The sequence below is a fragment of the Aedes albopictus genome, chromosome 1, assembly GCF_035046485.1.
Source record: "Aedes albopictus strain Foshan chromosome 1, AalbF5, whole genome shotgun sequence".
NCBI classification, from domain to species: domain Eukaryota; kingdom Metazoa; phylum Arthropoda; class Insecta; order Diptera; family Culicidae; genus Aedes; species Aedes albopictus.
In genome coordinates, this window is record NC_085136.1 from 104,035,994 (window position 1) to 104,108,082 (window position 72,089).

The 72,089-nt window shown below is 40.3% G+C and overlaps 2 protein-coding genes, 1 long non-coding RNA gene and 1 other non-coding gene across 4 annotated transcripts; 2 read left to right on the forward strand and 2 right to left on the reverse strand.

Annotated features, from left to right (window-relative positions):
* The first annotated feature begins 4,874 nt into the window (after window positions 1–4,874).
* Window positions 4,875–28,340, forward strand: LOC115256422 (uncharacterized Golgi apparatus membrane protein-like protein CG5021). Its single transcript, XM_029854949.2, has 4 exons — window positions 4,875–5,037; window positions 5,098–5,174; window positions 5,243–5,609; window positions 28,097–28,340. Exons 1-4 carry the CDS (start codon window positions 5,023–5,025, stop codon window positions 28,289–28,291), a joined length of 654 nt encoding a protein of 217 aa, XP_029710809.2. The 5' UTR covers window positions 4,875–5,022; the 3' UTR covers window positions 28,292–28,340.
* Window positions 10,753–24,127, reverse strand: LOC134285093 (uncharacterized). Its single transcript, XR_009996140.1, has 2 exons — window positions 11,243–24,127; window positions 10,753–11,184 (listed from the first exon to the last, which is right to left on the reverse strand). It is a non-coding gene; the product is annotated as an uncharacterized LOC134285093 (long non-coding RNA).
* A 149-nt stretch (window positions 28,341–28,489) lies between the features above and the next one.
* Window positions 28,490–28,586, reverse strand: Trnai-uau (transfer RNA isoleucine (anticodon UAU)). The gene is made up of 2 exons: window positions 28,549–28,586; window positions 28,490–28,525 (listed from the first exon to the last, which is right to left on the reverse strand). It is a non-coding gene; the product is annotated as a tRNA-Ile (tRNA).
* Window positions 28,587–37,971: 9,385 nt separating this feature from the next.
* Window positions 37,972–61,916, forward strand: LOC109412985 (dehydrodolichyl diphosphate synthase complex subunit nus1). Its single transcript, XM_029880428.2, has 2 exons — window positions 37,972–38,568; window positions 60,575–61,916. The coding sequence occupies exons 1-2, from the start codon at window positions 38,211–38,213 to the stop codon at window positions 61,054–61,056; spliced, it is 840 nt and encodes a 279-aa protein (XP_029736288.2). The 5' UTR covers window positions 37,972–38,210; the 3' UTR covers window positions 61,057–61,916.
* Window positions 61,917–72,089: the final 10,173 nt, after the last annotated feature.

Sequence of the window (72,089 nt, forward strand, 5' to 3'; positions counted from 1 at the left end):
ACATAAGGCCTACCGTTTCATCGACCCTGAGACGCACAAGCTGACCACGAGTAGAGACTGCCGTTTTTTGACACATCGGGAGGTTCGGGAAACCGAACCTTCGCAGGGAAGTATCGTTTCATATCCATTTTCTGAAATTTCTCCGATGAACCGTGACAAACCTGATGAGATTCCCGATGTTACAGCTGATGACGATGTCCCCATTCCGGTGGATCACACGAGCGATGATGATTGGGACGGTGATGATTGCAGTGAGGACGATTTCCACGGCTTCGAGACAGCCTATGAAGAAGACGACCAGGACGACACCATTCGGTCAGATGATACCGTCATCGAGCAGCATCTGCCCCAGGCTATCGAAGGACAGGATGTGATTAGTGGCACACCTGATGTTCGTCGATCCAACCGTGCGACCAAAGGGATTGCACCACAGAGGTTCATGACTGTCCAGGAGTACTGCGAACCCCGTTCGTTCGAAGAAGCTATGAGGTGTCCTGAGAGGGACTTCTGGAAGCGCGCAATGGAGGAGGAGATTCAGTCCTTGCACGAGAATGCGACTTGGGAAGTTGTTCCCTTGCCCAAGGACCGCAAAACCGTAGGCTGCAAGTGGGTGTACAAAAGGAAGATGGACGGTGATGGCAATGTCATCCAATATAAGGCCAGGCTGGTCGCCCAAGGATTCAGTCAGAGATACGGTACGGACTACGACGAAGTGTTTGCCCCCGTTGCGAAGCAGACGACCGTCCGCACACTGTTATCGATCGCCGCCAGAAGGAAGCTACAAGTGAAGCACGTGGACGTTAAATCGGCATACCTGTACGGAGAGTTGGAAGAAACCATCTATATGAGGCAGCCGACTGGGTTCCAAACCGGTGCCAAGGGCGATGTGTGTCTGCTGCGGAAAAGTTTATATGGACTGAAGCAAGCAGGACGGATATGGAACCGGAAAATTACCGAAGTGCTCCGGAGTTTGGGATACTTACCGTCGGAAGCAGATCCTTGCCTGTTCGTGAAGAAGCAACGTGGTCAATTATCGTTCATACTGTTGTATGTAGACGATATGCTCATTGCTTGCCAGGACGATGGGGAATACAACAGGATTGTGAACACCCTGAAGATGCATTTCAAGCTAACCACATTAGGAGACGTCAACAACTATCTCGGTATCCGGATCGAACGAGGACAGGATGGACATTTTTTGCTGGATCAAAGTGCATACATACGCAAGATAGCTGCAAAATTTGGGCAAGCGGACGCAAGACCATCCCATATCCCAATGGACCCCGGTTATCCGAAATTACAGCAAAAGGAGGAGGAGCCTATGCCACGGAAGGACGATTTCCAAAGCCTAGTCGGTGCTTTGCTGTATGTTGCGGTAAACACCAGGCCCGATATAGCAATCAGCGCGTCTATTCTGGGACGAAAGGTGAGTAATCCTACCCAGGCTGATTGGACGGAGGCCAAACGAACGCTACGGTACTTGAAGTCGACTGCAGATTTGAAGCTGGAACTTGGAGGTCCTGGACAACTGGAAGCACACGTTGACGCCGACTGGGCCGGAGACCATCGAGACCGCAAATCTAACTCGGGATTCATCTTCCACTTAGGAGGACCAATTTCCTGGGCTGCCAGAAAGCAGCAGTGCATATCGTTGTCTTCTACTGAGGCGGAATATGTGGCTTTAACTGAGGCCTGTCAAGAGCTGCTCTGGCTGCAGAAGTTGATGAAGGACGTTGAGGAGAGACCAACTGGACCGATCATCGTCCGGGAAGATAATCAGAGCTGCATAGCGATGCTACGAACCGAAGGAGGAAGCCGAAGGACCAAGCACATCGATACACGGTTTAACTTCATCCGGGATCTCGTGAGTAGGAACGTTATCCATGTCGAATACTGTCCTACAGGATCAATGATCGCCGACGCCCTGACTAAACCTTTGTCGAGGGTGAAACTGGAGTGCTACCGGAAGAAGATGGGACTTCAATCGTTGCAGCTTGAGGAGGAGTGAAGGTGTACAAGCTATATCAAGATTGAAGCCCAAATCAATCACAGCAACCCTGTAGTATAAATAAGTAATAAACGTTAGAAGTAGTTTGACTCTTGAAGAGATCGGTTGTTTCACTGCCCGCTAATAGGTAGGTACACCACGAGTCTGTCCAGGGTTCGTTCAAATATTACGTAACGCAAAAGGGGAGGGAGGGGGTCTCTAGCACTGTGTTACCATAGACTAATTTCGTGTTACGCTTCATACAAAATTTTAAATTTCCCATTTTCATATCCGGGGAAATGTAATTACGTGGCCGAATAAAACACTTCACACCCGGACATTAAGATAATAAAAACATGCACATTTATTTACAGACTATGTATTATGTTTCCAGTTCAAAACCGAATTAGCGACATTTTTTATTTGACTTCCGCTGCTTTTGCCTTGCGTTATACCCCGGACAGACATGTGATACGAGTGTGATACACGTACAACGGTACTCATTGTCAAGAAAATTTTAACAAGACTGACTTGAATGGAGAGAATTATCAGTGTGGCACTCATTTCAAGCGCAAATTTACAATGATTCTTGTATCACATGTGTGTCATAAGTATTAAACACAATGTCGGAAGTGGGGCGCTGTATTGTACACCTGGTGCTCTATACCGCGCCCCACTTCCGACATTGTGTTAAACGCAAGGCTAAAGCAGCGGAAGTCAAAGAAAAAATGTCGCTAATTCGGTTTTGAACTGGAAACATAATACCCTGGGGAAGATTCAAATATTACGTCCATCATTTTTTGGGATTTTTAGAGCCCCCCCTTCCCCCTCTGTCACGCTGTTTTCCTATACCTAATACACGTACTGTCACACTTCACCCACCCCCCTCCCCCAAATGTTGGACGTAATTTTTGAACATTCCCCTGCGTCGCACATAGAGCTTGCTGACGTTTATTCACCTTTCTCTTTCAAGCATGCAGGCGGGATAGGATTTGTTTTCATCGGGAAACCTTTCCTGATGACAACAAATCCTATTCCGCCTACATGTTTGAAAGAGAAAGGTGAATAAACGTCAGCAAGCTCTATGTTTCCATCTCAGTCTCAGGAAACGATTTGAATCATCTGCAAAAAATGGGGTTTAATTGGGTTTTTAAAGTAAGAAAAATTCAATGATTTTCTATTTTTAAACAAAAGAGCACCTTTTTCTGAGCCGCTATGATTTTTTTTTTCAGATTTTTAGAACTTTATTTTGGTATCTAAAATCAATTTCAAATAGATTTTTTGAAATCACTTTTTGACAGCTGGGCAACAGCTTGACAGCTCCACTCAGTACAAAATGCGACGAGGGGTGATTCAACAAATCGCTCCCATACAAATTTCAAATTGATTTTTAATTAGGTTCCCGGGCACCAAAATAGATGAAAATTTGGATTTCGGCTCAGTTTGGCATGCAGATTCAGAATATGGAATTATGCAGACTACATCCCAAATTGGACTATAACCTTTTTTTTTGGTACGCCTAAAAAGTGTGATAAAAGTGCACATTTGCCTCGGATCGTCTCGACGTCTTCGGTGCACTTATTCCTTTATTTACAAGGAATAAGTGCACCGGAGACCTCAACTCGATCCGACGTGACCCTGCGCTGCAATCACACTTTGAAGGTGTGTGCACACTATTGTGTCAGTCCAATTTGGGGTGCAGTCAGCAATATCTCAACACCACTAAAAAGTAGCCAATAAGGCAATCCATGACGACTTTTCGCGATGGGGGTGACAGCCAAAAATGTAAACACAGCGTGAGTACAATTTAACAAAATTTCGTCAAGTGTCGTCAGTGCTTAACAAATTCCTTTGTGTTCAACTGTCACCCCGTTCATCGAATGTCAAAAATACATGATAAACAAAAAATATCAGCTGATCGCATCTGTCTCATGGATAAGGCTATCCATGGCGACTTACCGCAATGGGGGTGACAGCTAAAAGTGTAAACAAGGTGTAAATACAACTTAACAAAGTTTCGTCAAGTGTCGTCGGTGCTTAACAAATTCCTTTGTGTTCAACTGTCACCCCGATCATCGGATGTCAAAAGAACATGGTAAACAAAAGAAATAAGCTGATCGCATCTGTCTCATGAATAGCCTTATTGCCTTATTTTCTATTCCTATAGGATGAAAATCAGGCCGAACATGTCTAAAGGTCCAATCTGCAGAAGAGAGGCTCTCTTTGGTTTCCCTCTCTTTCGTTAATATCTCAGCTGTTTATTTGTATCATGGTTGTCTCCTTGCATTGAACGATGGCCTAAACAATCGTCTTTTGATTTGTACTGCAAAAATAGTTGAAAAGTGTACCATTACATTGCAATAATTGAAAGAGAATGTGAACAAAGAGAGCCTCTCAAATGCAGATAGGACCTATTGAAATGTTTGGCCTGAAATGTAGTTTTCAGGGTATACCCAGAGAAGTTGTTATAGAGATGCGCGAAGACTGAAACCAAAGGTTCCAATTGAACCGTCAAACGCGGTCCCAATCGAGCAAATTCAAGGAAATAGAAAACCATGGGAAACAAAGCGCAACATGAAAGCACATGAAAGTATGTTAGTGCAAAGCATGACGTCAATTATATGCTTGACATCTTATGGGCAGATCAAACTAACACGCACTCTAAAATATAATTTTGTTCACCGCAAAAATTGATTGTTATTGGGCGTGATGTAAATAAACATAACCTAAATCCTCTTCGCGCATCTCTATAACAACTTCTCTGGGTATACCCTGAAAAACTACATTTTTTTATAAGCACCTTGGGAACTGAACTTTTAAACTAAACTTCTTGGCATCACTGGCGGACGTTGTTTTTTTGCTGTTCCTTTTGTTTGCTTTCGTCTCACGTCAAAACAAAACCATCGCATCGCAACGGCAAAATCGTGAAAAAAAGATCGTGATGTGGACAAGTTTTTATAAAACTAATCTATTTTAAAAATTAGCATTGAAAAGGGTGAAATTTTGCTTGCCTTCGTCAAAACTCATCATTAAAAATGTCGTCAGCCACAGTAAGTAACGGAGTAATCTGCGCAGACTATCATTTTAATCGATTTTCCTGCAAACACCAGGTTCCGCTGCTTGACGATACCGTACCCTTCGGCGACGAAGAGGATCTCAATCCCAACGGAACCCCGAAACGGTTAAGGTATGTCCGCTTTCTGTTGTTCTATCCATGAAACGATTCGTACCAATACTGAATCCATCCGATTCCAGCCACCCGTACGTGACTTTTTTCCACGTATTTTTCCGCGGAGCCGCCCTGGCCACGTACCTTTTCTGGACCCTGTTCAACGATTCCTTCATCAAGTGTTTCCTGCTGGTGGTGTTTTGGCTGTCGGCCGACTTCTACCTGGTGAAGAATCTGAGTGGCCGGCTGCTGGTGGGAATGCGCTGGTGGAACTACGTGGACGATGACGGCCGGTCGCACTGGGTGTTCGAATCGAAGAAGGGCGAAGCCGGGTACGAGTCGCGGGTCAATCCGCACGAGGCGCGCATTTTCTGGACCGCGCTGGTGGTGTGTCCCGCCGTGTGGGGACTGTTCTTCGTGGTGGCGCTGTTCGGGTTCAAGTTCAAGTGGATGGTGAGTACCTTTCTGAGGGGGGTGCTGTTTTTTTTTTTCTTCTAAACCATAGGGGGAAAATCTGCTCAACCGACACCCTAACAGGAAGGTTAGGGTAGTGTGGGGCTTAGGCCGTCTTCTACAACAATAGTAAAAGCCAGGACTACTCTCCTCGACCCACTAAAACACATTCCTATGGTCGCCAAACCCTTCGTCGTTCCGGAACCACCAATAAGGCATTGCTTCAGAGAGAGGATAGTGCACATCGCACCCTCAAGGTTAGCTGCGTAGCCTGTAGCAACGAACATTGATGACTCGCAGTTTCCCGAGTGGTCCTCACAACTCCCTTTGTCCTCGGAAGGCGGGCAGGGTCAACCCCGCCCGCGCCCAGCTGCTTGGCAGACATCAAGAACTGATGCCCACGTGCAACCCGATCTGACCTGCCCGTAAGGAAGGGTATCACTACCCTTCAGGCCCTATCAGATGCACCCGAAGGTTGCAGACAGCAGGGTCTCACCTACCCCGACCTTTGGCGGGGACCCCTTTCCAACCGCGGGCTCGGATCCAACCCAGTAAACCGACGCCACGACAGCACCACTACCGGGACTTCCTCTCCGCAGCCACTTAATCGCTGTAAGGGTCGGTTTTGACCGCAGGACACCGGTATGACCTACGCAGCCGACTCCGAACCCCTGGACCACCTCTTGTACTGCATCTGAACTAACCATTCTCCGAGTCCACGCGCCACTTCCTCTGTAGCTCCCAGGTGATAGCCGTTGAAACGACGTTCCAGCCAAACTCATCCCTACATATCCTCTGGACCAAATTGTCCGGAGTTGTGTCCTCCCCGCATGTGGCAAGCATGCGGTCACGCATTGTGCGAAAACGCGGGCACACGAACAAAACGTGTTCCGCCGTTTCCTCTAAACCATTGCACACTGGGCATTCGGGAGAATCCGCATGCCCGAAACGGTGTAGATCAGTGGTGCTCAGGCTGGAGGATACCACGGGCCAAATTTGCAATTCGGGATCGACCTGCGGGCCGCATAAAACATCGATGCACAAAAACAACAAGAAGAACAATTCTAGAGCATATTTATTAAAAATCTGAACTGTTCAGAACGTGTGTAAGGGTCGAACTTTATAATCTATTGCCCTTTGTGGAGTTCAATTTAGATTCTAACTTTGGTTGAGAAAAACGTTTGAGCTTCAAATTGAAATTCAAACAAACAATTTAGAAGTTGCCCCTAGAATTGCCTTAAAGTCACTTCAAGAACTTGTCAAGCAGCTTTTACAAGAATTTCTTTTGAATCGCTCCAAAAAGGTTTGCTGGATTTTCTTCTGAAATTTCTTGTAGAGTTGCTCCAGAAGGTTTTGGAGAAATTTCTGGAAGTTTCTTTTAGTTTTTCTAGAATTCTCTTGGGACACCTCCTAGAACTCCTCTTAGATTTGCCTTTGGAACTACCCTGAAGTTACTTCAGGAATTCCTCATTAATCGTTTCCAAGAATTTCTCCTAGAATAGCTTCCGGATTTTTCCAAAAAAAATTCCAGGAGTTTCTTGAAGATTTTAGTAAATTCTTTCCATAAGCCTCTTCTAAAGTTGATGAAATACTTCATCATTAAATTTCTTCAAAAATTAGATTTTTTTCTTTCTTCAGCATTATCTTCTAAATTTGCTGCATAAGTTTCTTTAAATTTATTGTTCAAATTTTCCTCAGGCGTTCTGGGCATCTTTTGTGTCTTGATGCAGTTGGTCCCGGAATCTTGTTTGTAGTTACTCCTGAAAAATTCTCTTTTTGTTGTTCGAGGAATTTATTCTAAAGTTGCTTAAGAAATTCCTGTTAGAGTGGCACCAGAACATTTTTTAAGAGATGCTCCTATAATTTCCATGCAGTATCGCCACAACTTTCTCATTGAGTTTCTTCAGGTTTATTTTCTCCAGGATGATTTGAGTTTTTCCATATATTTCGCTTAGAGTTGCTTAAAACTTTTCTCCAATAATGTTTCCTGGAGTTTCTCCAAAAATGTATCCAAAAGTTTCTCCAAAAGGGCACAGGAGACGCTTAATAAATCTCGCCTGAGATTTTTTTCTTCAAGGTCGTTCAGGAGTTTCGCTTGGACAATTCAAATTGGATTCGTAAGTTTTGTTTTGAAAAATGTGTGTGTCTTGTAATAGAAATTTAAACAAGCAGTGAAAATTAAGCAATATTGGCATCAAGTTGAGATTTGTTGAGAATTTTGTCAAAAACTTGCTTTGTGCTTTGTGTTTTTATGTTCTTCGGAATGGCGAAATGTGAAATATTTGCTCAGCGCTGCATTGACTGCGCTTAATAACTGCAACTAATTATTAAATGATTCAAGATTCCATTTTTAACAAACTTTCATTTGATTCGTACCACTTATAAATAACTATAAGTTGGCTCCTTGACTTAGCTGAAATGCCGAAATATTTCGGAGTTGCGATTTCGAATCTTACCAGAACGTATTGTTCTTTTTGATTATTTATCATTTAATTTGTGTCTAACACTGTAAAAATTTATCAGCAATTTTTTTTTGTTTGATTACCGTCGTGCGGGGTTACTTTTGAAATGCGGGGCTACTTTGGACACTTTCGAATATGGATTTTTTGAATTCGAAATATGGTTCAAATCTGTTTGATGTCTTTGGGACTATTACGAAGCAATAGTTTTCCCTCCATTTGGTTGAAATTATTTTTCAAACAGACCGTTTATTGCTTGGCAGGACGCGAAAATACATCGAATAAATCAATAAAATATACATAAAGTATCAGAACATTTGGTCTGTAAGCATTGTTTCTACAGTTCATAAATTTCAAAGGGTTGATCAATTCATTCAAAATATATCATCGTAGCATATACAATCGAATATTTTTATAGTTATACATTATAAATGACCATTTCACCCAAATAAAGGATTGATGGTCCTTTTTTTCAGGCTATTTATATAGCAATATTACGCTGCTCATAATACCAAAGGTAGCACGGAACCATCTTCAAACGCATATTTTTGTTGAAATCATGTCTGATATAGTATACTACAGTATTGGTACAAAGTAGTTTTCTAAATAAACCTGGAATTTGAAATGCAATTTTGTTTTAGATAAAAATGTCCAAAGTAGCCCCCATCTGGTTCTATATGAGATGTGTCCGATTGGTGTATGAACAACTTTTTTGTTTATTGATGGATTTAGTTCAAATTTTGCATACATCCTACATACATACTCACAATTATTATGTGTAAAAATTGTGGAAATCCATTCACTACTCTGGGAGTTATAATGTCATAAAGTTGAAAAATCATGAAAAAGTGTAAAAAGAAGCCCCGCACGACGGTATTTCAAATAATCGTACAAAAAATTCGATTCGTCTTAAAGTACTCCGCGGGCCGCATCTTAAGGCTTGGAGGGCCGCATGCGGCCCGCGGGCCGCAGGATGAGCACCACTGGTGTAGATACTGTCGGAAGCAACCATGACCTGTGTCAGGTGGAATGTAACTTCCCCATGGCGCATATTAATCCACCTATCTACTTTCCATGGGGTTTAGAGACTTTCCATGGTGTTCAAACTGGTTTAAGGAGCATGCTGGGAGATTTCAAAGCATTCATTGGTGTCCCAGGGGCGTTTAATGCGATATCAGGGAGTTTCCTGTGCGTTAAGGGAGTTTTCATGGGATTTCAAGGGTGTTCCAGGGAATATATCCTTGATATCACCTGAAACCATTAGAAGCCTTGAAACCCCTCTGAAAACTTGTGAAACCTCCTTGAAACCCCTTTAAATTTTCCCAGAATCCCCTGACATCTCCCCTGCAGTTTGGCTGAGACTCCTTGAAATCGTTCAAACCCCTATGATACATCCCTGAAATCCCCTTAGAAGCCCTAAGGAACTAGGGACCCACCGAGAACCCTTCTGAAACTCACATGAAACTTGAACATGAAAATCTGGTAAATATGTAGTATGGTACTGCGCCACTTGGGCAATGGCTTCTATTTTTAGAGCATTCCGCTATAACTCAGTCAATTTTGAATTAATTGACACAATTTATGGAACGCCGTGAGATAAGTATACTACACGGAAAAAACAGATTACCTAAAAAATACGTTAAAAGAACGCAAAAATAAGTATACCGCTTGAACTTTTTACTCAGCAGTGGGTTGTTTTCTCGCTCTCCCGCTAGCATTGTTGCCAAAAATAAAGCGAGAAGCAGCTACCTAGCCGATAATGTACGTACGAGAAGCCAAATTTGGGTTTTTTGCCGTTTACCCAAAAGTGGGTTTATTTCAACCCACTAGGGTACTACGAAAGTTAACGCTAGGTAGAAAGAACTTTGCGATGGGTTGCAATTTTTTGCCGGCATCAAACGGAAACTCTCCACTCAGAGCTTTAACGCGGTATAGCCGAATTTGGGTTCTCGCACGGAAGAGCCGATATGAGTGAAAAGAACCTATATTTGGGTTGATTTCTGGTTCCGTGTATCTAGGTGGGGCTGGCTTACCGACACTTCCGGTCCGCTTTAGTGCTTTATGCATCATTGTGGCCAGGTGTTGCTCTAGTTTTTCCAACTGTATTGTAAAGCATGAGCGGTGATCCTTGGCATTCTTGTGTGAATTAGGGTAGGTACTCGAAATGTTGATCGATCACCGATTATTGCTGGCAGATGCAGTGGAAAGTTTGTCTTAATACGTATCAATCGTCTCTGACAAACGAGAAAAACTGACCTCACTGATTACCTGTCTCTGAGCCAAATTTGGTATAGAGTCTTCAGTCTCCGATTATTCACTTCATGTTTGATGGAGGCTTTTAATCCAATGGGTTAAATAGCCGCTATCCGAATGAAGAGAGTAATGTTCCGCGTAATATATCACAAATCGAAAGAGGTACGGTACATTACGTGGAGCGGATATACTGAATTGGGTACCAGACCAAGTCCCTGCTGGGTGGCGCTAAATAGGTGAGCCATAGACAATAGAATCGTCAATGTCGTAGGGCATAGTATGTGACTATTGTCGAAACAACACTATTTTTGGTCATTGTCCAACCAAAATCGTAAGCGGTGTCCACTTACACTAAGCGCATAACTATGTTAGGGTCAAGATTAGGATGAAATCATTGGTAAAATATAATAACACTTTTTAGTTTATGTAATTAGTTGAACTAGTGTTAACTTTTTATTGGGACATTTTCTGTAGGTTTATTCTGGATTACAATGCATTAGCTGCCCTTTAACTGAATTATTTTATAACAGTAAACAACATTATTCCTTCTTGATAAAAGATGTATGGACATAGAATTGCCAAACTATACATCTGATCAGATATTTTTCCGGTATCACATTTGGGGTAGAGAGTTAATCACTAACGGATAATAGTTTTTCAATGTCAGACAAACATCACATAAACACAGCTACCAATGTACCAAACCTTCTCTACTGTCTTCTCATTTTGCCGCTTCCTATCCTCAATTGAACTTATCTGACACTAGTTAGGACTGTCTGTGGGAGATCCGGGTTTCTAATTCTGTGTAGGACTTGTTAAAATGGGATGCCTGATATGTACTGCGGACAAATGGGCTGGAAGTACTGAGCAATCACAATTACTGTCGTACTAATCATATTAAATGCATGCTTTTCTACTTACATCCCGAACGTCGCCAACCGGCAAAGAGGACATGACGAAAAAACGCGAGATGGCCCTAACAAAAACTAGAAAGGAGATGAAAATTGTCACCGATGCAACGATATGGAAACAAAATAGATGAGAAATTATCGACCAAATCATAATCTATGAACATATCGCTAATGTTCTTTATCATTCTTCCTTTTTCTCGTTTCAGCAACAAAATCGAAACCTCTCTACTATCTCTTCATTTTCTGCCTCTTCCCATCCTATTCCCACATCTTCCTATATCCTCTACCCCATCTATTTAATGTATCTGACACTTGTTGGGACTGGTAACGCCAGCGCCTGCCTGTGGAAGATCCCGGTGTGCTAATTCGGTGTAGGACATGTTAACGGGGGAGGCTTAGTAGGTCCACATCTGCCTACAAGCAGATGGGCTGACAGTTGTCGGCCTGGGTGTGGACTGAGCAATTACAATTACAAATTACAATTTCTGGTTCCGTGTATCTAGCCGTTTACAAAATTTCAAATCAATTGGTTCAAAATTGCGCGGAATTATAACGGAAAAGTTCCCAAAATAGAAACCACTGTCCAAGGGCTCGGTACCCTAGATAATCTAAAATTTCTTCTAAACCATAGGGGGAAAAATCTGCTCAATAAACACCCCAACAGGAAGGTTAGGGTAGTGTGGGGGTTTAGGCCGTCTTCTACAACAAAAGTAAAAGTCAGGACTACTCTATCCTCGATCCACTAAGACACATTCCTATGGTCGCCAAACCCTTCGTCTCTCCGGAACCACCAAGAAGGCATTGCTGCAGAGAGGGGCTAGTGCACATCGCACCCTCAAGGTTAGCTGCAGCAACGAACATCGATGACTCGCTTTGGAGAGTCCATCACGGTAGCATGCTGGCGCTTAGCCAGTTTCCCGAGTGGTTCTCGCGAAATAACGTTTAAAATTTGTGGATGCGTCGTAACATCCTTTGTGCCATCTTTCCTAGGATTTCGTGACGTATATGCATGTTTGGACGTTCTCTCTCTTCTTGGCGTAACGTCCTCACTGGGACAAAGCCTGCTTCTCAGCTTAGTGTTCTATGAGCACTTCCACAGTTATTAACTGAGAGCTTCCTCTGCCAATGACCATTTTGCATGTGTATATCGTGTGGCAGGCACGAAGATACTCTATGCCCAAGGAAGTCAAAGAAATTTCCTTTACGAAAAGATCCTGGACCGACCGGGAATCGAACCCGTCACCCTCAGCATGGTCATGCTGAATACCCGTGCGTTTACCGCCTCGGCTATATGGGCCTCGGCTATATGTTTGGACGTTATGCCCCGGAAAAATGCGCCATAAAGTCCTGGGATGTTGTGGCCTTGCTCAGTCCACCGCGAGAGAAAAATATTTAATAAATCAGCCATAAACGCGAGTGATTGATAGCAATGTTCTATGACGGTGCTAGGGCGCTAGTGTGAAACGTCCAACACGAAGAAAAACGATGCGCGCGCCTCTGGTTGTGAAGATCATAACTTAGAAGATTTAAAATGTTCGTTAATAACATCACATACAAACAGACGTAACACTCTAATAATTCCCATCGTTCATCGATTTAATGGCCAATTTCAAAATTTGATTTAGAGTAAGTTTAAAGGGCTTTCACGTGAAACTGGAGGAGTTTCAAGGTTTTTTTGTGGTTTCAGGTGATGTCAAGGATATATCCCCTGGAGCACCCTGGAAATCGCATAAAAACTCCCGGAACGCTTAGGAAACTCCCTGACATCGCATGAAACGCCCCATGAACCCCTATAAAGTCCCTGGTACCCTCTGGAACACCACTGAAACAAATTGAAAACCCCTGGAACGCTTCTGAAAGCCCCTAAAACCCATTGGAACACCATGGAACATCTCTGAAACCAATAGAGGTAATAAACTATAGAGGGAGAATGTCGCTGGCGTCGCCGCCGCAACATCTCTTGCTGGCGAAGATAGGGAGGGATATAAGTGTCAACGCGAAAAAAGTATGCAGTTTGACAGATAGATACCCGGGATGTTTGCGAACGAGAACAAAGGGAACAGCAGCGACATTCGTCCTCTATAGTTTATTAACTCTATTCTGAAACCCCATAGAACGACGCTGAAACCTCCTGGAGCACTTCTGGAATACTCCTGAGACCCTTTAAAACTGTTTTTAAAACCCTGGAGCGCTCCTGATTCCCTAAAAACGCTTCTGAAATTTCCTGGGACGTCCCTGAAACTTCATACAACGCTCCTAAAACCCATTGCAGTGGACCTTGTGTTTTTCCGAGACAATCAGCTGCCCTTCTTTAGTCTCTAACTTGAGGCTAAATACGAAAGGGGTTATGAAGATGTTGTTCATTAGTTTAAATTTGCACCTAGGGGAGCTTACGTATTTTTGTCAGTTTTGGGCGATTTCATGAAACCTGTTGAACTCAAAGATGGCAGCTTATTGATTTTGCTTTGGCTGACCAAGCCATGTTGTATTTGAAGTATGTATAACCTAAAGTGTCTCGTCTCGAGTATACCAAAGTGGAGAATCCTTGTCGTTTTGACAGGTCTCCTGATCGATTGGAACTATGGGAATGGCACTAGATCGACTGTTCCAATTTTGACGTTTCTCCTCTTTGTTTTATCCAGGCTCGTTAGTATAACCTAAGCTGCTATCACGGTGTGTTTATAGAGCAACTTTAAAACAAAAAAATAAGTAAGTCTGAAATTTTGCCCAATGATACTTTGGGCCATTCCCTTCAATTTGCTGGGACGGAGGAAAACATCCATCGGGGGGTCTAGAACAAAATTTTTTTTTGAAGGTTTTTCATGCAAAAACTATTAAAAGCGCATATTGTAAATTATTGCATCTACTACAGACAGTCACAACTTTTTATTAAAATTTTCAGGCGTTTCGAAGTTGTATGCATAGATGACTGTGTGAAAATTTCATTGAACTATGTTGAATGGTTTTCAAATAATAGCAAATCTATCAAACGCATTCCAAAATACTAAGCTTAGTAGCAAAAGTCCAACAAAATATCTATATTTTTTATATAATAATGCATGAAAAATATTTAATTCTAAGCACATTGAGTCATTATGATGGCGGTACTGTGAAAACTTGTTTTTCAAATGATGAACATGTACATAGTCAAATACATGAAAGGAGAACACACATACACTGCCATTATGTAGCTTTTTACTAAAGTATTATATATTTATTTCAAGAACGTGGTTTTGCGTATACATGTTGACAAGTACAAGTATGCCTCTATTACGAATCCTATAATAAACACAATTATCATGATTGTTGAGCATGTCGGCCTTCCCTAAAACAAAAATATTAGAATGTTATTTATGAAGCCAAGAAAAGCACTCGAGGATTGGGAAACATCTCTGTTTCGAGTACAGAAATTAAATTATTTTGGAATTAATGTTTACAAGGTCAAAATTGAATAGTATTTCACCTTAGTCAAAGAATAAAAACAAGTTCACTCTGTTAAAGATCTCATAACAACATTGAAGTTGTGGGTATGAGTCTACATTAAACCACTGTCTTGAAGGACACAATAACGAGAACTGAATTCAAAACAGAATTCAGTAGGGCAATATTCGATCAAGGGCAACTCTACGGTACTAAACATAGTTTTCGGATTATTCCACGATATTTGACATAGCTGTTGGACCTAAACTTAAGTTTGTTTTTGAATTTAATAGCAGTATGATGCTTTTTGCTTATGCCACCATTTATTAACAAATAACTGATAATAAGTACTGAAAGAATAGTTGAAAGAACGGAGTAGGGTATCGGGATGCTTCGTTGGCATGGTCCCCTCGTTCGGCCTATCTCAATGTAAACCAAAAACTCAAACAAACACGCATAACTGGATATCGGAAAAGCCATGCGCCAAACAACTGCAACATTTCGTTTCAATTTTAGCACTTTGGAACATTAAAATTGAATGAAAATGTCACTTTGTTTAGCTTTTGAAGACGCCATGATTCTTCGGCTTAGTGGGTAGTCTATACACATGATCATAAATGCCATGATTCTGAAACATTTCGAATTGACTTTTCAATAACTGAACATTTGATGCGACGGTCAAAGACGCTATTTTGAACTTGTGTATTTGTTTTCAACGAATAATAACTATTTAACAAATTGAATGTGGGCCGAATATTGAGGACATTTTTTTCACTATGTACCCAAATCTTGGCCCATCAGTAAAGTGACGTCAAAAACACCGATAAAAAGAAGTCAACAGCATTTCTTGCGTAAGAACCAGAAAGAACAAACAGGAAGAAAGATTTTGTGTGCGGTGACTGTAAAAATATAACACAATAATAGGGTTGCATTGTTTTTGTTAATAAATTAAGAAAGAACTTTAGTTAAAGTGATTTATTTATAGTTTTTTGAAAATTTGGCTCCGAAAATATAATTTAAAAGTAAGATTGGTGAACAAACAGAGATAATTCTTCAGCAGAAATATTGAAAAAATGAGATAATTAGTGGTTCTAGTGCATGGATAGCAATAGGCCAACGTTGTATCCACTAATAGGCCAATTTTTGTACCATAGACCAACGTTGCATACCATCGCATCGAATCTTTTCAACTTAATTAAGTAAAATCTTGAATATTTACGCAAGTTTACTTCCAATTGGTGAAACATGCATTGCCTAGAGTGTGTAATAGGGTCGACATATTATTTCTAGTGCTATTAATTCATGAGTTATGGTCAAAATTGTCAAGGCGGCTTGCAAATTAGGCCAAGGAATGGTACATATACCCTACTTATTGACAATGTTTCTACATTAAGTATGAAATTTAGGCTGTTCAGCATAAAGCCTAGGAAAAACAATTTGATAAAAATGATTTAAATAGTCTTTTCGATTTGCATATGATGTCTCAAAAAATATTTTCTGGAAGAGTGATTGATCATTGTTAGGGCGTCGTTTACTAGTAGAATATTTTCAACGTGAAACTTTATAAACGAAAAAAATAACAAACAGTTCTGGAGCTCGATTTGAATAGGTCGTATGTGCTTTTGTCGATATAAAATTCGATCAGTTTATTTTAGCCATTGTAGCAATTTGGCAGATATTTTGCAAACTTTTAATGATGGAACAGAAAGCCTGTTTTGTGAGGATTCTGCTGTATGTATAAACTTGCTCAATTTCAACGGTTTTCGCTATAATAAGCGAATCCAACTGATCGAATTTTTGATCGACAAAAGCACATACGACCTATTCAAATCGAGCTCCAGAGTTTTTTTTGTTATCTAAATTATTGCGACACGCTCCCCTAAAGCCTTTCGCCTGCAATTTGATACTTAGATAAGACCTTAATCATTTAAAAAAAATGGAGAAAATGAACTTGTATACGGAAAACCACGTTCTTGAAATAAATATATAATACTCTAGTGAAAAGCTACATAATGGCAGTGTGTGTGTTTTACTTCCATGTATTTGACTATGTACATGTTCATCATTTGAAAAACAAGTTTTCACATTACCGCCATCATAAAGACTTAAGGTACTTAGAATTGAATATGTTTCATGTATTATTACATAAAAAAAATAAAGATATTTTGTTGGACTTTTGCTACTAAGCTTAGTATTTTGGAATGCGTTTGATAGATTTGCTATTATTTGAAAACCATTCAACATAGTTCAATGAAATTTTCACACAGTCATCTACGCATACAACTTCTAAACGCCTGAAAATTTTATGGTCCTATCTTCAAAGACAAAAAAAATGTGACTATCTGTAGGAGATGCAATATGCGTTAATAATAGTTTTTGCATGTAAAACCTTCAAAAAAAATTTTTGTTCGAGACCCCCCGATGGATGTTTTCCTCCGACCCAGCAAATTGAAGGGAATGGCCCAAAGTATCATTGGGCAAAATTTCAGACTTACTTATTTTTTTATAATAAAGTTGTTCTACAAAACACACCGTGGCTAGTACACAGGGTCAAATATTTGTCCAAAAAGAAACCAATGCTCAAACATCTTGTTTGACTCGATCGAATTTTCATTAGTGTCAAACTGATGTTGTTTCTTGAGTTCTTTCCTTGTCAAATATTTTACCCTGTGTACTACTGGCCCTACAAACAGCTCCCAACGCGTTGCTTAGGCCTGGACAGAAGGTCAAATATTTGACAAGGAAAGAACTCAAACATTAGTTTGACACTAATAAAAATTCGATCGAGTCAAACAAGATATTTGAGCATTGATTTCTTTTTAAACAAATAGGATATAAGGGAATCCATGAGACAGATGCGATCAGCTCCCACCCCGATCAACCATTTCTTTAAAAATCTTTACATTTCTTTATAACGACCTTTAAAGACGTTCATACCGAAAATCGATAGCGATCGACATCGTTTCATAAAGAAATTTAAATAACAACCAAGTTACCTCGATATCGATTGATAAATATTTTTGACGACACATCGATATTAAAAATAGTGGGTTCTACTTTACCGACCTGTCATAATCAATCAAAAAAACTAAAAAAAAGCCACCTCACCCACCACCCACTCTTCCTGTTCATGTTTATTATGATTTTTTTTGTAATCATTTCCTAAATTGGGAATTGAACTTACATTTATAGGAACTGGGAGATGTTATGTTGATATAGTTACTTACTGAGTCACACGGTATTACAATGATTATGGGTGGCCAAATGCATTCAAATACCCAACAAATTACTAGCCTTTAGCAGTTTCCGAAGCCACAACAGAATTATTAAAAAATGTATCCGGCTTTGACGAACTGAATAAACATCATATTGAGAAACCATAATTAATCAAATAAAACATAATTTATCAAATAAAGTTCGGATCTTTCACAGGGTTCCCGAACGGAGTGAGTTTTGCCGGTGAACGGAAATAATGCAACACGGCGGTGGCTTCCTACTGCCAATAAAATGTCCAGAATACCTACCAATATGTATTTCTGCTGATATTGCTGTCCCGGGGGAGCAATCCGGTGAGCTGTGGCCTAATCCGGACCTAGGAAGCATTTTCCAAGGAATTTTCGTGCTCGGAGAAATCCAAGGAGTAACCGTCTTGATTTATCCTTGGTTTCATTTTATTTTTTTCTAATTCGAGCAAAACCAAAACATTGCTCCTGTCATATGAGATATCAGAACACCTTTACTCAGCTTCACCCAACGATACCGAACAGAACGGTAAAGGAGTGTCGTGACTAATCTTTGTTCTTCGATATCAATATGCAAAGTTACGTTGATATCGGAAATTGAATATGTTCCGATAAATATTCACGAAGAAAACCAAAGTTCAAGCGACAACATGAAATTTAACGAAATTAAGTTACGTTTCGGTAAAGGTTTTTATCTTTTGACCGATAAAGGACATTTTTCAAGTTTCGTTATCGATCGATGAAGTTGTTTGAATATATATAAAGTAATAATCACTAAAGAATAGTCGACGTTATTCTTTATATTTTGGTAAAGAACTTTAACGAAATTTGTGAAATGGTTGACCGGGACCAGCTCTTCTATAAATTTCTCAACTTGGAATTTGAACTCGTGATCTCCCAATCACCCGTCGCATGCCTTACCGATTACGCCATCCTGGAATTGGTAAGATGCTCGCTGAGAGTGAAACATCTTCACTAACTGTGAAAGATCAATATTCAGATTTATGAAAGGTTGTAAATATTTATTTAAAAAAAAGTTGTGAAGATGACTACAATTTTGAAATTGCTATGAAAATTAGCGAATGTTTCGAATATTTCGCATTGGTGTGCAACAAAAATCATTTAATAATGAGGAACGTTCCAGTATACTGCCATGAGTACTGCTCTATTATAATCACTTTGATCTGTTCAAACGAAAAGTGATAATCGAACAAATAAATCATAAATCCGTTTATTCAGCTAACAGTAAGCTGTACTGTTATAACCATTACTGAACGTTCCCACAATAGCTGAAGTATTAAACATCAAAAGCATTTGTTCAACCTATGTGGACCACAATAATCAGCTTTTGGAAACTGTGGAACATAAGCTTTTTAAGCTTCTTCTTCAGCTTATATTACAGCTAGTAAGGGCGAATCGAACAAACAAAAATTGCTGACATTTGTTAAGCTTTTTAAACAAAATTGCTGTTCACATACGTGCCAAATGTTGCATTTTGTCTTATTTACAATGTAAATAGCATCATTTCAGCTTATTATTCAGCATTTGGTTTTGTTCAGCTGCAAATGTTATAAACCAGCAATAGTTCGACATGCATGCTTATTTATGACTTTGAATTGTTCCTTGGGTCACGATTTCAATATGTAGCGACAATGCATATTCGCTCGGTACACTCTAAATTCACGGTAAAACACACTGAAATCGTATTGCCCAACCATGTCTCCGCGAGTCTATGGAATCTATAGTGTCTATAGTTTATACATTTCAAATCTGTTGCTGTTCTGTTGCTCTGAATAAAACTAAAGCTGTTAGGGCAGCATCCATTTATTACGTAACGCTTAAATCGACATTTTTTGACCACCCTCCCCCTCCGTAATGTTTTTTTTTGTATGAAACTCCTAAAATTTTTGTATGGGCCGTGACGCTCGGCCGTACTCCCCCCCCCTTCCCCAACAGCGTTACGTAATTTGTGGACGGCGCCTAGTGCAGGGTGCGGGACATTTGGCATAACGTCACTTGGCATTATGATCAGTAATTTTGCATAATCGAAATGCACCCTTCTTTATTATGCCAAATGTCTTTATGCCACGTATGTGGTAACCCTAATCCTACCTAATGCATCTGACAGGAGCCAACATGTATCGTGTATCCACAATGGAATGCTTCATGGATACACAAATGTTTACATACAAGATGTTGGATTCTTAAAAATGGCGGCCTCGCACCCTGGTACTTTATGCCAAATAACACAGACCCGTTAGTGTACATGGTCAAATAGGGTATGAGATCCATCAGTAATCTCAGCTCCCATATTCATTCTATTCGAAAACAAGCGATTACGGCTCCGATTGATTCCGTTCTTTTCGTTTTCATGCGTGCTCGGCGTGGTCACTTCTAACAAAAAAAAAATACAAAAATAAGAAACAAAACAAACAGCGCTTCAATCCTCTGTTTTCCGTAGGATGAAAATGGGAGCCACATGCTTATTAAGGGAACCAATAAGGCAATCCATGAGACAGATGCGATCAGCTGATTTTATTTGTTTACCATGTATTTTTGACATTCGTTGATCAGGGTGACAGTTGAACACAAAGAAATTTGTTAACCCTTTATAAGGCAGTGGCAACTATATTGCCACCTACTGTTTGTATTTTTTTTCTGTTTTATAACAATTTATTTCGAACTTTATTTTTGGTTTACGCAAAATTGGGATTACTAACAACGCCTGGTATTTTTTTGGTACTAAACAAAGCTTTAACAACAATTTGGGAGCCATTTGTAGTCTCAAAAATGGCTAAATTTGACCACGAGAAGAAAATTAGCTTAAACTTATTGTAAAATTATAGATTTGGTAAATATTTTAAGAAATAATCAAATTGTGGGTTGACATTGTGGTGTCCGAGCACTCTTTTTCGGCTGATCCGCCATCAGCCGATTTTTTTTCCACTGCCTTCACCACAAACCAACACGGACGTCCGTCCGTCACAACAACGTTCACTAAACTGAAGTACATCTAAATTTCCATCCAGCACCAGCACATGATTGACGTTTCTGTTACATCTCGCACGCAAGGTGACAAGTTAGCGTTAGCGTTTCGAGAGCACGTTCACAAGCATTCATTCGTACACGCTAAAATAATGATAATCGCACACGGTATAATAAGACTTTCAAATTGTCCAAACTCTCAAAATATACAACTCATAAGCTGACACCTCTGGCTACTACATCCGCCTTCTTCTCCACTCTTGTCCTGAATAAAAAAATATCCTCATTACATCGTCTGTTTGTCTGTGATCATCATCACATCGTCTGTTTGTTTGTGATCATCACATCGTCTGTTTGTCTGTGATCATCATCACATCGTCTGTTTGTCTGTGATCATCATCACATTGTCTGTTTGTCTGTGATCATCATCACATCATCTGTTTGTCTGTGATCATCATCACATTGTCTGTTTGTCTGTGATCATCATCACATTGTTTGTCTGTGATCATCATCACATCGTCTGTTTGTCTGTGATCTTCATCACATCGTCTGTTTGTCTGTGATCATCATCACATCGTCTGTTTGTCTGTGATCATCATCACATTGTCTGTTTGTCTGTGATTATCGTCATTATCTGTTTGTCTGTGATCATCGTCATCGTCTGTTTGTCTGTGATCATTATCACATCATCTGTGTTTGATCATCATCACATCATCTGTTTGTCTGTGATCATCATCACATTGTCTGTTTGTCTGTGATCACCATCACATCATCTGTTTGTCTGTGATCATCATCACATTGTCTGTTTGTCTGTGATCATCATCACATCATCTGTTTGTCTGTGATCACATTGTCTGTTTGTCTGTGATCATCATCACATTGTTTGTCTGTGATCATCATCACATCGTCTATTTTTCTGTGATCATCATCACATTGTCTGTTTGTCTGTGATCATCATCACATCATCTATTTGTCCATGATCATCGTCATCATCTGTTTGTCTGTGATCGTCATCACGTGATGATTATCACATCGTCTGTTTTTGATCATGATCACATCATCTGTTTGTCTGTGATTATCATCACATTGTCTGTTTGTCTGTGATCATCATCACATTATCTGTTTGTCTGTGATCATCATCTGTTTGTCTGTGATCATCATCACATCGTCTGTTTGTCTGTGATCATCATCACATTGTCTGTTTGTCTGTGATCATCATCACATCGTCTGTTTGTCTGTGATCATCATCACATTGTCTGTTTGTCTGTGATCACCATCACATCATCTGTTTGTCTGTGATCATCATCACATCATCTGTTTGTCTGTGATCATCATCACATCGTCTGTTTGTCTGTGATCATCATCACATCGTCTGTTTGTCTGTGATCATCATCACATCATCTGTTTGTCTGTGATCATCATTACATCATCTGTTTGTCTGTAATCATCATCACATCGTCTGTTTGTCTGTGATCATCATCACATTGTCTGTTTGTCTGTGATCATCATCACATCATCTGTTTGTCTGTGATCATCATTACATCATCTGTTTGTCTGTGATCATCATCACATCGTCTGTTTGTCTGTGATCATCATCACATCATCTGTTTGTCTGTGATCATCATCACATCGTCTGTTTGTCTGTGATCATCATCACATCATTTGTTTGTCTGTGATCATCATCACATCATTTGTTTGTCTGTGATCATCATCACATCATCTGTTTGTCTGTGATCATCATCACATCGTCTGTTTGTCTGTGATCATCATCACATCGTCTGTTTGTCTGTGATCATCATCACATCGTCTGTTTGTCTGTGATCATCATCACATTATCTGTTTGTCTGTGATCATCATCACATCACCTGTTTGTCTGTGATCATCATCACATCATCTGTTTGTCTGTGATCATCATCACATTGTCTGTTTGTCTGTGATCATCATCACATCATCTGTTTGTCTGTGATCATCATCACATTATCTGTTTGTCTGTGATCTTACCTCCCGGTCTACTCCATTGCCGTTTTGGCAGGAAGTCTTACGGGGGAATCTGTTATTCCATGTTCCGGCCTACTCTGCTGCTGTTCAGGCAGGGAGTCTTACCGGGGGATTCGTTTTCAACTTACGGCCTACTCCACTAGTTTTCAGGCAGGGAGTCTTACCGGAGGATCCGTTTTTCACCTTCCGGCCTACTCCACTGCTTTTCAGGCGGGAGTCTTACCGGGGGATCCTTTTTTTTTCTTCCGGCCTACTCTGCTGCTGCTGAGGCAGCGAGTCTTTCCGGGGGATCCTTTTTTTTTTCCTTCCGGCCTACTCTGCTGTTGATCAGGCAGGGAGTCTTACCGGGGGATCCGTTTTTCTCCTTCCGGCCTACTCCACTGCTTTTCAGGCAGGGAGTCTTACCGGAGGATCCGTTTTTCGAAACCAACTTAAATATTCCATTGTTACAGCCTTCCCGTGAGAGCGCAATGTTTCCACACCAGCTGCGCCATTGTGGTGTCCGAGCACTCTTTTTCGGCTGATCCGCCATCAGCCGATTTTTTTTTCCACTGCCTTCACCACAAACCAACACGGACGTCCGTCCGTCACAACAACGTTCACTAAACTGAAGTACATCTAAATTTCCATCCAGCACATGATTGACGTTTCTGTTACATCTCGCACGCAAGGTGACAAGTTAGCGTTAGCGTTTCTAGAGCACGTTCACAAGCATTCATTCGTGCACGCTAAAATAATGATAATCGCACACGGTATAATAAGACTTTCAAATTGTCCAAACTCTCAAAATATACAACTCATAAGCTGACACCTCTGGCTACTACAGACATGAGCTGAACTACAAGTTTATATTATGGGTTATGCCCTAATCCACTCTAAAATCTCTTTTTTGGCTTTTTGTCGAAGTCAAAAGAAGAAAAGTACCCTAAACGGGCAGTGGCAAGAATATTGCCACCAGCGCTGGTGGCCTAAACGGGCAGTGGCAACTATATTGCCACCTCAAAAGCTCGTTTTTGGGGTAAACGGGCAGTGGCAACTATATTGCCACCAGCGTTTTTGGGCTCAACGGGCAGTGTCAACTATATTGCCACCTAAATTTTTGAGAGTTTCTTTCAAACAAACATTGTTTTGTACATGTAATCATGTATATAATCATTTCCATAATAGTATGCGTTGACAACTGTTCTAGTTTTCTCGGCCTTATAAAGGGTTAAGCATTGATAACACTCGACGAAAATCTGGTAAGCGGCACGTACACTGTGTTTACAATTTCAGCTGTCACCCCTACCGCGATATGTCGTCATAGATTGCCTTATAAGGCAATCCATGATGACATATCGCGATGGGGGTGGCAGCTGAAATTGTAAACACAGTGTATGTATAGCTTACCAAATTTTCGTCGACCGAGCGTCACGGCCCATACAAAAATTTTAGGAGTTTCATACAAAAAAAAAACATTACGGAGGGGGAGGGTGGTCAAAAAATGTCGATTTAAGCGTTACGTAATAAATGGATGCTGCCCTAACAGCTTTAGTTTTATTCAGAGCAACAGAACAGCAACAGATTTGAAATGTATAAACTATAGACACTATAGATTCCATAGACTCGCGGAGACATGGTTGGGCAATACGATTTCAGTGTGTTTTACCGTGAATTTAGAGTGTACCGAGCGAATATGCATTGTCGCTACATATTGAAATCGTGACCCAAGGAACAATTCAAAGTCATAAATAAGCATGCATGTCGAACTATTGCTGGTTTATAACATTTGCAGCTGAACAAAACCAAATGCTGAATAATAAGCTGAAATGATGCTATTTACATTGTAAATAAGACAAAATGCAACATTTGGCACGTATGTGAACAGCAATTTTGTTTAAAAAGCTTAACAAATGTCAGCAATTTTTGTTTGTTCGATTCGCCCTTACTAGCTGTAATATAAGCTGAAGAAGAAGCTTAAAAAGCTTATGTTCCACAGTTTCCAAAAGCTGATTATTGTGGTCTACATAGGTTGAACAAATGCTTTTGATGTTTAATACTTCAGCTATTGTGGGAACGTTCAGTAATGGTTATAACAGTACAGCCACAGACAAACAGACGTTACACCTTGAACGATTTTCATGGAAATCCATCGCCCAGTTCACACTACCATCACCTGGTGGAAAAGTTGCACGAATCACTGTGTTGTGCAATATCGTCAACAGAAGGCGCTAGTGTGAAACGTCAAACGCATAGAAAAACGATACGCGCGCCTCTGGTTGTGAAAGCCACAACTATGAAAATGTAAAATGATCGTTAAAAGTGTGGTCGATGGAAATTTCGCAAGTGTTACGTCTGTTTGTCTGTGGTACAGCTTACTGTTAGCTGAATAAACGGATTTATGATTTATTTGTTCGATTATCACTTTTCGTTTGAACAGATCAAAGTGATTATAATAGAGCAGTACTCATGGCAGTATACTGGAACGTTCCTCATTATTAAATGATTTTTGTTGCACACCAATGCGAAATATTCGAAACATTCGCTAATTTTCATAGCAATTTCAAAATTGTAGTCATCTTCACAACTTTTTTTAAATAAATATTTACAACCTTTCATAAATCTGGATATTGATCTTTCACAGTTAGTGAAGATGTTTCACTCTCAGCGAGCATCTTACCAATTCCAGGATGGCGTAATCCAGTGCTTCCCAAACTGTGCGCCGCGGCGCCCTGATGCGCCGTGAACATTTTCAGGTGCGCCGCAGGCTTTTGAGCCAAAACAAAAAGAACAAACTTTTACTGTTCAAAACACGAAACATCTTTTATCCTATTTTTGTTATGTAATAATTGTCACCTGACACTCATGCCTTTTTATGAAGACTTCTAAAAATATCACTCAAAGGGGCTTTTCCTCGGTCAAAATTTGTTATAAAAATTATTTCAAAATCTAGGGATATTTCACGAATGTAATTTCTGATATCCTCATGAAACTTCGACATTTTTATCAAATTTTTATATTTCAGAGGTTCTGCATATTTTCGTCTAGATTCTGGTTTTTTTTTGGTCTTTTGATGATTTGATGATAGCTTAGTTTTTGATCAAGGGGAGGCTGAGGTCCAGCTTGCAATACAAAGTAAATATTTCAAGGACCTTTTTGAACCATTGCTTCAATCTCCCCGTCATCACGCTGTCACAAACGCTTCGTGATACATTTTTACTTACATCACTATCGTAAAACAATTGTGCGAAAAATTGTATGTCAATTTCGTGCTTGATTCTGGAAACCCCTTTTTTGAATTTCTTCCTTCTTGCACGAAAACCGAGAAATAACCTATCACCAGTGACAGTGACAACAAATTCGATAAAATCAATATTTATATTTTTTTACAAATTTGGCAAACTTTTTTATTTAAGAAATTTGGAAGTTTTGTAATTGTCCATAAATTTATTTATTTTTGAAGTTCTGTGAATCTTCAAGCATTTTTTCTTTCAATAATAAAATGCATTTTAAGAACCCAAAACCTAAGGGTAGACTTGCGGAGTTTTTGGACAGACGAAGATAAGCAAAAAAGTTCGACAACTCTGGAAATTTCGGTGTTGTTTTGATGCAGATATTTCATTACATAGAAGAATTATAGCTGGTATTTGATCAAACAACGTACTTGATTTGATATCCCACATACTTGCATTGAAAAACGCATGCAGACCGGACGACTTACGCCGTCCAAGTGTTTTAAAATCGAGGTCAAAATGATGCAAGATCTTTGAAAAAAGTTGTTGGTGCGCCGCGAATTTTTTGAAAATTTCAAAAGGCGCCGCGGTATCAAAAAGTTTGGGAACCTCTGGCGTAATCGGTAAGGCATGCGACGGGTGATTGGGAGATCACGAGTTCAAATTCCAAGTTGAGAAATTTATAGAAGAGCTGGTGTGTTATAAATGCGTTTAGATGCGATATGCGATAAATAAACATGATTGGACTATAATGGATTACTGCACGAATATATACTGGCCTGCTTACCCTCACACGAAATTTGACGTTTGAGCGGTGTCGGCAGAGAGAGTAAGCAGGCCAGCATAAATTCGTGCAGTGGACCATTGTGCACCTCGCACTTCAACTTGTTTTTGTTTTCGCAGCAGGTTATTATAGCTGTCAGTGAAGAAAATTGTCAGACAAAAGAGGCACAAAACAAGCAACAAAGAAGACGCGGCGATTACTCTTTATCCCAACTGGTAACAGATAATGACATGATCTCGAAAATTTTTGTTGCAGACAAAACGGAGCCTTTATTTGTTGCGTACTTTTCAACTTGTGAATAATCAATTATTACCAAACCAAAATCGAAACTTTTTGATGATACAGCAGCGTTGCAGTGTTTACTGATTCGAAGTTACCGCTCGAAAATCACAATGCAAGCCTTAAAAATCTCTAAACTCGTGGTGCACGATCTTTGTCCTATTCTGTTCAAGTTGGGACAAACGTATGTCGCATTGGGTAGAATGTCGCAACAAATTCAGGTTGCGATATTGTCGTTATTGTTGCGCGATGGTTGAATTTTGATTCACTGAGCTGAATACAAGTTTAAGATGAGGCTGATATAACACAGATAACTTCATAGTAGGAAGTTCCTACTGTAAAGCCTGTATCGCGCTTGCAGAAAAGATTGCTGAATAACTTCTCCACTTTTGTTTGAACAACGCCTGGTTACAAGCTGTGATGAAATAATAGGGGTACTCACTAAACAGATTCAATTGCTGCGTAAGCCATGATTTTCTGCTTATTTGAAATGTTTCATGATTTTGCGAATGAAATCATCAAAGATTGCCTTGGTGATCGCGACGTTTAATCAGTTTACGCTGTTTAGTGAATCCCCCTAATGTTAAACTTTGATTCAATCAAATGTGGAATAAAAATGTCATTGTAATGTTGGTTAAATGAGTGATTGTTCCTTGGGGACGTCATGATCGTTTGGCTACAGTTGTCTTCGCCTCCGCGAGTCTGCACGAATTTATGCTGACCTACTTACTCTCACAGGAAATTTGACGTGTGAGCGGTGCCGACCCGACACCTCTTAAACGTCAAATTTCGTGAGAATAAGCAGGCCAGTATAAATTCGTGCGGAAATCCAGTAGAAACTGGATTTAAAATTACTGCACTGCCTATTCGCTACCAGCCCTGGAGGTGCATTACCATGTGCATAAACCGTGTTACCACTAACCGATTGATTTTTATCATTTCAGCTGCTAGTCATGATTGCCCTATCCCTAAACGGAGCTAATTTATACGGATACATTAAGTGCAACTTCGGAGCCAATGCCAATCTCAAAGCTACCACAACCGATTTCGTCCGCAGCCAAGTGCTCAAGAATGCCGTCAATCTAATGAGCCAGCCAAGCACCAGCTCGGCACCGCGAGGCAACACTACTGTAGCTTAGAATTTGTCACTCTGATCTCTGTGCAATAAATGTAACGCATTCCGTTGTATGACGAAAGCTGAAAATGCATTATTTGAGAACATTCCATCATAATTCGTCGGATTATGCATCCGACGGGACGACCCTATTACGCTTCGAACCCTACAAATGATGCTTCTCGGCGGCTTTTCACCCTTCCCCACAGTATAAAAAAAAGATTGCTCCAGGTGAGGCTCGAACTCACAACCCCGGCATTGCTCATCTCACAGTTACTGCTCTATAAGTACCGTGCGCTAACCAATTGCGCCACTGGAGCTGATGTCAGCCAGGCCGTTAAAGCGCTTTAAAAAACTTTGACCCCTATTCGACCCTGGCCCGGCCGGAAGAATGCACCACTGGAAGCCGTCCGGCACGGCGTCGGGAAACCTCGTGTCGTTGGAAGTGCGCCTGTAACGCATTTTATTACGAAGTGAAGGCCATCCAGTACAGCAAGCGATGAATGGATTTCTCGTATTTCTGGCGGGCTGCCATTTTTGTTTTCGAATTTTCCAATCGTCGATCCTCTCGTTTCCGGCGGAAACGGATCGAACCAAGATTTGCCAATGCCAGCACTATTCCGGGCATTAGCTTTTTATCTAAATTATGTAACTCGACTATTATTTTTTGCTAGTTTCAGCAAACTGCATCGCTTCCAAAACACTCCCGACGCCATGCACTGCACTTTTTCTTCAACTGTTGTGGATGCATTCTCCAGAGAATCGTAACAAATTAGAAGTTATTTTGACTGTTTTTAAATAAATCGCGTTATTTTGAGCAGCGGCCAGCTTGAAAAGTATGGGAAAGCGGTCGGAAAGCTTTTCCCGTATCGCGACCGCCGAGGAAAACAACTCCACAAAACAAAGTAACAAAATAACATTTTGAAAACCCGAACTGTGGTGGGAAGAGAGACAGCCAGAAGCAGAAAGTCGCACACCAAAACGAGGAAAAAAGAACGCGTTCTCCCCACCGCACTTCGGCTTGGAAAGCGATTCAACGCAACGGATTGGTCAATGGAACAACGGCAACGGGAGGACCAGAAAGTAGGGGTGATCAGTTTGATCATTATGGAATCGAATAAAAATAAATCAGGCGTTTGATTTGAATAGGTCGTAAGCTTGGGGCAACACACTGAGCTGGAGAGTACATTTTGCTTCACAGCTTGGCTTCACAGAGTTGCTCATAATTCCTCCGGATTGCTCCCGTTTTTGCTTGGGTGTTGCCTGACTTATGGATTTCTGCACGAATTTATATTGTCGTCGCGGTTGAAATCCGCAGTTTCCCCACACCCGACAATCGAATTTTCTCAAAATCCGTACGTGAAACCACAGACAAACAGACGTAACACTTCGAACATTTTTCGATTCAAATCATAGTCACGAAAACATATTCGCCCAATGCTAAAAGGCCTATGTTTGGCCGACCACCAACTAGGTGGCGGTAGTGAGCAAACGTCAAACTCGAACAAAAACGATGCGAGCGCCACGGTTGGGCAGTTGGCCAACTATCAAATTTTGAAAAAGACCGTTAAATCGGTGTACGATGTGAATTATCAGAGTGTTACGTCTGTTTGTCTGTGGTGAAACCTTACGTCGGACGTAGTGCGCTGGACAGCAGACCTGGCCCTCTATCCAGCGCACTGTGCCTGACGTACGTCCGACACATGGTTTAGGAGATACATCGATTTTCGCGTGTCAAAAATTCCGATTTTCAACTGCACGAACAATACTGGCCTGCATGCTTATTGTCGCTTATCTTTTAAATATTAGAGTCTATAGATTAACGGCTACGCAGTCTTAGGGTTCAAAAAACGAGTTTTATTCACCCGACGTTTCGACACGGGGATGGTGTCTTCCTCAGGGGGAAAATAAATATTAACGTTTTTGGTCAAATGTTTTGTCTAACTTTAACTGTCTTGTTTTGTGTCGTTTTTGGTACATGCTTACACTTCGAAATCACTTAAACAGTTCAACGGTTTTTTGGTTGAACTGTTTAAGTGATTTCGAAGTGTAAGCATGTACCAAAAAACGACACAAAACAAGACAGTTAAAGTTAGACAAAACATTTGACCAAAAACGTTAATATTTATTTTCCCCCTGAGGAAGACACCATCCCCATGTCGAAACGTCGGGTGAAAAATAAAACTCGTTTTTTGAACCAAGACTGCGTAGCCGTTAATCTATAGAGTCAAGATTACAGTCGATTCCCAACAGCAGTTTTATTAGAGTCCTGCGGCGGTCGTGCGCTCGCAAGGCATACCGCCGCATGACAGTCGCAAGGCAAAATAAAAGAAAAAGTATTCCCGTTAAAATCATAAGCACGTGGGTTTCGCGAAGTGACAGATGTTTTTGAATGTATTTGTGACTAACGACAAGAGTGGCTCAGTGAAATGAGTGTTCTTGCTGTCAAACCCCATATAATGGAATTATATACTTTTAAATCTGGTGCTGCTGTCATGATAAGCGGCTCTAGGGGCAAGACACTGTGCAAACAAGAGTAACTCTGAGAATTTCGGAGTAACTCTTTTCACCAATCATCGACGAAATTAGTCGAAAAACATCCCTAAAACTGCAAGAAAGGCGAGATATTGGGCAATATTATTTTGATTTTGCGATGAATCAGGCAACACCCAAGCATAAACGAGAGCATAAACGGGAGCAATCCGGAGGACTTCTGTGAAGGAAAATGTACTCTCCAGCACAGTGTCTTGCCCCAAGAAGTGGCTGTCTTGGTGGCTGTCTAGGTTCTCACACGGGGCGGCTCGGAAGTCAAAATGGCTTCCAAGTTTAAAAGCCAAGGACACCTCGTCGTCCGATTCCGGACGAATCCCTCGGGCCTCCGGCCCTAATTACCCAGAAGGGACCTCTCTCGGCACGGTCACTCCGGTATCGTCCTGGGCCGCAGAGATGTCCATATCCTCAGTGTGGGAAAGAGAAATAGAAAATACACCACTCACGCTGTGCATCTGAACAGGAGCCCTTCTCTTATATGTGGATCCACCACTGCGATTCGGATGTGCGCAAGCTTGGTGGGTAGAAATAAATCTCTTAGCTCCCTGAGCACTAGGCCACACAACAGTGCGGCGAGAGCGATTTAAAATTCTCTTCGGTGAAAGTGTAAAAAATCACCCGGGTGCGCGCTCCAGTGAGGTTCTTGCGCCAGAGTGCGCGCTGCGGTGAAACACCGGAGAGTTCTCGCCCCGGCGACACCATGGTGATAATTCGGTGATTGCTGGATGAAATCACGGGAGAGCGCCGGAGAGCGATGCGCGCGAAAGAGTAAGCCACACTCGATCCAAGGCGGACGAGCAAGAGCACGCACTAGCGCTTGATCTACCTACCACCCAAAACAAGAGAAACTGGCTTCTTGGTGTGGTGAAAAATGTTCTTATCCCCAGTGTGGTCGATAAACTGACGCCGCAGTGAATCGCTACGGTGAAATGCCATCTCTGCTGGGCCGTGTCGATTTTGTCAACGAGAGGAGACGCCTGCAATCGCTAAGGACCCCAGCAAAGCCGCTGGACAGATTCGATGTGCTTCCGGATTCACGAACACCCTCACCTAGCTGCCCCGGCGGCGGAATCAGACCACACGGTAGTGCAGGAGCAGCCGTGTGGATCAAAGCCACAAAGACCAGCTGTTGTATTGCATCTTTTGCACCGTATTCGACCTCCTGCAAAAATTTTTTGTCCCACCACAATATGTTCCCACCAGTTTTAGCATACATTGGTTCGTTTCGCTGCTAGAATTTTTCAGCGTCGGTTACACTTTTTGGATGGTGCATGAAATAATCGGTTTGTTTACATGCTACTTCCTATGGCGTTTGACGTGTGAACAAATATTTCAAACGATTGAACATTTGCACGGTAATCTAAGGAGCAAAGCAAGATGCAATAGTGAGTACAAAAAAGAACGATCGATCGCCTCTCATACACACCATACCAAATGTGAACGTGAACCTTGTACACAGAGGTTTGGAGTCAAGCTGAGCGATTCCAAGCAACAGCATCAAAATTAAGGAAAATTTTTAATTCATGATTTTCTATTGAACTGAAACTTTGCACAGTTTTTCAGTTCCATCTAAATCGCCATTTTTCGATATCAAATTTTTATTTAGAGCCACGACTAACTTTTCAAAAGGGTGTATGTGAAAATGGTTCAAAAATATTCAAAAATATGCACAGCCAAAACGGATTGTTCGATTGTTATGAATTTTTCAGCAAAGTTAGATAGCTAAATGGTGATTTCTAAGAAAATATACACTGTGAAAAAAAATCTATTTTATCATTGAAAAACATCATTTTTGTCACAAAAACTCAAATATCTCAAAACCCTATCTTTTTACCAACTTGAATTTTTTAGGGAAAACGGTCCATTGTATTAGCAATCTACCATAAAAATTTGGTGATGGTAAACTAATAAACAAAAAAGTTATAACATTTCAAAAATTTCACAATTTTTACATTTAGTAAAAAAAATTTTTCTGTGTAAATTATTTCGGCCGGGAATCGCGATTTGATGCTGATTTTATTGTTCAGCAAAGTTAGATAACTAAATGGCGATTCCTTAGAAAATATACACTGTGAAAAAAATCTTTTTTAACATTAAAAAATATCATTTTTGTCACAAAAACTCAAATATCTCAAAACCCTATCTTTTTACCAACGTAATTTTTTAGAGAAAACGGTCCATTGTATTAGCAATCTACCATGAAAATAAACAAAAAATTATGACAATTCAAACATTTCACAATTTTCACATTTAGTAATAATTTTTTTAGTGTAAATTATTTCGGCCGGAAATTGAAGTTTGATGCTGATTTTATTGTTAATGGCCTTGCGTGAGTAAAACAAGTTGTTTTTATTATATATTATATATACATATAATATACTATGTACCGTAATGTTCCGATTTTATCACGCCCTCCGCGCATTAGTCGTTTATTCATTAATTTGCTGTTACATTTGAGGACAAGTGTTTTCCCTCTTCTTCAAGATGAATGTTGAAAGCGTGTTTTGCAACGTTAAAAATATTGAAATGGGTATAGATGTTGAAGAATATTACAGGGCATTTTTGAAAAGGGGCGTAATTAAATTGTTTAAGCAGATGTCGCTGATGGCAATTTCTCAGTTGTTGTCGTTTTCGAACTTCCTGCGCCCTGCTTTACCGATGATATACAGATGGCTCGTTTGTCAAATTTTAGACGGCAGGACGTGCAAATGCGTAATTTTGTACACAATGTGGACATTTGGGCATAACCAGTCTCTTTCAGTTTATCTATGGTGCTTTCGGTGAGATTTCGTAACTCTTTTGAACATTTTTTTCATCAAACGGTCTACAAGAGAGCGTTGAGTTGAAGACCTTTGAGAAAGCGACTGTTCATCTTGTTCGTTAGATTATAATAAACAAAATCACTTATTAATTTTAACTTACTTGTTTGGTGTTGGTGGCTGAAGAAAAAAAAATACTATACAATTTTTAATATTCATAGCGGTAGTATTTTTTTGTTTTTTTCGTGAGCATTGTCAGGTATGTATACAGACAAACAAACGTAACACTGGCGAAATTTTCATTGACCACGCCTTCAACGATCATTTTGAGTCTTGGTTGTGGCTTTCATAACAAGAAGAGCGCCCATCGTTTTTCTTTGCGTTTGACGTTTCACACTAGCGCCTTCTGATGACGATATTGCACAACGCAGTGTTTCGTGAAACATTTCCACCAGGTGGTGATAGTGTGAACTGGGCGATGAATTTTCACTAAAATTGTTCTAGGCGTTTCGTCTGTTTGTCTGTGGTATGTACCTCTTATGCATTTGTTGTTGTTGAAGTTACTCGCATTCTTCCGATCATAAAGTCTGTTCTCTACACACTTAATTTTGATTACCGAGTTCGGTAATTTTTTGACGAGATTAAAACTGCTGAGCACCGAACTCGTTCAGCAAAAATGCATTGTTTACCTTTTCCATACGATTTTGACAGTTGTTTTACTGAGCCTCAGTAAAATCGATTACCGAAACTACCGAGATCGTACTGCTGTTATAATCTCGTCAAAAAAGTACCGAACAGGCAATTCAGAAATAAGTGTGTAAGAGGGATTTTTTTTGCGGATAAACTAGACGTATACGCGTATAAAAAAACTTTTATTATACAGCTTTTGTCTTAAAAATAAATTCAATTCCATTTTTCTTATAATCAACAGCTTTTCAACACTATCAAGGTATTTTTTCACCAGTCACGTACAATAAAAAGTATGACAATCTCAATATTTTTGATCACAACACTGGATCGCGTCTAAGTTTCAAATAGATACTATAGTAATTACGAATAATCAAACTAAAGTATCATGAAAACAACTTGTTTAATTCAGGCGGTAGCCTTTACAATAAAATCAGCATCAAAATATAATTCTCGAAATAATTTACACAGAAAAAAAATTTTTTTTGTTACTAAATGTAAAAATTGTGAAATGTTTGAAATGTCATAACTTTTTTGTTTATCAGTTTACCATCACCAAAATTTTATGGTAGATAGCTGATATAATGGGCCATTTCCCCTAAAAAATTGAAGTTGGTAAAAAGATAGGGTTTTGAGATATTTGAGTTTTTGTGACAAATATCATATTTTTTCAAAGTAGAAAAAGAAATTTTTTACAGTGTATATTTTCTAAGGAATCATCATTTAGTTATCTAACTTTGCTGAAAAATTTATAACAATCGAACAATCCGTTTTTGCTGTACAGCTTTTAGAATATTTTAGAACTATTTTCGCATACACCCTTTTGAAAAGTTAGTCGTGAGTGAATATGAAGGTTTAATATCAAAAAATGGCGATTTATATGAAATTGAAAAACTGTGCAAAGTTTCAGATATTTTTGAAATGGTCGCTCAGGATCGACTGACATGACTCCGTGAAATTCCTCAGCTATCAAAACAACGCGAATCGTTATATATAGAGGAGGCAGTAATGTTCGGCTATTTTTCATCATGGCGTCGGGGACAACAAATTTGAATTTATTTGTTCTAGCTGTCACGTCGGTTCGTCGGTGCTTATTCCTCCATTTACAAGGAATAAGTGCACCGAAGACCTCAACTCGATCCGTTGAGAAATCTTACGCACCATATGATTACAAAAATTTTCGAGTTCTCATATTGCTGACTGCATCATGGATCGAATCCAGTCTGCATCATTTTAAGATTTTTTTGTTATTTTCATAAGTCCATCTTATGAAATTTGTCATGCACACCTTGGGGCGAGCCTTGGGGCAAGACACTGTGCTGGAGAGTACATTTTCCTTCACAGAATTCCTCCGGATTGCTCCCGTTTATGCTTGGGTGTTGCCTGATTCATCGCAAAATCAAAATATATAATATTGCCCAATATCTCGCCTTTCTTGCAGTTTTAGGGGTGTTTTTCGACTAATTTCGTCGATGATTGGTGAAAAGAGTTACTCCGAAATTCTCAGAGTTACTCTTGTTTGCACAGTGTCTTGCCCCTAGTAGCACACACGATCAATTTTCATAAGGTATTCTTATGTCATCCATAAGAATTAGTTATAGCAAATTTTCATAAGGTATTTTGATGAATTTCGCTAGTTTTTTTCGCTGAGTGAAGCCCCCTCCCCCATAAGCCCTTGCGTAATTAATGGAAGCCCCTTGCCGATACCGATTTTCATCCCGCACTAAATATGGACTTATCAGAGCGTTCATGATTAACAAAAATTTTAATCATGATTAATCATTGGTGATTAAAATTCCAATTTTGGTGATTATTGATTATGATTAATGATTAATTTGATTTTTAGGATGATTAATGATTATGATTAATGAATTAAATTGGTTTTATCTGTGATTAATGATTATGATTAATGATTAAAAACGGCTTATTGATTAAAAATCATGATTAATCATGATTAATCAATCGCAAAAAAAATGGAAATGATTAAAATATATTTATTGTTTAACATGTTTTTGAAGTTTCAAAAGTAAAAGGTAACTCCACAGACAAACAGACGTAACACTTCGAACAATTTTCGATTCAAATCATAGTCACGGAAACATATTCGCCCAATGCTAAAAGGACTAAGTTTGGCCGACTATCAACTAGGTGGCGGTAGTGAGCAAACGTCAAACTCGAACAAAAACGATGGGAGCGCCACGGGTGGGCAGTTGGCCACCTATCCAATTTTGAAAAAGGCCGTTAAATCGATGTACGATGGGAATTATCAGAGTGTTACGTCTGTTTGTCTGTGGTAACTCTGTCCGGGAGATTTTTGTAAAAATAATTATAAATTATATTATTTGAAACAGCATTTGAACCAATTTAAATTGGATTATATATTTCATATGATGAATCATTTTTGGTGATGAATGATTAATGATTGATTAATATTTTTTCTTATGATTATGATTACTGATTAATGATTAGATTGCAAAAACAGTGTGATTAAGATTAATGATTAATGATTAAATGAGATTTTTTGTGATTATGATTAATGATTTTGATTAATCATTAATCATAATTAAATTTATGATTAATCATTAACGCTCTGGGACTTATCCACCGATGAACCGAATTCATCGCGGTCCGAGAATTTTGACACTAGATTCTGACGATTCTGATTGGAACAGACCCCGCTCTAGTGTCAAAATTCTCGAACCGCGATGAATTCAGTTCATCGGTGGATAAGTCCATAAGGCCATCTGACGTTTGATCACCTTTCTCTGTTTCGCTCCCGAGGAAGATAGGTATGTTTTCATACGGAAACGTTTCCCTATGAAAATATTAAACAAAAAATTGCTATCCTCTGTGGCTGCTTGAGAGAGAAGGGTGATGAACGCTAGATTGCCTTATACGGCCCAAGATAGGCCTTTTCGTGAATTTCTCCGGAGTTTATTTGTTCGTTTACACCCATGCATTTGAGACACCCCTAAGAATGCTGGTGTGGTGTGGAACGGCCGTTAAACGGTTGTTTCTTCCTTTGCGTTTTTTCTGCGTGCCCGCGGGAAGAACAATGGGGTACTAAATAACGTGTCGGTTAAACACGTAAATGGCCTTCGAGAACTGAATAACATTCATAAATATTCATAAATCTTGTGTTTGAATGTAGGTACATGCAGAATATGCGACGAAAATTTTAGAATGAAATCGCAGCAATAACCGTAGTTTTAAACAGATGCCCTGTTCGGGCTAATAAGAATTTTTTTTGTATTGTATTTTCTTGTTGCAACAATTAAAATTGAGAACCCTATTGGAGCTAGCTCCTAGGCGGACGCTACTTTACCGACGAATCTAAAAATAGCACCACCGAAAGGCACCCGTTTAGGTCCCCTGAACGTTTGTGCCCAAACAAGGATCGAGGGGTATGCGTCCAAGCCGGTAGCAAAAGTCAAGATTGTTATAACAAGGGTATGAATGAGTAGGAAACTGAATTTTGAATCAAAATCAAAAATTCAAGTTAATTTAGTAGAAAGATTATTATTCTGTGTAAATAAATAGCTAATTGTTTACTTAGCAGCTTGTGATTAGGTAAAATATCTCAAAATGCACATAGAAAATCTGTTATTCGATGCGTATTTTGTAGTTCGGCTTGGCATCACTGTCCCAGAGGGGCGACTTGATGCATTTAGGTCGACAATTTTTGACAACAGTTGCATCTTGTCAGCAGCGGTGACGTTTTCGTAAACGGAGAGGCAGAAAAGATCACGCACCCACCGGACCGCAGTCGCACAGTCGGGAATCGGATCAGGAATCGTGCCCGTCGGAACGTATACTAGGTCGCAGAAAAAGTTTGTGTGGAAGTAGTGATAACAATCCGAACCTCCTCCCAGCAATGGGTTGCTTCTGATAGTGGCGGAAGCAACAAAGCCATTGGGAGCAATACGGGTGCCTAGGACAACAGGTACCATGTCGACGACCAAAGAAGTGCATTCGTCGAGTCTGCCGGCGAGGCTGGTCCTATCGCTGGTGCATTTACTATACAGCTTGTTTCTGCAGCTACTGCTGGGTTTCGGCTGGGTCCGACGGAGGCTGAGTGCCAGCCAGAGGAGGCTTTTGCTTCACAACGAGGAGCCGGAATGTTCCGGTGAGGATCTGCGCTTCGAGAACGATGTCATCGAATATGATGTACGGAGCCTGGATAAGATTCCTTCGCATTTGGTGGTGATGCTGGGTCCGGAGGAACCGGAATATCGGCAACTGGCCAGGTTTATCTTTTGGTCCATGGCCGCCGGCGTGGGACACGTTAGCTTCTACGATCATCGGGGTGAGTGTTGATTAGCAATTTGAGAATAGTTTTGTTTAGTGTCGTTCTCTCTTATCTCGTCTTTTGACTTCTTTCCTCTATCACGTGTGCATGTGTTATGACTGGAACTGGTTGGTCTGGGTCATCATAAGCGATATGTGACCAAAATACACCATTCATAGGAGTTTAGTGCTGTCTCTAGGCTATTTAAACAAAATTAAAAATATTTTGAAATTTATGCGCCTGGTACGTTGCAAAGTGCAAGCTTTGATCTTACCGTCAAAAGGGGTAGCATTGACAACAATTTTTGTTTTTAATTTTTTTATGTGCTACAAGAAAATAGATCGCAAGAATAGTGCAAAATTTCTATTGTGGATTTAGCACCAAATTGGTGTCGGAAATAACTTCATTGACTTCCGCTGCCTTTCTTATGCGTTAAACATAACTTTGGAAGTAGTGCGCTGTATAGCAAATCTGATGCTCTATTCAGCGCACTACTTCCGACGCTATGTTTAACGCACAGTAAAAGCAGCGGAAGTCAATGAAGTTACTTCCGACACCAATTTGGTGCTAAATACACAATAATAGACTCCGCCATGTGGGTGGCCGATCTCCATTTACGTTATCGAAATTCTGTTGGCACAAGCCAACATCGTCGATTGAGCTCAGTATATCGAGATCCAGTTGTGAAATACAAATCGCAGATATCTGTTGATGAAAACCTGCAGCTTCCTTCCTTTGGGAGGCATTCCTTTAGGATTCTGGCTGGGTGACTTCCAAAGGGGGTTCAGTTTGAACTACGGAAGAACCAAAGCCTGATTAAATTGCGGTTCAGTCTATGCGAACTACGCAGTTGAGCTTTAGGATCTGGCGAAATTGGGGTACAGGCTTTCCAAATGTACAGCCTTCTCGCAACAGCCCGCGCAAGGCTGAATCGACACTCTCTTATGTGTGCAGACCATCTCTCGTTACCGTGTGCAACACCACCAGTGAGAAATGTATCGCCAACAGCACGCACACGTATGAGAGAAAGATGTATTGAAACAGCCGCTGCTTCGGCTACTTGTCTGACAGTTGCATACTCGAGTCGTATCGAGCCGAGTGGGAAACGTCGCGAGTATTGTTAGCCGCATGGCGATGACAATCTTCGGCTAACCAAGCCGGCAGTCGCATAAAGGCTGTCATAGGCTGTCACGGGAGCGCATGGCTTAACGCTAAAAGTTATTCACAAAATATGTGCTCAATAAATATTTTTTTACAAACATGATATGCCTTTCACAAGATGCCCCAGGGGCGGAAAGAAGTTTGTGCCAGCGTTTTTCAAAATTGTAATATGGCTAAAATATACCACTGATGTGAGATTAAACTATCTTTTAAGTTGAAAACATGGCAGTGCATTTCACATGCCAATAAAAAATAATGCTATGCAAAATACTCTACTAGAACAAGACTTACAAGTAAATATTCTCTATTTGAAAAAATACATAATACTTTAAATACGTCGAAAATTTTGAGCGTGGGATATACCACGATACTCGACACGTTCAACAGAAGTAAAATGCTCGGGCCGAGCGCAGCGATTTTCGTCACTTCGTGTACAGCCAACGAGAGACGGTTTGGGTGAGAGCCGAGGTTGTCATCGGCGAACGAACGCACAGCGAAAGCAGACGATGTGAGCAGTTCCCGACAGTGATGTTGTACGTCGCATGAGTTTTATTATGTGGGCTGTCATGAACCATGCATTCACAAGGCTGTCATGGGAATAAGAGTGCGACAGCCATCAAAATGCTATCATGATGCGGTACTTTTGGGAAGCCTGTTGGGGTATTTGGAAATTTAGAATTCGGTAACAATGGTACCGTGACATCACCTAATTCGAATCACTTTTTCTCGGTTCCCAATTCCGTTCACACCATGGTAGAAGATAGTTCTCCCAAGGTCTCTCCTATGAGTTTCATCTGAAATTCATAAAGGTTCCTTGTGGGATCTCTCCTGCAGTCCGGGAATGTTCCAGGAATTCTTTCCGCAATTCCTCAAAGAGTTGCAAATAATGCAGATTCCTCTAAAAATTTCTTCTGTTATTTGCTTTAGAAGTTTTTTTTTTTAGAGATTCCTCCTTTTGGAGTGTCTTCAGAAGTTGTTTTTTTAATCCCCAGTAGTAATTTTGTAAGAAACGTATACGAGCATTCTATATGAAACTCCTGGATTAATTCCAAGGGGAACGTCATTTCGGTTGTTGACCGAAAAACTCAACATTTATTAGCTGCTTTTTCGTGTACCGCGTCTTTCCGCTGTTCGGTTAGGAACGGTAAGCGATGGTCAACTGCCTGCGAATTTTCCGGTCAACTGACGAAGCGACACTGCCCTTGAGTAATTCCATGACAATTCCTGAAGGAATTCCATTATAATTTCCAGAATTATTTCCATCACGAACTTCTGAGAAATTTCTGGGTTGAACCTCCTGAGGAATTTTAGAAAAATCTGTAGAAATTTCAGAAGGAATTTCTGAATTTGTTTCTGGATGATCCCCGAAACGAGTTGCTGGAGAAATCTGGAAGGATTTCCTGGAGCGATTCCGAAATGAGTTTTGAGCGGAAACCTCAAGGGAGTTCCTGAAGGAATCCCGGAAGAAACTCTTGAGGAAGCTCAGAAGGAGTCTGTGGCAAGTATGGGTTTCTGAAGAAAAGCCGGAAGGAGTTTTAACAGGAACCCAGGAAGGAACTCCTGGATTAGCTTCTAAAGAATTTCTTGGGGAAATCCCGCTAAAATTGGAAGAATCCTTGAACGAATTCTTGGAGAATTCTCAGGAGGAACTCCATGAAAAATCTCCGATGGAATTCTTGGAGGAATTGCTGACAATATCTCAGAGTAAAGTTTTGAAACACACTTGGAAAGAACTTCTTAACGAATCCCGGAAGAAATCACAGATGAAATTCCTGGAGGGAACCCAGAAACGAGCTTCTAGTGTAATCTCAGAATAAAATCCTGGAGAAATCCTAGAAAAAAATCATAATAGGAACTCTGGAAGGCACTGCTGGAAGAATTCTAGAAGAATCTCCTGGAGGAATACCCGGAATAGATAATGGAGGATGCCTAAAAGAAGTTCCATGAGGAATTTTGGAATGTTTTTTTGGAGACATCCCAGAAGGAACTCCTAGAGAAATCATAGAAAGATCGCTTACAGGAATATAGGAAGAAATCCTAAAAATAACTCTTGGAGGAATCCCAGAAGAAACTCCAGGATAAATCTTAAAAATATTTCCTGGAGAACTTTTAGAAGGAATTCCCGGTGAGATTCTGAAAGAATCCTGTTAATCACAGAAAAAATCCTGGAGAAATCTCAGAAAAAAACTACAAGGGTATAACCCTATGGGTTGTACGAAAGGGTGACGTAGGACCACGATGATTTGGATTCAATAGTGTGATGATTCTTGTAGAAGGGATATTAAGTATATCCTAGAACTGTATAATTTCCTTACGAAAGAGGTTTGTTGATGCAAATTACTCTTTCATGTTCCTTACTCCTTCCATAAGTATTTCAAACAATTTTGCTATGACCGTAAATTTCGCAAGACTGCTGCCAAGTCCTCAACCAGTTTACCATTTAGTCCTTTTCAGGACTACCGATAAAGATTTCTGCTCGGCGCTTTCGTACTAGTAGGTTTCAAAATGTTGGAATTTACGTGTTTTCACTTTCTCGGAGAATTCGGTAATTGTTTAAATTGGATTTCACGAAACCGAAATCTGGTCAACTTTCAGAAGGGATTTGTTCGACGATGGTGCTGTCTCCGATGTCAAAATTTAAATTCACGCGGGACCGGGTTAGCTCTGATGAAGTAAATAATTATTCCCAGTTGATGTCCATGATAAGTCCAAGGGACCGTGGGCCTCCACCGCACATAACTATAAACGCGATACTAGCACGGTTCTTCAAGAAGGGCCTGAAGAACCGCGTTCGGCGAGAAGGGCACGTTGGTTGGTGAAAAGGCAGAAGAATAAGAAGAAGAAGTTAGAAACCGATCGGCGAGAGGAAAGCCATGACCATCAATTTTCCAAGACTGATGCCAAGTTCCCTACCAATTAACCATTCAGTTCTTTTCAGAACTACCGATAGAGAATTCACTCAAGAGTTAATCATTAATTTCCGCACGGCGACTTCGTAGTAGTTGGTTTCGAAATGTCGACATTAACTTTCTAGGAGAATTCGGTAATAACTCTTGCAGAAAATTCAGAATTGTAGCCCTCACAAGAACTGTTTAAATTTGATTTCGCGAAACCAAAGTGTGATCAACTTGCAGAAGATATTAAATTTTGTTCGACGATGGTGCTGGCTGCGATGTCGAAATTTCAATTAACGCGGAACCGGGTTTGCTCCGATGAAGTAAATAATTATTCCCAGTTGCTGTCTTACCCATTCGCTACCGCACTGAGAAAATGCGAATGAACCACCATCGCCACCTGCTCGGTTGCCGGCGGTGTGTCTACCACGCCCAGCGGCGCTTTTGCAGTTGTTTGTTTCAAAACATCGGCACTTGCTAGGAAAATTCGGTATTAACTCTTGTGGAAAATTGGATTTCTAGCCCTTAGAAGGACTGTTTAAATTTGATTTCGCAAAATCAAATCTGCTTGAAATCTTGGAGATCACTTGCTTCAACGATGGTGGAAGTGCAAATAACGCGCGATGATTAAAATTTCACCGCCGCCGCTACTGCTCGGTTTGAGCGATGCGTCCGTCCGCCCGCCCGACCGACCATCTTCCGCGCTCGACAGTGTGGTGAAGAATGGGCAAGCGAAACGCAAAAGCGCTTTCGCCGACCCCACCGAACTCGATGAGGCACAGAAGAATACTGAGCGAAAACGAGAAGAAGATTTTAATTTATACTCCACGAGCGCTCCGCTGATGCGTTCTCGTCGAGGCATCGAAGAAGACTGATGGAAGATGAGAAGAAGCAGTTAGCTTATATACGCCGCAAAAATTTGGATTCCCTTCTCGCACGTGATTGGCTAGACGAGAGAGGGGTAAAAATCAGTGATGCCATGCAGATTTACCTGCAATCAAAGAGATGTAGCACAAGTTAATAGTTATTTAATATTAAACATTATTAAACTATTGCTAATAAGTAGACTGCTCATTATCTATAAATTATCTTTGACAAACTATGTTTCATACGATTTTCTTGAAGGGTTATTGGAAAAATCAGTGTAAATTAATCAAATTATTGCTATGGAAAATTATATTGAAATTTGGCAACACTGGTCAACGATTTTCATTCTTCAATCCTAAATGTTCTTTGAGTTGAATAAAATTGATGATTTTTAATGCTCTTTATATAATTTAACTTATTTTAATTATTTGGCAGATTCGATATTAAATCTATGATAGATGCGAGAAAGCGCGATTTAATTTCCACACGACGCCTTCGTACAAGTTGATTTTGAAATGTCGGAACTTTCCAGGAAAATTCGTTAACAACTCTTGCAGAAAATTCAGAATTGTAGCCCTTACAAGGACTGTTTAAATTTGATTTCACGAAACCATAATGGAAGGAATTTGTTCATCGTAGATGCTGGCTCCGATGTCGAAATTTCAACTCACGCGGAACCGGGTTAGCTCCGATGAAGTAAATAATTATTCCCAGTTGCTGTCTTACCCATCCGCTACCGCACCGGGAAAATGCGAATGAGCCACCATCGCCACCAGCTCAGTTGCCGGCGGTGCGTCTACCGCGCCCAGCGGCGCTTTTGCAGTGGTTTGTTTCAAAATGTCGGCACTTGTTGAAAATTCGGTATTAACTCCTGTGGAAAATTCGATTTCTAGCCCTTAGAAGGACTGTTTAAATTTGATTTCGCAAAATCAAATCTGCTTTGAATCTTGGAGATCACTTGCTTCGACGATGGTGCTGGCTCCGATGCTGGAAGAGCAAATGACGCACGCTCCGATGATGAAAATTTGATTTCACCGCCGCCGCTACTGCTCGGTTGGCAGCGTCCGTCCGTCTGCCACGCTCGGCAGCCTGGTGAAGAATGGGCAAGCGAAACGCAAAAGCGCTCTCGCCAACCCTCCGCAGTTCCGCACTCGACGACGCACGGAAGAACACTGAGCGAAAAGGAGAAGAAGATTTTAATTTATACTCCACGGGCGCTCCGCTGATGCGCTCTCGTCGAAGCATCGAAGAAGACTGATGGAAGATGAGATTTGATTTTTGATTAAATATATTCTTTATTTCATATAATTTTACATTTTAGTACATTTTACATTTTAAGTGATTCTGTTACAAACATTTCAGCTTTAGCCTTCTTGTTTATGTATGTGTTACATTGTTTTTGGTTTTGATTTTGATGTTATTCTTTTTGCTACTCAGCAAGTGTTGCGTTTTGATTTTCTTAAAACTACTTACATACTACTCCTACTACTACTTCCCTACCCTAATTCTGTTGAAACAGCGAACTTATCATAACATGTTCAGATTGCAAAGCTTTGTCTCTGAATTTTAGGAATATTGAGCTTATTTTGACGTAAACTACGTCTAAGGGGAAGGTACGGTACTGTACCACGGCACCGGGTGCAAAATGAAAATCTAAAATTTTGCGACCGTCACGAAATTGCATCAGATTTCAAACGCTAATAACTCAAAAAGTAATCGATGGATTTTCCGGATTATAGCTCGAATCGATGGGAAAACTGCACAACAATTTTCTACAATACACAAAAGTTACTATTTTCAATTCTAAACTATTGAAAATTTGGAAATAGTGAACCCATGTTTTAATTTTATCCAGCCAATCACGTGCGAGCACAAGTTTGAGGAAGAAACGGGCAGTATAAAAGATTACTGCTTCTTCTCATCTTCCATCAGTCCTCTTCGACTACTCGATGGGAATGCATCGGCAGAGCGCTGCCGGTCTGAGTTAGTATTTTCCGAGCGTCGACCGCGGTAGAGCGGGAGAGAGCATTTTCGCTCTCCCATTCTGCTTCACACTGCCGAGCGCGTTGGACGTGCCGTCGGCAACCAAGCAGCACCGGCGGTGGTGGCTCAATCGCGTGTTCCCAGTGCGGTAGCGGATGCGCCCGGCAGCAACGGAATGGAAATTTCAACATCGGATCCAACACCTTCGCCGGAGGCAAATATCCCTCCTGAAAGTGGATTATATTTTGGTGTGGCGAAATCAAATTTAAACAGCCCTTGTGAGGGCTAAAATTTTAAATTTCTGCATAAGAGTTCATTCAGAATTATCCTAGAAAGCAAACACGTAAGTGCCGACATATTAAAACCAACTACAGCGAAAGCGCTGCCGTGCGCGGTAGACGCACCAACAGCAACCTAGTAGCAGCGGCGATGGTGGCTCATGCACATTTCCACAGTGCGGTAGCGGATAGGCATGACACAGCAACTGGGAATTTTCATCGGAAATAATTTAACCGCTTGATGTCGAATCAGTTCTAAATTCAATGTACTGTGTATAAACTTATGCGCGCATCAAATAGAAATTTGCCCAACTTAGAAAAATTTGCTGGTTTACTGGAAAATGAAAATTGTTAACCAGCGTTGCCAAATTTCCATAAGAATTTTCGAATTTCAACAAATTTTATAATATTGGTTAATCCTAAGTCTACTGTTCAGGAAAAGGCTAATAATTATCATTTTAAATTATTTTGAATATTCTGCAAAAATAAATGATTACAGATAAATTTGTATGGCATCATTGATTTCGACTCCCCTCGTATCTAACCAATCACGTTCAAGAGGGGAAACCATACCTTTGTGCAGCATAAAAGCAAACTGCTTCTTCTCATCTTCGTTCATTATTCTTTTACCCATCGATGCAGAAGCATCGTCGGGCGGAAAGCGGAGCTCAGTTTGCTTTGGTCGCCGAGTCGAACGGTTGTCCCGCACACCGGACAGTAGGCCCGGTTTCATCGACAGTGGCTCATTTGAAATCTCCCAGTGCGGCTGCGGATGGGTACGGCAGCACGCGGAAAAATTTTCATCAACGGATCCAGCGCCATCAGCGAAGGAAGAAATCCTCAAGAGTAAACAGATTTGGTTTTGCGAAATCAAATTTAAACAGCCCTTGTGAGGGCTACAATTTTAAATTTCTGCATAAGAGTTCATTCAGAATTATCCTAGAAAGTGAAAACAAGTAAGTGCTGACATATTAAAACCAACTTCAGCGAAACCGCTGACGAGTGCGGTAGACGCGCCGGCGATGGTGGCTCATTCGCATTTCCCCAGAGCGGTAGCGGATAGGCATGACACAGCAACTTGGAATTTTCATCGGAGAGATTTTAACCGCTTGACCCATCGACGCAGAAGCATAGCCGGGAAGCGGAGTTCAGTTTGCTAACGCCGGGTCATCGGCGGTGGCTCATTCGAAATCTCCCAGTGCGGTTGCGGATGGGTACAGCAGCACACGGAAAAATTTTCATCATCGGATGCAGCACCATCATCGAAGAAAGAAATCCCTCCTTACTGTTGAACAAGATTTGGTTTTGCGAAATCAAATTTAAACAGCCCTTCTCAGGGCTACAATTCTGAATTTTCTGCTAGAGTTAAAACCGAATTCTCGCGGCAAACGCACCGCCAGAAACGTAGCAGTAACGGGGTGGCCCATTCGCATTCTCTCATAGCGAGCGGTTGGTCATGTCAACTTGGAAGAATCTTCTTCTTCGGAGCTAACCCGGGCGGCAAAAGATTAAAATTAAATGGGAATTTATTAGAAAACTGAGTGAAATTTCTTCTACAATTTGCTGGTTTGCCTAAAAATGAAAATTGTTAACCAGTGTTGACAAATTTGAATAAGATCTCAGAAATTACAAAATTACAAAATATTCAATATCTGTAATTACCAGTAATTTTTGCCGAAAATTCTTAAAATGTGTATTACATGCAATCATTTACTAAATATTTTAATATTCGGTAATATTAAGCCTACCCGTCTGGAAAAGGCTAATAATAAATATTGAAGATCAATTTAGGTTAGGTATGCATTTTTCCCAAAATTTCAATAATTTGCTAATGGAAATCAGAAATGAGTTACGTTTAAGAATGTAATCGCTCATAAAACAACAAAGAGGAGGAAGAATAGAAATCACCGAGTGAAGACAACCATGGTATACACCTACCGAGCTGTCCGCCAAAAGTTCTACAAACTTAAAGTAGCTTCCGATCTAGCCAAACCACAAACCTCGAAGTTGGTCTAAACAAATTGTATGATTTGTTCGACAAAACAGCAAACAGAAGTCCGTTATCAATCATAATAAACTGTTTTACGTAGTTTACGTCATTCGGTTGTGTCTTGCACACACCCCTCTGATTTTTGAGTTGTGCCCCTATTGCAGGAAACCGACGATAAAAGGCCTACACAATGTATGCTGGCAAAATTCAAATCGGCGGAGTGATGTGTTGATTAAAGTTGTTGCCTATGTGATCCATTTCACTGAACGCATTCATAAGATGTTAATTAGTTAAACCTTCCGTAACTCGCGCGGTTGGCCATCACTTGAGGGTTGAGTATTATCTTATTTTGAAGATAAATGTTCAACCGTTGTTTGAAAGAATTTTCGTCGAAAGGAAAGAATGATTATAATATTGAAAGGCGTTAAGCCATAGCTTCCCAAACATCATATTGCGATCGCAACAATCATTAAAATAACTAAAATTGCCGCTATGAAATGAACAGATGGAGCCACCTTAGCCATGTGTATTTGACACAACTCAATTGCTGTTAACGAAATTTTAGATAATTTTGATTGCAGTTTCATGAAATATTCTAGATTCAACAATACGTTGTATAGTTACGCGAACAACAATTAGAGGCCGGCTATACTGTTGCTAAGTTTTCAGTCTGTCGCTTTTAATTATCCGATTCATAACTCTGGAGGAATAATTTTCACTGGTCCTGAAAAGGACCTTTTAAATAACAGGAGATTTCGGCAAGACAATTGAAAATTATCCGCACTGAATGCTGGAAGCCATCGAAAACTGCCATCGCTTACTGCCGTGGATGAGATTCCTGGTTCTATCAGCTAAATAGCCGAGAGTCATCGCAGGATTGGTGCGCAGCTGCGGAGGTGACATCCATTCCCTTTGACTGATTCAACGAAAATGACGGAAGAAAACAGAGGTCACTGCTTTTATTCCCCTTGATTAGTAGATTAGGCTCCTCCCATTTGGCTGGCTTTCCAGTTTATTTCGTTTGCATGACCCGCCCCGAATGCTCCAGACGCATCAAGCAACTAACCAACCGAGAAATGAGCAAATTTTCATTGAACGGATTGGATAATTTCGATTCACCACCAGCGGGTAACCAAACGATCAACTTTTAAGCGCAAACCGACATTCGGTTCTTCAGATTTGTGCTCTAGAAAATTCTAGGTGTGGCTTCGTCATATATTCACCTTCGAACATTTTCGAAAAATGTTTAAACTTAATTTTAATTAAATAATGTTTCACGCAAAATAGTTCGGATAGAATAATGCGTTGTTAAATTCCGGGTGGAACCACTAGGCCATTAGTGACCGGCTTCATCATTATTGCTGGGCCACCAAGTATTCAATCTTTCACTTCTCAATTGCACCACACTTTTCTCGTTCGATGGAATGAAATTAGCTGATTCACAAACTCTTAAGGAATAATTAACGGTGGTCCTGAACAAGACCGTTTGATTAATTGACGATTTTAGGAACGAAATGGCATGAATTCACCATGTCACGCAATGCGTGTTGGTTTTCTCCGTGCTGAATGATAAACGCCACCGAAAACTGGACCGCCGTGGATTACAATAATGACCAGTTTCACTATTGCTGGCAACGATGCTCTGTCTTTTGCTTTTTGGTTGCACTACATCTCGATCGATGTTGGAAATTATCCAATTAACTCTTGAGGAATCATTTTCGATGGTCCTGAAAAGGACCGGTTTGAATAATGGACGATTTTGATGCATTCACCATGGCATGCAATGCATGTTGGTTTTCGCTGCGGAGTGCGGAGAATGCTGGACGCCGTCGAAAATTGGCCCACCACCGCTGCCATGGATGCGATTCCAAGTGCTATCATCAGCACGATATCCGAGAGTAGTCGCTGGGTTGTTGTGCTGCTGCCTTGCTGGAGGTGACATCCACCTCCAACCTCCTTGACTGATCCAACGAAAATGACGAAAGAAAACAGAGAACACTGCTTTTATGCCCCTAGATTGGCAGATGAAGCTCCTCCCATTCGGCTGGCTTTTCAGTTAATTTCGTTTGCATGACCCGCCCCTTATGCTCCAGACGCATCAAACGATTAATCAACCGAGAAATGAGAAAATTTCAATTGAACGGATAATGTAACCAAAATATTAGATGATTTAGATCATTTTAATATGAAAAATGTTAGAATTGAAAAACTTTTCACGCAAAATGGTCCGTATATGATAATGCGTTGCCAAAGTCCGGGTGGAACAATTAGGCGTCATAATTGTTGCTGACTGAGTCACCAAGCATTCAATAATTCACTTTTCGGTTATACTACACTTTTCCCGTTCGTTGGAATGAAATTATCCGATTCACAGCTCTCGAAAAATCATTTTCGATGGTCCTTAAAAGGACCATTTGGATAATGAATAATTCTAGGAAGAAACTTAAATGAATTCACTATGCCACTATGCGTGTTTGTTTTCTCCGCACTAAATGCTGAACGCCGTCGAAAACTGGCCCCCCCGCTTGCTGCCGTAGATGCGATTAATGACCGGCTTCACTCTTGCTGAGAAACGATGCTCTGTCCTTGCTTTGCACTACACCTTTCTCGATCGAGGGTGGAAACTTATCCAATTAACTCTTGAGAAATCATTTTCGATGGTCCTGAAAAGGACCGTTTGAATAATGGACGATTTTGATGAATTTACAATGCCACGCAATTCGTGTTGGTTTTCTCCGCGCTCAACGCTAGACGCAATCGAAAACTGGCCCGCCGCTTGCTGTTGTGAATGAGATTCCTGGTGCTATCAGTACGATAGCCAAGTGTCGTCGCTGAGTCGATGTGCCGCTGCCCAGCTCGAGGTGTCACCTCGACGGTGGTCGAAATGGAACTGACGATCAGCTCTCGCATGATCGCATTCCTTCCTGCATCGTAGTTGCCCCCACGATGCGCACCAATCAGAGAGCGTTGGTATACTGAACGAGAAAATTTGTCCGCTACCCATATTTATAGATTTCAGCGATTTCAATGTCTTACTTTAAAACAACTTTTCAACTATTTATCAATGATTTTCAGGTTCACCGAATATTACAAATTGAACGCGGGAGTTTCATCTCTCGGATAACGGGATTTGTTTATCATTTCGTTCAGTGGGAAAGCTACTGTGAGCGTTTAAAATCTTTCACTCAAACGTAACGCTCTTGGTTTCATAAATTTTGAAATGACACCGGGTATAGAAAACAGAGACGTAGTCCTACGTCAAAACTCCTTGAGAAAACGGTGCAGGAACTCCTGGAGAGGTCCTCGAAAGTACTTCTGCGGGAATCTCAAAAAAGCTCCCGAAAGAAATTCCGAGAGAACTAACAGAAAAAATACTGGGAGACCCCATGCATTACTTCTATGAGTTTGTTATAAAAATCCAACAGGACTTTCTTACGGAATGCGTTCAGCCGTTTCTTCCAATAGTCATGTCAATAGTTCTCGCTAGAGTTATTTCTTTTTTGGGAATCCAAAACAAGGTTTTGTAGACATTCCGAAAGGAGGAATCTCAGAAGAAGCTCCTGTGCAGATCCTAGTGAATCAAACAGTAGTGGTGATAATCCTTGTAGGTAAAAAGAAAAAAAAAAGTTTCCTTTGAAACCAAAACTCGGTTCAAACCGCTTAACTTTGGGAAAGTTTTCGGTTCAAGATCATTTGAAAATTAATTCAAATGTGCGCTCTGCGATGAAACGAAACAGAGTGATAATAGTCCAACCTATAGTGCTGTAGTACAATGCATTAGATTAGGGTAGGGTGGTAGGGATATACCAATGGACTACCCTGATGTAGAGCTCTTCGTTACCACAGTTGCTTGCAACACGAAAAGCTATTTTGATAAAGGTTGTCCAGTAACGAAAGAAAAAAAAAAACGAAGTTTGGTCAATGTTTTTTTTTAGGATCGGGCATATAATTCTCGATCATATAATTGGGCATATAATTCGCAAACTTTGCGTTTCAGGAATCCCCGCTCAAACAACTGGAATCTCTTTATTGATTTGACTGCGGCTATGAATAACTCACCATCCATTGATGCTTCGTGTAATTTAGATGATGCCGTTGATACAACTACGACCTTCATCATGGAAGCTCCTGAAGAAACTTGCCCTCTACGGTCTGTAAAGACTACAAGGGGAACCTTTTGGTGGAACTCTAATCTGGCAATACTCATGAAACAATGTAGAAACACTTGGAACAGACGGCTGGTTCGGAGGCTTTCAGGTCGGCTCGCAAGGCCTACCAGAAAGCTCTCCGATCTGCTGAACGATCCGGCTGAAAAAGTCTTTTGTACAAATGTTTCCAGTCTGAGTGAAGACAGTCGGTTGAACAAAATCCTTTCAAAACCTATGGATTTCCAAGTGAACGAACTTCGTTTGCCAAATGGTGATTTCACTTCCTATGATGAGGAAGTTTTGGAATGTTTATTCAGTCCACATTTCCCTGGATGTGTGGATATAACATCTCCGAATGAACCTGATGCCTTTTCTTATAGTTATGATTCTTTAGCTTCAGCTCGGAGTATCATAACTATAGAATCGATTGAGTGGGCACTTAATACATAGCTTCAAATCCCCTGGAGCTGATGAGATATATCCTATTTTACTTCAGAGGGGATTCGTTTATTTCAAATATGTTTTGAAAAAAAAACTACTTGTTTGCAGTTTTGCTACAGGGTATATTCCCAAATCCTGGCGGAATATTATGTAATGTAAAGTTTATTCTGATAGTGGATCGTGTGTCGTATGAAGAAGCCAAGAGTTTCAGAGCTATGCAGAAAAATACCGTTAGGTCGAACCTAAAATCTCTTTGCTTAGAATCTACCATTTGTGTGCGAATTATATCAATTCATCTAATTATTTGTTTCTACTCTGGTAAATTTTTGAAACAACAAATTTTCTAATTGAACATGGCAGCAGTTGTCGATTTTCATTTCAACAATTTGCTCTTATTGATTCTATTACATGATTTTGTAGAATCAACAATATTCATGTATTAAGGTCACCATTTTAAAATCTTAGATAAACAGTAAACATTTTATGTTTTCTTTTGAGCGTAAAAAAGGACTTGTCGAAAAACTAGAGATGAAGCAAAGTGAAATTATCCAGTTTAGCTGTGGCTTTGTTTTTTTTGCTAGGTAAGTTCATAATTTCTGTATCTCATTCTGCATTGTAATTTTACTTAGATGTATTCCTTCATTTTAGCTAATTGATATTGAAGAAGTGGAAAAGTATTCTTATTGACGAGAAGAAATAAACTGGCTAAGAGAAGACAAAGGTAACTATTAACATGATTGATTAGAGTGTTTGATTAACTGATTTGTTCATTTATCGCAGAATCTAGCAGAATCTGTTCGGATTGAACGTTAACCACGATGAGAGGCAATAGCTGCTGAGATTCGTTTTAGAATACCGCGCCACAAACCACAGACCGGAACCAAATATCATATAGTGATATACATTTTCACTTGAACTCAACTTAGGTGTAATTTGATGTACATAATGAATGAATTTGTTTAAAAAGTTATGTTTGGGTTCTACTCATATGTATGTAAACAAAACAATTAATAAAACCGCTTTTTACATCAATGGACTAGCATTGTTGAAACAACAAATAACATTTTTCATTTTAATATGGCTCCTTTTACATATTATTTCAATACACTGTATTTGTAGCTTTCAAAAATCTTATTTTTGTTTCTAAAAAATCTGCTTTGTTTTTGACAGATCCATGTTTTTAGGCATTTTTAGAAACAACAATTTCCATTGTCGGAATCAAATTTCAATTTTTAATTGAATCAACAAAAATTACTGGTAAGCCCTGAGTCTACAAAATTTTTTGTTGAATCTATGCAGAATTCTTTTGACTTCAAAATATATTTTTCTGTTTGAACCCTTTTCTTCTGAAATGCTTAGAACGCATTGTGGATCATCACATCCGTGATGTTCATCTGGCCAACGTGCCTCTTCATGTGAACCAACATGCATACCAATCTGATAAGTCCACGGTGATTTTTTTTACACAAGGTTGTTTACGATATCGAGAAGGCATTCGCTCAAAAGCAATCCTGCTTAGGTGTTTTCTTAGATATTGAGGGTTCCTTTGACAACATGCCTTGGCAGCCGCACGGAGCTTGGCACGGAGTCAAGGTATATCTCCTTGATTTTTAATTGGATTCACCAAACGCCCAAAAATCGACGTCTCTTCTCGACACTAGCGAACACACGTCTAGCAGCGATTAGGTAATTGAGTGTTTGTGGGTGCCCCCAAGGGGGAGTCTTTATCATTTTTGTGGAATCTCGTAACAGATACGTGAGGCAACTCAATAATAGCGGTTTTCCTACTTCTGGTTTTGCTGACGACTACCTAACATTGTTAGTTGGTATGCACATTGTCGTGTCCAGACGGACACGGTGGCAATCCAGTTCAACCGATTCTGCCGGCTGAAATCCTTTATTACGAGGAAGGATGCAAATTATGCAACCTACTCGTGCAAAATACTTTACAAGACTGACGTTTTATTTCATCATGATCGTTTGCTTTGTTTTTCCGATGGCGCATCACCGCTGCTAAAGCTATATGCCCTGTTTCTCGCTTTCTCTGTATCCCTCTCAATCCCTACATTCTCCTTCTGTCCTACTCTGCTATTGCTTTAAAAATTCAAATTTTTATAAAACTTAAACTTCTCTTTTAACTTCTTTCTAAATATTCACCCGATTTACGTAACCTCAAATGTTAACTTAACTGTGTGTTAACTGTTAACCTATTTAGTTGATAATTCTATTCGTTTAAAAACGTTATCGATCATTTATCATAATCCTTTTCACTTGTAACCAAGAAGCATCATATATTTCATCTTAATATTTCTCCAGCCTTTACCAATTCACCTGCATTATGCAAGTTTTCTATTTGCGATTTGAATTCAAGCTTAAACCTTTCATTAACATCCTTCTTCATAATTCTTTATCATCATCCATTATAGTCTTTCATCATAATCCTTTATCATAATCCTTCATCGTCTTCCTTCATCATCATACTCCATCATCAACCTTCACCATCACACATCATCATAATCATACATCATAATCTTTCAATACCCTCTTTCATCATAATCTTTCATCAGCATCATTCTTCATTATCATCCTTCAACATAATCCTTCATCATCCTTCATTATTATTCTTCATCGTCGTCCCTCGTAATCATCTTTCATCATTATCCATCACTACAACTCTTCATCGTCATCATTCATCATCAACTTTCATCATCATCCTTCATCATCAACCTTTACCATCATCCTTAATTATCATCGTCCTTCATCATTATCCTTCATCTTCATCCTTTAACATCATCCTTCATCATCATCCTTCATCATCAACTTTCAACGTCATCCTTCATCACCATCCTTCATCATCATCCTTCATCACCATCGTTCATCATCAAACTTCGTTGTCATCCTTCATCATCAACCTTTATCATTATCCTCAATATTCATCCTTTACCATCTTCCTTTATCATAAACCTTCATCATCTGCCTTCATCATTAACCTTTATCATTATCCTTCATCATTATCCTTAAACTTCATCCTCTACCATAATCCTTCACCATCAACCTTTATCGTCATCCTTCATCGTCAATCTTCACCATTATCCTTCATCGTTATGCTCCATCTTCATCCCTCATCATCATTCTTCATCGTCATCCTTCATCGTCAACCTTCACCATCAGCCTTCATCATTATCCATCATTACCTTTCATCTTCATCCTTCCTCATGATCCTTCATCATCCTCCTTCAACATCAACTTTCAACGTCATCCTTCATCATCAACCTTCATCAACATCTTTCATCATTATCCTTCATCATCATCCTTCATCATCTCCTTCATCATCATCCTTCCTCATCATCCTTCATCACCATCGTTCATCATCAAACTTCGTCGTCATCCTTCATCATCAACCTTTATCATTATCCTTCATCATTATCCTAAATATTCATCCTTTACCATCATCCTTTATCATCAACCTTCATCATCATCCTTCATCATTAACCTTTATCATTATCCTTCATCATTATCCTTAATCTTCATCCTTTACTATCATCCTTCACCATCAACCTTCATCGTCATCCTTCATCATCAATCTGCACCATTATCCTTCATCGTTATGCTCCGTCTTCATCCTTCATTATCATCCTTCATCGTCATCCTTCATCGTCATCCTTCATCATCATCCTTCATTATAAACTATCAACGTCATCCTTCATCATCAACCTTCATCAATATCTTTCATCATTATCCTTCATCATCATCCTTCATCATCTTTTTCATCATCATCCTTCATCATCATCCTTCATCATCAAACTTCGTCGTCATCCTTTATCATTATCCTTCATCAGTATCCTTAATATTCATCCTTTACCATCATCCTTCATCATCAACCTACCGAGATGAACTAGCCATGGGCTAAAAATCTCGTTCAAACAGATAAAACAAACAAAAAAAATCATCAACCTTCATCGTCATCCTTCATCATCAACCATCATCATTATCCTTCATCATTATGCTCCATCTTCATCCTTCATCATCATCCTTCATCGTCATCCTTCATCATCATCCTTTACCATCATCCTACATCATCAACCATCATCATTAACCTTCATCATTATGCTCCATCTTCATCCTTCATCATCATCCTTCATCGTCAACCTTCACCATCATCCTTCATCATTATCCATCATTACATTTCATCTTCATCCTTCCTCATCATTCTTCATCATCAACCTTCATCACTCTCATCATTCTTCATCATCAACCTTTATCACTCTCCTCAATCATAATTCATTATCATCATCCTTCGTCATTATCCTTCATCGTCATCTTTCATCATCAACCTTCATCATCATGCTTCATCATTATCCTTCATCATTATCATTCATCTTCATACTTCATCATCATCCTTCATCATCATCCTTCATCATCAACCTTCGTCATTATCCTCCATCATCATTCATTATCATCATCCACAATCATTTTTTTTTTGTTTCGACTTACCCTCTCGCTTTTTTTTGGCTTACCATCTCGGGGGAATTCGCCATTAGCTTACCCTCTCGGGGGAATTCGCTTTTTTTATTGGCTTACCCTCTCGGGGGAATTTGCCATTAGCTTACCCTCTCGGGGGAATTCGCTTTTTTTTGGCTTACCCTCTCGGGGGAATTTGCCATTAGCTTACCCTCTCGGGGGAATTCGCTTTATTTATTGGCTTACCCTCTCGGGGGAATTTGCCATTAGCTTACCCTCTCGGGGGAATTCGCTTTTTTTTTTTGGCTTACCCTCTCGGGGGAATTTGCCAGTAGCTTACCCTCTCGGGGGATTCGCTTTTTTTATTGGCTTACCCTCTCGGGGGAATTTGCCAGTAGCTTACCCTCTCGGGGGAATTCGCTTTTTTTTATTGGCTTACCCTCTCTGGGGAATTTGCCATTAGCTTACCCTCTCGGGGGAATTCGTTTTTTTTTTCTTGGCTTACCCTCTCGGGGGAATTCGCTGTTTTCGTTTCGGTTTACCCTTTTGGGAGAGTTTAACACCACCTTACTCTCAGGAGAATGCATATTTTTATTTATTGCGGCTTATGAATTACAAATCTGAAAGCACCCTAATCACCATAGAAATTATATGCACCTAGAAATGATAAATTTCTCTTCCAATCTACGGCTTTTCTTCGACTCCGCCCGACACACTAAATGGAATCCACCCCTAAGACATACTGTATGATTTCTTTTTGGCCGAGAAAACGTCACTTCACACACAGCAGTTCAAGTGCAAAGCCTTATACGAGACACTAGGAAAAACAAAATCACTAGCCGCAGCTCAAATAATTGTCAAACGTCCAGGATATTACAAACCAGCAACCTAAATATAGCAAACATAAGTTGAGAGTTGGGTAGCCATCATTCACCCTAATTGCCAAAGCCGTGAAAACAAGTAAAGTCCCGGTAACATTACCCTGGAATATCATTTGCAGAAAAACAACCTGTGACCTCGTGCAACAGCCAATCACGTAAAAAAAACTACCGAGTTTCTAATGAACGTCAATTAACCATGACAGTTCCATCAAATATTATCTTAATTCTGATTCATTGTAAAAACAAAAACAAAATCGCCACGGCAACTTATGTCGAATTCGTTTATTTGCACCGCCTGCACCGCTTTGCCACCGGGTGTAGCAAACTTGCACCGAAACCGTTCGTTTATTCGCAGGTACTGTTCTGTTTTGACACCCGATTGGCACCGGTGCAAGAAAATGCTACACCCAGTATGAGCGCGGTGTAGCAGGTACAAAGCTAATTTTACCAATACATGCATATCGCTGAACTTGTATCGTGGTTTTGTTTTGGTACGAATGATGATTTTCTCTTCGGCATTAGGTAAACAGTTTGCTTTGATATTCGTTTATTTTGAGATGTTTTAATTTCCAAACAGCAAATCTGTGCGTTTAAAAATAATTTAAACTTGATCGATGATTATCACGTCTTTCAACTTCTGAGGAATCTTCAAAATTTATCGGTAACATGAACTTTCGAGGAGTTTATTTAACGTATATTTTTCCCATCATTATTTTTTTTTTGATTATCGCAAATATGTGGATTACTTTTAATGATTTTAATCATCAGAATTTTCTGTCGCATGTTGATCTATTAATTATGAAAAAATTAACGTAATAAAGTTTTGATAAGCCCAGAATAGAATAAAAATTTATTAATTCAAATTGGACTGAAATATTACTGAAGTAACATTTTGAATTTTGATAACATTGAAAGTCAAACAAATGTCACTAAAGGATGGTTAAAGCGTTTTTAATATGAGTTGCGTTTCAATAACGTTATGTTTTAAAAAGCATTTATTTATTGTCCTTTTTACGTTGTAGCTAAACGTTTTCTATTAAACTGCCTTTAACATTTTTTGTGTTAAATTTGTGCACGTAGATCGTTTACAATTTTATGTTAGCATCCTTTTTTATTGGGCAACGGAAATTGTTAAATTCTAAAGAGTTGCTTCTAATTGAAAAATTATGATATTACGAGAATTTGAAGAAGATAAATAATGTAGGAGTGTTAAAACATTGGATATCAATTTTCAAGTAACATTTATCATTACAAGTTTATCATGTTCAAGTGGATTACTGAAAACTTTTAAAATTGTTAAATTGGATATAGAAAGTAGAAAATAAAACTAAATAAAATTTTGTTCATCACGGAAATCATGAAAACATTGATTATGTTAATTTTTGATATCCTTTATTGTTTTCATTGACGCTCTCACGCGCTCTTACTAATACCATCATAAGCTATCAATAAATTGCACCTAAACCGTTCGTTTTTTCGGTGTCAATTGCTACACCGGTGCAGTGCACCGTCGGGAATAAACGAATTCGACATTAATCTCGACGCTTGCCTCAACGATTCATTGCGCACTGTTGTGCCGTTCAACGAAATTACAATCCTAACTACCGCATAAAACGAACCAAGCCGAACGAAACCCGCCCCGCGCCGAGTCAAAAGAAAGACGCTCCGCCGGCTCCTATCTGCTGTCACACATCTCGAAAAAAAAAAACGCTTCTCACCAAACCGCACGAGACCCGTCTGCGTTGGGTCAAAATAAAACGCTCCGCCGGCACCCATCTGCTACCACATCTCGGGAAAAACTGATTCTCTCCATCAATTCACCTGTTGGGAGCTTACCTACCGGCTGTGCCATTGTCGTGTCCAGACGGACACGGTGGCAATCCAGTTCAACCGATTCTGCCGGCTGAAATCCTTTATTACGAGGAAGGATGCAAATGATGCAACCTACTCGTGCAAAATACTTTACAAGACTGACGTTTTATTTCATCATGATCGTTTGCTTTGTTTTTCCGATGGCGCATCACCGCTGCTAAAGCTATATGCCCTGTTTCTCGCTTTCTCTGTATCCCTCTCAATCCCTACACACATCAGCACCCTTTTCGACCTGATGCAAAAACGCTCTTCAGGTAGTTGAGGGTTTGTGTCGCCAATATGGCCTTTCGATAAATCCGAGTAAAACATCTATTGTTTTCACGGAATTGTGAAACCGTAATGTCGTTCGACCTTTGCGTCTCTTTGATTCTGATCGATGTGAGATGTGACTGAACAGGTAAAGTACTTTGAAGTTATTCTTGATTCCAGGCTTTCCTGGACACCTTACATAGAGTTCAGAAGTTCAGAAGAAAGCTTATCGAACTGGTGCTGGTGTCCACTCTCGTGAGCTAAGGCTGCATCAGTCTTTCTTACTTGGTAGACACTGCATCGTTTTTCAGGCCGAAATCTTTGTTCTTAAGTACTGAGTGGAATCAGCCAGGCTGCTATTGAAGCATTTGCTTCGGCCAATTCTAGGTCGAAGTTAGTTTATCGCTTGTCGAACTTAAACCGAGGTAATGAATTCAGCAAACGCTGTTCACCTGGTATACACTTCCCCGCCATAAATATGGAATCGCATATTGCAACACTCATACTGAATATTGCCATTCTTCCATTGCTGGGAATGTAATTGCTGATGGGTTAGCTCGTCCTGGAGAATCACACGACTTCATTGGTCCTGAGTCAGCTATTCCGGCATCGACGTGATGGGTAAAGCTTCAGATTGACACCTGGGTGGCCGACCACTCAGCACAGAAAATATTGAAATAGTTTGGAGTCAAATCGTTTTTTTTTGTACTGAGCCATCCTCAACTTCGGTAGACTTCCTTCCTCTCCTTTTGCTAGATATTTTTGAACTGACCGAGAAATCATTGGTTTCTATTCTCAGGAACCCTGAAGCGCAACCACCACAAGATGCTAAATTTCGTTAGCCAACATCCCCGCGGCGAGAGCGATCAGATAGTGTGGACACCTCAGCTTAAAACCGCCAGCGGACTGCTGCCCCCGCGGAATGGCTATCGGCGGCGCGTGGTAGTCAGCTTTTTCTCTCCGGAAGATGGTAAACACACCCTGGTGCAAACCGCACAAGCAATTAGCCATCAGCTGCGCACCGGTGTCGTGGCCTCCCCAGCAGACATCACGCCGGACCTGGTGGACCAAAACCTCCGGAATCGGTTCCATCACATTCCGGATCCGGATTTGGCCGTGTACTTCGGCTCGGTGTGCTCCACCTACGGAATGCTTCCGTGGCAGATTCGACTGACGGAGTTTCTTCCTTTGGGAGAGACCCGACTGCAGGATGTGAAACCGGACCATTTTATGAACTGTCTGTACCGGTTTGCCAAGTGTGAACAGCGATTCGGGAAGTGATCCACTGCTGGAGTTCTCCATGCCACGGAGCGCCGGTAGGTACTCTGCCTCATGTTTTCCTTCGTCGATTATATGGCAGCCCAATAAAAGTAGAATTTGAAGAAGGGAAGCAATTAAGTGTGAAAAGTCAGTGAAATAATTAAAAATTAGCAATAGTTTAGTAGGAAAAAACGACGAAAAGAAACAAAAAACAAATAAGTACTAAAATGAGAAAACAAACAGGTAACTACCAAAAAATTAAAGGTTAAGAAAAGTGAAAATGAACACTATAAATTATGAAAAAAAATGTCAAAGAAAAGAAGATAACCAGTAAAATGATAAGAAAATCGCATTAGGAAGATATCACAAAAAATAATGGAGAAATAAACAATCTCAAGAATTGAAATAGCAGTTGTTCCTTAACCTCCCAATTGTCGTTTCATACTAAACTATTGCTCAATTTCAAAAATTGTTCTACTGATTGCTTTTACATTCAACGAACACTGAACGCTATCCCTTCTCCGAGTACCATTATGTCCTTCGAGTATACCGTATAAACATCCGGTTGTCTAATGTGTAAATATTGCGTCTGTTTCTGAGGAACGGAACGAAGATGCATTCCCCTCTCCCAATTTTGAATATATAAGGTAATCCACTAGTGAGAATTCATTTAAGACATTAGGGTACACTTTTTGTCGAAATATGCATTTGCCAGAGGAATGCAAGTAAAAGTCAGGAACTATCATCATCCATCGTCGTAGATATTAATTGTAAGAAACGGGAATGGAACCAGTTACACGTGGGCGGATAATATTACATCATTTCCGGGTAATTGATTGTGTATAGCTAAATAAAGTTAATGTGAATGAGATAGTAAACCACCTAATGGCTTAACATCAGATTATGATGACATTCCTGCCGAAAAAAGTGATCGACTTGACCGCCCGTAATTGCATATCAGTAACAAAATTCTGGGGAACATATTTGGGAGTAATATCTGGTAGAACCCTGATAGGAATCTCAGCTGGAAGCTCGACTTGAGAATCACAGAAGAAATCCCGGGATGAATTACTGCGGAACTCCCGGGAGAAATCCAAGAAGAATCTTTTAAGGAATACCAGCAGGAATCCCGGTACGTACACTCCCGATCAAAAGTTTGGGGTCACCCCCTTCAAAACATGTCTTTTTTTAGGCCTATATCTCCGCCAATTTGCGTTCGCTCCGTAACGTGGGTAGATCATCTTGGAATGGTGCGTTACCACAATAAATTTTGATCTTGCAATTTCCTAACAAATGTAGCTGAAATGAACTAACACTCGGTTTGTTGTTGTTCTGAATACGAATGCTCATGTTTATTGCATTAGGAGTATTTATATGTGATGTTAACAATAGCTGATTGTTTATGTTCAAAAGGTTATTGACTCATATTGTTGATCAACATTCTGAATAATTCTGTATCAGTTGAGGTACTACTACTACCTTAGCTATCATCATCAGTAACAATCATTTTGGAATTAGCACTCGGCGGCATTCACTTACTTCATTCCCATCCAGCCTACACTGAACTAAATAGTTGTACTCAATAGTAGCCAGGCTCCTGCAGAATTCCAGGATCAAGATTTGATGTAGTTTTTTTTTCTGTGTTTACTGAAAATGAGTATTTTGTTTCGGGAGGATTCAAGTAAGTTTATCAAATGATGCAGGAATTATCGTAAGGTATATATCCGTTGAGGGCCCATATAGCCGAGGCGGTAAACGCACGGGTATTCAGCATGACCATGCTGAGGGTGACGGGTTCGATTCCCGGTCGGTCCAGGATCTTTTCGTAAAGGAAATTTCCTTGACTTCCTTGGGCATAGAGTATCTTCGTGCCTGCCACACGATATACACATGCAAAATGGTCATTGGCAGAGGAAGCTCTCAGTTAAAAACTGTGAAGTGTTCATAGAACACTAAGCTGAGAAGCAGGCTTTGTCCCAGTGAGGACGTTACGCCAAGAAGAGGAGAGAGAGAGGATATCCGTTGCAAGCGTATCAGAAATTGAAAGATGTTAATACCGAATGAAAGATGTTAATACCGTTCTATTCCAGATTTTCGGAGACAGCTGTCTCAACACATCCAAATAATACTTTGTGCGCCTGAACGTATACCAAACGTATCCTTTGAAGATTACCCTTCCACTAACAACACCCACATTCCTGTGACACCTAGGCCTGATAGATCGTAGAGCTGTCTACATCTTTCATAGGTGTCCAAAACTAACCATCCTTTCCCATTCCCCAGCAGTCGCAAGAACGTGGCCAGGACAGTTCTCGACCATTGGAGGATTACGTCAGTCTTGTCTAAGAGTCAGAGATTAGTCCCAAATCTTTGTGCTTTGGTTCGGACGGGAAGGAGGCAACCCTCATAACAGCGGTCTAGGAATGTACCACCTACGAATTTTTGCGACTCGCTTTATGTTAATGCTACTAATATCTTCGCCAATTTGCGTTAGATTTTGATACAACCTGGAGTTTGGGGTGGCCGAGACACATTGCAGTGTATTGAAACTCCAGGTGTAAACGAATAACAAATTAAAACGTAACTTTATTAACATAAAAGATTACATGACTATAACGCGACACGTACACGGTAGGACGACTACAATACTTCTAATCCTAATTAACTACTTTGTGCATCAACCGAAAGGCAGACTCATCGCCTTCGGTGAGCGAGCAGTATAGAGAGAGAATGCTGAGCTGATCAGTGGTTCCCAACAGATTTCAAATCCCTAGGTCTCATTCGAAAGATAACTTTAACCCTTTATAAGGCAGTGGCAACTATATTGCCACCTACTGTTTGTATTTTTTTCTGTTTTAAAACAATTTATTTCGAACTTTTTTCTTGGTTTACGCAAAATTGGGACTACTAACAACGCCTGGTATTTTTTTGGTACTAAACAAAGCTTTAACAACAATTTAGGAGCCATTTGTAGTCTCAAAAATGGCTTATTTTAACCGCGTCAAGAAAATTAGCTCAAACTTATTGTAAAATTATAAGTTTGGTAAATATTTTAAGAAATAATCAAATTCTGGGTTGACATGAGCTGAACTACACAGTTTATATTTTGAGTTAAGCCCCAATCCACTCTAAAATCTCTTTTCCGGCTTCTTGTCGAAGTCAAAAGAAGAAAAGTACCCTAAACGGGCAGTGGCAAGAATATTGCCACCAGCGCTGGTGGCCTAAACGGGCAGTGGCAACTATATTGCCACCTCAAAAGCTCGTTTTTGGGGTTAACGGGCAGTGGCAACTATATTGCCACCAGCGTTTTAGGCCTAAACGGGCAGTGGCAACTATATTGCCACCTAGATTTTTGAGAGTTTCTTTCAAACAAAAATTGTTTTGTACATGTAATCATGTATATAATCATTTTCATAATAGTATGCGTTGACAACTCTTCTAGTTTTCTCGGCCTTATAAAGGGTTAAACATGATTTAGGTGAAATTTTTACAAAAGTATTTGTCTGTAAACTTTTAACCCGAAGTTAAGACGCAATGTCGAAAAGAGATATCGGTTTTTAGCATTTGATGAATCCAATTGGAAATCATTGGAGATATACCATGACTCCGTGCGGCTTTTAATATGGCATCGAAAGGCACATTGTCAAAGACACCCTCGATGTCTAAGAAAACACCCAAACAAGATTTCTTTTGAGCTAATGTTCTCTCGATATCATAAACAACTTTGTATAAAAGAGTCACAGTGGACTTTCCAGATTGGTAGGCATGTTGGTTCACATGAAGAGGCACGTTGGCCAGATGACCATCACGGATGTGATGATCGACAATGCGTTCTAAGCATTTCAGAAGAAAAGAGGTCAAACTGATAGGTTCTTCTTCTTTGTGGCTCTACGTCCCCACTGGGACTTGGCCTACCTCGCTTCAATTTAGCGTTCTTCGAGCATTTCCCACAGTTATTAATTGAAGGGCTTCCTTTGTCTGCCATTGCATGATTTTGTATATTGTGAGGCAAGTACAATGATACATTATGCCCAGGGAATCGAGAAAATTTTCCCGACTGGAACGGGAATCGAACCCGCCGTCTCCGGATTGGCGATTCATAGCCTTAACCACTAGGCTAACTAGAGACCCCCAAACTGATAGGTCTGGAACTCTTTGCTTCTTCATACGACGCACGACCCACTTTCGGAATAAATTTCACAGTATTTAATATCCCGCCAAGATTTGGGAATACATAATATGTATATTATACCCTGCATATATGTATATTATACCCTACATAATATGTATATTATACCCTGTAGCAAAACTGCAAACAAGTATTTTTTTTAAAACATGTTTGAAATAATCAAATTCCTTCTGAAGCAAAATAGGATAAATCCCATCTGCCCAGGAGATTTGAAAGGAGCAAAGCTATTAAGTGCCCACTCAATCGATTCTATAGTACAATACTTCGAGCTGAAGCCAGGGAATCGTAACTACAAGAAAAGACATCAGGTTCATCCGAAGATGTAATATCCACACATCCAGGGAAGTGTGTGCTGAATAAGCATTCCAGAACTTCCTCATCAGAGGAAGTCAGATCGCCATTTGGCAAATGAAGTTCGTTCACTCGGAAATCCTTAGATTTCGCAAGGATTTTGTTTAACCGACTGACTTCACTCAAACTGGAAACATTTGTACGAAGGTTTTTCCAGCCGGATCGTTCAGCAGACCGGAGAGCCTTCCTGTAGGCCGTGCGAGCCGACCTGAAAGCCTCCGAACCAGCCGAACGTCGTCTGTTCCAACTCTTTCTACATTGATTCCTGAGTTTCGCCAGATCAGAGTTCCACCAAGGGGTTCCTCTAGTGATCTTCACAGACCGTAGAGGGCAAGCTTCTTCAAAAGCTTCCATGATGAAGGTCGTTGTAGTATCAACGGCATCATCTAAATCACTTGGAGTGTCAATGGATGGTGAGTATCCATGAAATTTGGCCGCAACCAAATCAGTAAAAAGATCCCAGTTTGTTGACCGGGGATTCCTGAAACGCAATGTTTGCGAAGTAACATTTAAATGTTCAAAAAGATGTAGCGATGGTCAGATAAAGATTCTTCATCTGACACATGCCAATTGGTCAGCTCGTGACTAATTGTACTAGAGCAAAGCGTTATGTCTAACACTCAGGCCCGGATTAAGGATTGTGGGGGCCCGGGGCCAGAGCGGATATGGAGGCCCCTCGGAGGTACAAAAGCCAAGAGAAAATAAGTTTTTTTTGTTTTTGTTGGTGTTTAGCAAGCAAAAAGGTTTTTGTGGGGGCCCCTAAAATGTGGGAGCTGCCTCAGATGATATGGTGAGCATTAGCATCACTGTCAACAATTAGCGGAAGGCATTTTGAAGTACAGTATGCGATGACTTGTTTGAAAGCATCCGTAGGGGATGGTTCATCATGCGGTAAATAAAACGAACAATAGACGTATTTCCTGTTGAGGTTTACAACAGATACATCAATTGTGATAGCACATACATCTCTGGTGGTTAGTTCAGAGATGAGAGTAGCAACTATTGCGTTGTTGACAAGCACACAGGCTCGAGGCATGACACGCGAGTTTGCCATTTCATGTTTACTGAAAGTAGCAAACACCGGGTTCACAAGGTTTCCTAGATAGAAATTCCCCTTACGAAAGTAAGGTTCTTGGATCAAGGCCACTTGGGCTGTGCCATTTTGCATAAGTCTGCAAAGATTGATTGTTGCTGTTCTTTTATGCTGAAGATTGATCTAAGCTATCCTAATGTTTGCCACTTTCAGTAAACATGAAATGGCAAACTCGCGTGTCATGCCTCGAGCCTGTGTGCTTGTCAACAACGCAATAGTTGCTACACTCATCTCTGAACTAACCACCAGAGATGTATGTGCTATCACAATTGATGTATCTGTTGGAAACCTCAACAGGAAATACGTCTATTGTTCTGTGTATTTACCACATGATGAACCATCCCCTACGGATGCTTTCAAACAAGTCATCGCATACTGCACTTCAAAAGGCCTTCCGCTAATTGTTGGCAGTGATGCTAATGCTCACCATATCATCTGGGGCAGCTCAGACATTAACTTGAGAGGCTCCAGTTTGATGGAGTACTTAAGTAGTACAGATCTTGCATTACTTAACATAGGCAACCGCCCAACCTTCATGGTATCTGCTAGAGAGGAAGTGTTAGATATAACGCTTTGCTCTAGCAGAATTAGTCACGAGCTGACCAATTGGCATGTGTCAGATGAAGAATCTTTATCTGACCATCGCTATATCTTTTTTGAACATTTAAATGTTACTTCGCAAACATTGCGTTTCAGGAATCCTCGGTCAACAAACTGGGATCTTTATACTGATTTGGTTGCAGCCAAATTTCATGGATATTCACCATCCATTGACACTCCAAGTGATTTAGATGATGCCGTTGATACTACAACGACCTTCATCATGGAAGCTTTTGAAGAAGCATGCCCTCTACGGTCTGTGAAGATCACAAGAGGAACCCCTTGGTGGAACTCTGATCTGGCGAAACTCAGGAAACAATGTAGAAAGAGTTGGAACAGACGACGTTCGGCTGGTTCGGAGGAAAGCTCTCCGGTCTGCTGAACGATCCGGCTGGAAAAACCTTTGTACAAATGTTTCCAGCTTGAGTGAAGTCAGTCGGTTAAACAAAATCCTTGCGAAATCTAAGGATTTCCGGGTGAACGAACTTCGTTTGCCAAATGGCGATCTGACTTCCTCTGATGAGGAAGTTCTGGAATGCTTATTCAGCACACACTTCCCTGGATGTGTGGATATTACATCTTCGGATGATCCTGATGTCTTTTCTTGTAGTTATGATTCTTTAGCTTCGGCTCGGAGTATTGTAACTATAGAATCGATTGAGTGGGCTCTTAATAGCTTTGCTCCTTTCAAATCTCCTGGAGCAGATGGGATTTATCCTATTTTGCTTCAGAAGGGATTTGATTATTTCAAACATGTTTTGAAAAAACTACTTGTTTGCAGTTTTGCTACAGGGTATATTCCCAAATCCTGGAGGGATATTACTGTAAAGTTTATTCCGAAAGTGGGTCGTGCGTCGTATGAAGAAGCAAAGAGTTTCAGACCTATCAGTTTGACCTCTTTTCTTCTGAAATGCTTAGAACGCATTGTGGATCATCATATCCGTGATGTTCATCTGGCCAACGTGCCTCTTCATGTGAACCAACATGCCTACCAATCTGGTAAGTCCACTGTGACTCTTTTACACAAAGTTGTTTACGATATCGAGAAAGCATTCGCTCAAAAGCAATCTTGTTTGGGTGTTTTCTTAGATATCGAGGGTGCCTTTGACAACGTGCCTTTCGATGCCATATTGGAAGCCGCACGGAGTCATGGTATATCTCCAATGATTTCCAATTGGATTCACCAAATGCTCAAAAACCGATATCTCTTCTCGACATTGCGTCTAGCAGGGATTAGGAAATTGAGTGTTTGTGGATGCCCCCAAGGGGGAGTCTTATCACCGCTTTTGTGGAATCTCGTAGCAGATACGCTATTGAGGCAACTGGTTTGGTTTTGCCGACGACTACCTAACATTGTTAGTTGGTATGTGCATCAGCACCCTTTTCGACCTGATGCAAAACGCCCTTCAGGTAGTTGAGGGTTGGTGTCGCCAATATGGCCTTTCGGTTAATCCGAGTAAAACATCTATTGTTCTTTTCACGGAAAGGCGAAACCGTAATGGCGTTCGACCTTTGCGTCTCTTTGATTCTGAAATCGATATGACTGAACAGGTAAAGTACGTTGGAGTTATTCTTGATTCCAAGCTTTCCTGGACACCTCACATTGAGTTCAGAATCAAGAAAGCTTGTATGGCCTTCGGGCAATGCCGGCGCACTTTTGGTACAACTTGGGGTCTAAAACCCAAGTATATCAAATGGATTTACACAACTGTGGTTCGGCCAATATTGGCTTATGGATGTCTTGTGTGGTGGCAAAAGGGTGAAGTGAGAACGGTCCAATCAAAATTAGGCCATCTCCAAAGGATGTGCTTAATGGCGATGTCTGGAGCGTTCTCTTCAACTCCTACGGCAGCGCTAGAAGTTCTCTTTGACGTTGCCCCACTACACATTCATCTCAAACAAGAAGCCCTTTCTTGCACTTACCGGTTACGGGTACTCGGTCTACTAGAGGAAACTCCTGTGAACCGCAGTTCAACACACACCTCGTTGTTTCCACTTTTGGTGAATTGGGACAAAATTGTCCTTGCTCCAAGTGATCTTACAATTGCTTGTAATTTTCCATATAGGACATTTTCCACGAAATTCCCTTCCCGGGAAGAGTGGACATCTGGTTATCTGGAAAGAAGTATTTCAGACGGCATCGTATGTTACACTGATGGCTCCCTTCTCGAAGGTCGAGCAGGTGCTGGTGTTTATTCTCGTGAGCTAAGGCTGTATCAGTCTTATTCACTTGGTAGACACTGCACCGTTTTTCAGGCCGAAATCTTTGCTCTTATGTGTGGAGTGCAATCAGCACTTCAGCAGCACGTAATGGGCAAAGTAATATACTTCTGTTCAGATAGCCAGGCTGCTATTAAAGCACTTGCTTCGGCCAACTCCAGGTCGAAGATAGTTATCGCTTGTCGAACTCAAATCGAGGAGCTGAATTCAGCAAACGCTGTTCACCTTCTATGGGTACCTGGTCATTCTTCCATCGCTGGAAATGAATTGGCTGATGAGTTAGCTCGCTCTGGAGCATCACATGACTTCATTGGCCCTGAGCCAGCTATTCCGATATCGAAGTGTTGGATTAAGCTTCAGATTCACACCTGGGCTGTCACTCAACACAGACAATATTGGAATAGTTTGGAGTCATGTCGTCAAACCAAATTGTATAGTGCTGAGCCATCTCTACGGGTGGCGAAGTATCTAACTAATCTGTCTAAGCAGAATTGCAGCATGCTGGTCAAAGCATTGACTGGCCACTGCCGACTCAGCTATCACATGGCGAATATTCAGCAAGCTGATTCATTTGCCTGTGATAGCTGTGAATCCGATTATGGAACTTCGTATCATTTGATATGTAACTGTCCAGTTTTCGCGCAACTGCGTTTCCGAGCAGGGTCGTGCAATTTCGAAAGGAAAACATGACGTACGACGACTGTAGCAAATCGTTTCCCATGCGAACGGACTGCTGTGATGTTTCATCTCTCACCCAGCAACACACTCGTTCGTTGCTGCTACAGAAACAAGTGTGTATGAAACATGGGATGATACACTTGGATTTTCGTTTCATTTATGAGTCATTGAAATACTTCAACATGCTAAAAACACTATTTAAACCACATTTTTAAATAGTGGTGCACGCCAATAGAATGATAATTATGTTTTATGAAAGAGGATAACAAATTCGACCACTTAAATCCAATTAACCGGCGCCCGTAACCATTGAGAGACTAGCGCGCACCAGTGAGACACTAATGCTCTGACGGGTGAAGCACAAGCAATGCGACCGGGTGGGAGACTACCGAGTGCTACGATGAGTGGAAAAGTTTTTTTTAACGACCGAGTCATTAGAAAAATGTATGAAACACTTGAAGTGACTCATTCAAATGTTGCATGAAAGTGTATCATTGAAACGAAATTGTACGCCCCTGTTTCCGAGTATTCGGTAAACACTTATTAAGTGAAACTGACTTCAGAAACCTGAATCTTCAGGATATTCTGTTGTTCTTAACCCGCTGTGGTAAAGAGCTATAGGCTCTCTTTCGCTTTATGCGTTATTACAGTGCCCTTTTCAGGGCGCTGTTTGAACCCATTGTGGTACGCTTGTGCGTTAGTACCCTCTTCCAGGGTATTTTTCCTATTTCCCTACCTGTCCCTATCCCCATCCAAATCCTTTTTCCTTCCTTTTCCCTCAGGTAGATGATGAAATAGGCTGTTATTTTGGCGATGGCACAAATGTCCCAAATGGAGGATAACGTGCCTCTGGAGCCGGCCTTCTGATTGATCTAAGCTATCCTAACCGTAGCCACTACCCAAACTAGGTAAGATTGAACTCTTCGCAATAACAGCACAACAAAGAGCAGCAGCAATAAAACCAGATCGGTATCGATTGGAAAACGCCAAAGGCGAGGATACACAGAATACACTGTGTAAATCGCATAATGCAAAACCATATACCGTAATCCGGGGTAACATTGATCAGAATTTTCGATCTTTCTTGAATAATTCTCTTGTTAAAGCAAATGTTACATGTTTTATATTTTTAAAAGAAGTACTGGCCCTCTTAGTTTGTGTTAAGCTACTCGAAAAAGTATTGTAAAACTTTAAAACATGTTTAATAGGGTTTTTCAATCTAATTTTTGATTGTGTTGATTTGGGGTAACATTGATCATGTCAGTGATCAATGTTCATTTATGTTGAAAATACCCTTACTTACTAAATTCGGGGTCGCTGATTTCGAATATGTTGTCTAAATTCTTACAAATAATGTACTTTTTAAGTTATTTTAGGATTAAAAACCTCTAAACCACGAATAACGCCTAAAGGTAGGCAATGGCTTAAGGAATTGATAGTCGACTTTTAATAAATCGTAAATTTTACTGAAAAATAGCATTTTCATAAAAGTTTCGTTTATTAAATCCAACTCTAGGATATCATATTGAAGTAATACAGTGATTTCGAACCTCATATTATATCTAGTATTCACGCCAAGCATGAATGTTTGACAGTGTATCTCATTGCGTTACGAAACACAGTTGTGGAAAAATCGATTTAATTCAATGTTTATGAAATTCAATTTTCATAAATTGCATGTCATTTAATAGCTAAATGATAGCAGATTACGATATACCATTCCATAGTAGAAACTGATTCAATGTAAAATGCTTGCTTGAAGATTTCATGAGGTGGGTCAAGCCGATCAATGTTACCCCGCTGATCAATGATACCCCGGATTACGGTAGGTAAAAATTTAAACTAATTAACAACATCTTCATGATCCCGCCCTTATTTATCCTCAAGTGAGGCTAAAGAAGGGCAGCCGATTGTCTCGGACAA

Coding starts and splice junctions, on each gene's coding strand:
- LOC115256422 (XM_029854949.2), top strand. Junction 5,175..5,242: donor GGAACCCCGAAACGGTTAAG/GTATGTCCGCTT, acceptor ATCCGATTCCAG/CCACCCGTACGTGACTTTTT. Junction 5,610..28,096: donor GGTTCAAGTTCAAGTGGATG/GTGAGTACCTTT, acceptor TTATCATTTCAG/CTGCTAGTCATGATTGCCCT.
- LOC109412985 (XM_029880428.2), top strand. CDS start 38,211: ATGTCGACGACCAAAGAAGTGCATTCGTCGAGTCTGCCGGCGAGGCTG. Junction 38,569..60,574: donor TAGCTTCTACGATCATCGGG/GTGAGTGTTGAT, acceptor TTCTATTCTCAG/GAACCCTGAAGCGCAACCAC.